The sequence below is a fragment of the Pistacia vera genome, unplaced genomic scaffold, assembly GCF_008641045.1.
Source record: "Pistacia vera cultivar Batoury unplaced genomic scaffold, PisVer_v2 Contig304, whole genome shotgun sequence".
Lineage (NCBI taxonomy): Eukaryota > Viridiplantae > Streptophyta > Magnoliopsida > Sapindales > Anacardiaceae > Pistacia > Pistacia vera.
In genome coordinates, this window is record NW_022196118.1 from 205,856 (window position 1) to 275,706 (window position 69,851).

A 69,851-nucleotide genomic window follows, 5' to 3' on the forward strand; every position below is an offset into this window, starting at 1 on the left:
GGCTCGAGTGCGACCTTAGCTTCCTTCAGATAGTGGATCATATTTTCTTCCATGGCTTGATACTCTCCTAAAATCTGGTTAACGACCAGCATGGAGTTGTTATAGATGTTGATCGCCATTACGCCCATTTCTTTGGCCAACCGCAATCCGACGAGCAGAGCTTCATACTTGGCCTCATTGTTGGTTGCCTTAAATCTGAACTGGAGGATACCATGAACGCGAGCCCCTTCGGGACTTAAAAGAAGAAGACCTACACTAGCCCTCTTTCTGTTCGATGATCCATCGACGTAAAGGCTCCGGGTCGATAGATTCTGAGCAGTTTCCTAGATGGCTTCGCTGGGCTATTGCTCCGACTCATTTGGAAGATAGGAAAATTCTGAGATAAAGTCAACAACAACTTGCACTTTGATAGTCAATCTTGGCTTGTACTTCAGATCGAACTGACTCAATTCCATGGCCTATTTAAGCATTTTACCCGACGCCTCAGGCTTTTGGAGGACCTGCCTGAGCGGGTAGTTAGTCATTACATGGATAGTATGGGCGTGGAAGTAAGGTTGCAGCTTTCTGGAAGGGATCAGTAGGGCATAGGTTAATCGTTCCATTTCTGAATACCACATCTCGGCATCCAAAGACGTTTGCTCGCGTAGTATACTGGCCATTGGACCTTTCCTCTTCCCGAACTAAGGTTGCACTGATCACGAACTGAGAGACGGACAGATACAGGAGCAGGATCTCTTGCGAAAGAGGCTTGGTTAAGAGAGGTGGCTTCCTGAGGTGTTCTTTTATACTTTGGAACGCCTAATCACACTCGGGAGTCCACTCCAATTTCTTATTGGCTTTCAGGACATTGAAGAACAATAAACAACGATCTGTTAGCCTCGATATGAAGTGACTCAACGCCGCTATTCGTCCATTAAGGCTCATGACATGCTTTTTGCTGGTCGGGATTTCTATATCAAAGAGAGCTTGGATCTTCTCGGGGTTGATCTCTATTCCTCGCAGGTTAACCATGTATCCTAGGAATTTTCTCGAGGATACTCCGAACGAGCACTTGAGAGGATTCAGCTTCATTCTGTATAGTCGGAGGATATCAAACATCTCAGCGAGATGCTCTATGTGATCTGAAGCGACATGTGATTTGACCAGCATATCATCCACATAGACCTCCATTGACTTGCCAATCTGATCGGCAAACATTCGGTTAACCAATCGCTGGTAGGTCGTGCCAGCGTTCTTGAGGCCGAAGGGCATAACTCTATAGCAGTACAGGCCCCGATCTGTAATAAAGGATGTATGCTCTTCGTCCGGTGCATACATCAGAATTTGATTGTATCCCGAGTACATGTCCATGAAACTCAGTAGCTCGTGCCCCGAGGTGTCATCCACGTGCTGGTCGATTCTTGGCAGGGGGAAGCTATCCTTAGGGCATGTTTTGTTGAGGTCGATGAAGTCGACACAGGTTCGCCACTTGTCATTGGGCTTCTTTACCAAAACTGGGTTGGCAACCCAGGTCGGGTAGAGTGCTTCTCGAGATGGACCTATTTCGGAGGAGGTTATCCACCTCTAGCTTTAAGGCGGCATATCGCTTCAGATCCATTACCCTTATTTTTCGGCGAACTGGCTTGGTTTTGCTGTTGATGTTCAACGCATGGCAAATGATATCCGGGCTGATCCCGACCATATCTACGTGTGACCAGGTGAATACATCGATATTTTTCTTGAGGAAGCTGATCAGCTCGGATGTGAGCTAGGGGTTGAGATTACTCCCAATCCTTAATACTCGGTTTGGTTCTTTCTGGTCGACCGATACTTCAGAAAAATCCTCAACTGGCCCACTGGAAGGGCTATCTTGAATTCGAGGGTCCATATTATCCTCGGCTGGACCTGGCTGCAGCTTGATTCAGCTGATCGCCATAGTCTGGCAGGGAATGCCATGCGAGATACCCTTCTCTTTGCACGCCATCTGCACTACTTTTATGTAACGGTCGCGAGATGCGCTCTGAGATCCACTAACTTCCCCTATCCCTGTCGGGGTGGGGAACTTCATCTTGAGATGGTATATCGAAGTGACTGCCCTGAAGTGTCTTAGTAGAGGTCGCCCCAGGATTCCATTGAAGGCAGATGGGCAATCCACGACTAAGAATTCAGTAACCTTAGTCACTTTGTCATAGTCACCCAACGTGACTAGAAGTTGGATCGTTCCTTTGGGGATCAAGTGGTCCCCTGTAAAACCATATAAAGGGATCGAGGAAGGCTTCAAGTCGGCCTCCTCCAGGTTCATTCTTTCGAAAGCGGTCTGGAACAAAATGTTCACAGCGCTTCCGTTGTCCACTAGCATCCTGCGGACGTTATAGTGCCCTATGAGGGGTGTGATCACAAGAGCATCGTTATGGGGATGATGCAGATGGGCTGCATCATTTTAGGAGACGGTAATTGGCTCCTCCTTGTGAACCTTTTTTGGTCGCTGCGACGTGTTCATCACACTGATTGGGTCGTGATAAGCCTCGCGAACATATCTTTCTTGGGCACCTCGTGTGTTCTGTAATAGCTGCTTCCTACTTAAATACTCATAAAATATACATATAAAATAGTATAAAGAGTTGGGCCCAAATTTTTTCTTTTATTAAACATATACATTCTTTACACAAAATTTGTATCATGTATAAAAGTTATCAAAAACATGGTACACAGTGTAACCACTTCCCCTTGCGTGCCGATGTCCATCCGACTGTATCCTCACCTAGATCCTACAAAACATAGGAAACAACGGGGTGAGCACTAAAACAATGCTCAGTAAGTAAATCCTCTACTCATCTAACCCCAAAACTCTCTCTAATTCTTTCCTTACAATGCTCATTTACTCTCTCTCTTATACTTCTCTCTATTTTCTCTTTCTCATAACTCTTTTCTACTAACTCTCTTTTGTAAGTCACGGCCTCATCTTACCGGAGGCACCGCCGGGACTCGCTCCCGCTCTCCGTGACTTCTAATCGTTCTAGCGGATCGGACTCGGTTATGCATGGATTCGGAACCCTTGGCCATGTGAGTGTATAAACTCTCTCTCGGGTAGTCTCGGGTATAGTCCTCATCCGCATGTACTCTCACAGGCTACACCACTTTTCTCTCTCATACTCAAGCCGCTCTCTCTCTCTTTGCGACATACATACGGGAATACTCTACCCATTACTCACGGGTTCCCCATCGCACAACCTACTCTATTCTCTTTTTCTCTCTTTTCTCTTAATGAAGCTCACACTCAAAGTTCTCTACTCTCTTTCTCTAATGCAAGTAATGCATATGGATGACTCATGCTCATTAATGCACTCATGAAATGCAATTATGCCATGTAGCACAAATTAAAGCTTCCTACTCTTACTCATGCTTCTCTTGAGCATTTCATCAAACTCATGTGCATACAAAACTCTATTTTAACAATAACTTTTCTCTTCTCTTTAATCATCCAAAAAATGGGAGAAAAACTCCCTCATACACTCTAAACTCCTGTCAAAGAAAGGGTTTGTTCAAAACTTCCTTCAACTTCAATCAAAACTCAACTCAACATCATAAAAATCTCAACACTTCTCATATTCCAATATATTCAATACTCATCAATAACTATAATCTCATCTCATCTCATCTCAACAAACATGATACATACACATTCATTCATTCATTCATACATAAATCTCTACTTAAAGGAGTTCTTAAATCTCAACTTGGGTTGGATTTACTTACCTTGTGAATAAGTGGCTTCTCTAACACTTCTCCTTCCCTTTTTGTAGCCTAGCTTTTCTCTACAACTTAGGATGCTTTAGATGAAATCTCTACTAAAAATTACCCAAAAGCTCCCTAAAACTCCTTAGAAATCTTGGAAGATTGAATAGAGAATGGGAAGAAAATAGAGAATGAGAATGGCTGTGGAAATGGGTGAAATGAAGGGTTTACTAAACTTAGTCACTTGTTAGCTCAATTTACATACAAACATTCCCATTTTACCCTTGTTCTTCCTTGAAAATTTCATCTTTGTCCTTTACAATCACACCCTCATCTCCAACACATTCTCTACTAAATTTTCTTATATTTTACTCCCCACTTTTCCTGCTAATTAGGGGTAGAATAGTCATTTTACCCCTATGGAGAATTATCTAGAAACTTAATTAACCTTTTCTGCCATCCCTTCGCCGCGGCGAAGCAATTTCCGTCGCCCCGATGAAAACTTACAGAGCCGACACCGTAATTACAAAGCCAACGTCGCTGCGGCGAAGACTGTAATTCCAAGATTCCTCAAGTCTCAACCAATTTCAAGGCAAACACTCAACCAACTCAACATACCATTTCAATTAAAGGCCAACTAACCAATCATGACAACATACAAACTCAATTGAAGCTGAATCAATGAACATTTAAGTAATACAGCAAATCTTAAGTACGTACCTCAAGTGGGGCATTACATGTTCCCCACGAGGTGCGGCCCTCCAAAGATCATGTTGACACTGCTATACCCTTTGCGATCACATCTCTTCTTTCCTTATTCCCCTTGACTTTTCTCTTTCGCGGGAGCGGAGTCGTCAATATACTCCTTGAAATGTCCCTTCTTAATGAGCTCTTCGATTGCCTGCTTGAGAGCTCGGCACTCATCGGTGTGATGCCCGTTATCCCGATGGAAGCAACAATATTTTTTATTATTTCTAGCTAACGTGGGAGTTTTCATGGGCTCGGGCTCTTCGAGCAGGCTGGCTTCTTCCGATTTGTCAAGAATAGTCGATACAGATGCATTCAGAGGCGTATATTGGTCTCTGTCGCGATCACGATGAGGGACAAGAGCATAAGACTTTTTGGGCTTGTAGCGAGGTTTCTTTCCTTTTCGCTGATCGTCAACGGCCCCTCTACGATCAGCTCGTCTGCTTTCCCCCCGACCAGACGTACTGCCTGAAGTGTCGGGGTCGCAACGGCGGAGTGCCGCCAATGAATTTTCTATCCAGAGGTACTTCTCTGCAAGGTTTTAGAATCCTGTGAGGGAAACATCGTCCTCAGCCTGTAATTCTTTCCACAGGTCGGTTTGTGGACAAACTCCTGCTATGATGAGAATCCAAATAGACTCTTCGGGAGTATGAGCCACCTTGTTGAGTTCTCTATGGAAACGGTCGATGTAGGACAAGAGGGATTCATCCCTTTCTTGCCTTATATTGCTGAGATAACTCAAAGGCATCGAGAACTTTCGGTTCGCTTGAAAATGCCTTAGGAACGTCGCGCTCATCTGAGGCCACGAACTGATCAATCCCGCTGGGAGTGGCCTGAACCACCGTTTGGCATGAGAGGTTAAAGTCACTGCCAAACAACAACATTTTGCTAGATCTGAGACCTAGTGAAGCTCCATCAGGTTGTTAAATTCATATAAACGATCCTGCGGATCAGAATTTCCATCAAGCGCCTGTATGTTGGGCATCCTAAATCCTGGTGGGAGTAGAGCGGCTAGCACTTCGGGAGAGAAGGGGGACACAGACGCGACCTGCCCTTACTCATTTTGCTAAGCTCTTAGTCGGTGTAAAGCTCGCTGCAGCTCCTCAATTTGTGGCAATGGAGCCACTTGGAGATTACTTTCGCCCATGCGAGTTCGACTCTCGCGATTACGGTTGAGGAAAATCCGGAGGTCGAGTTCCCCTTCGCCTCAGCCGGCAGTTCCGACCACTCTCGACATATGTTGGCTAGAGGCGTGTGATGGCAATGAACGGTGTGGGGTATTATCACGACCTTCGCGGTGGTAAGAACCGCCCCACGAAGTGTGGGAACCTCTCGCACGATGACGATCTGGATCATTTTGCTAGCAGTGATAAGAATCGCCCCGCCCAGCACTTTTACTAGGGTGTACCTGCGACGTGGCATGGGACAGCTCGGGCTGTGTCCTTTCACCGAGTCTTAACGAGATTGGTATTCTACTTGGGACGCAGTCGGTGTTCGCTGGGCCTTTGGAGCCCATAGGCCCATTTTTTGCTACTTGCTTACCCTTTCGTCTACACGTTGCAGTGCTCGTGACACGGGCTATTTCCCTTTGCCGCACTTTCGCGTGACCTACAGGTGTTTTTGGTGGTTGCACCGCCCCAGCTGATTTGGATGGCACGCTCTGGTCCAAACGATCCAACCTTCGGTTGACCGTTTGGAGAGTACTGTCAAACCTCTCCAGGTAACTTCTAATGGCAGGGTCAAGTTGTGAACTTGATGGGATATCCCCTGCAACGTCTTGCGGAACTGAGGGTATTTTGGAAGAGGTACCCCCCGGACTTGGGGGGTTCCCCCAACACCTTGGTTGGTTTGCTCAGGTTCAGGTTGGCGGGCCATTTGCTGTTGTAGGACCGGTAAGTGAGAGATTCTCCTGATGAAGGATGAACACTAAATCAAGCCCTCCTTCTAGCGTCAAACTGTTGATGCGTGATTTTGACATCAATGAAATGCACGTGTGAAACGCTGAGCTAGCTCAGAAGACACACGTGAATGTAAAGAAAAGAGGATAAATGCAATGAGAAAAGCGTTTTTAAAGTGGTTCGAATGCTAAGGAAGCAAGTCCTACATCCACTATTATATTATTAATGATAGAGGTCAGGTCGCATGAGCTGACTGGCCTTCAAGTGATAGTATAAGAAAGAGAATGCTTTTGCATTACAGAGATAATAGCTAATCAAGAGTAAAAATGAGCGAATCCCCTGAATGAGAGAGGAACTCTCAATTTATAGTGGGATGCATTGAGCTAATGATTACTAGATCTGTGAGTTGGTGAGATTAACCGTGTAAATACTTCTTTATGTCACATTGCCCACCTTCTAGAGTGATTTACGCGATTTGGTGCAGGAATTAGACACATAGGATCACCACAACTTTTGGCTGGTCTGACGCGTACCTATTATTCTGACAAAAGCACGCTGCAAGTGTTTCCATATTCTGACTTTTGTACGCTTGCTGATGTTACATCATCCCTTTATTTTTCAGGCATAATAAGATTCATGTAAAGATGAGTAATTATTTCATAGGACGATCGATTTCATGGTAACACATATACTGTTTGAACTTTTTTGTTTTGTGTTTCTTAAATGTACAACTGGTCAACAATCAATTCTATTGACACCTTAAGTTGCAGCTTTATCTCGATGAGTTTTGGAATATTGGCAGATGATGTAGTATGATAGGAGCAATATCTGAAAACTCTCTTGGTGGGTTTAAAGTCACAAAATCCAGTTGCATGTATATGTACCATGGACTTTCTCTTTTATATAACAGTTGAGTTTCCAACCTCTTTAATTACCGTGATATCAGCTAAGAAAGACAAATCAAAACCTTCACGGAAATGGATTAACTTTAACAAGATTTTGATTTGCTTCCACCTCTCTAAACCCATGATATCCTGTCAAAAATGTTAGCATAGACAAGACCTCATGACATGACAGTGGAGTGGAGTATTTGTTAAGTTTGAATTTCGCCTGTAAAGAACGTAGGTCTCTGAAATGATTGATGTGTTGACAGCCAGTAGTCGACAGAGCAAATCATAAACATGCATGCAGATGCAGGGAATGATATACCTTGGTGATTTTGATGGCAAACGAAGGTTTGTAATTGTATATATATATATCTTCTTCAGATGGCTATGTAGAATAAAAAAGTAGATAGAAACTGAGTTCATTGCAAACAGACAAGAGAAATGGAGTTGTTTAATCACGGTTGCGTTGCCAGCTCATACAACATTATTATAAGCAGAAACAGCATTGATTTGACAGGAAAAGAAAACTCTATCCTTATCCTCTAAAGAAAATTAACAAAGAAACAGAATGAATTTCATCATCGTTCCATGTGGCTGATGCATTGTTAACCCACCCGATCCAACTACATGGACCCACTTCAACTAAACTAACAAAATCTCATATCCAACCTCATCGGTTCTAGATTCTTTTTCTCATTGCCCAAACACCAATTCCTGACTCAGATATCCACATTTCTGACTCGACTCCTTTTTGTTCTGAGTTTCTATTCACATGATATATAGATCACATCTTGTTCTTTCTTTACCTATAATGTCAATTAGGAATATTACACGTAATGTGGACGTCCATCTGACTATAAAAGAAATTAGTATTGTTCTGTTGCACTTTAAATTACCTTAAAATTAAATACTGATGGTATTATGTTTTGTTTTACCATATTATAGATGCTATGCTATGCTATGGCATGGCCTGGCCCCATATGCAGCTGCTAGTTTATAGTGCTTGATGAACCCTCCCCAACCTGTTATCCTTCATCGTTGCTTCGCTTTCATGTGGGCTGTCCCCCGCCATTTAAGAAACCTTTGCTTTTTTAGGGACCCATTTTCTGGCAAATTAAGTCTACTCAGTGAATATAATTGTTTTTCCATTTTCCACTTTATAACCGTTTTGATGGCTTTACAGGAAATAAAAATAGAAACATCTATTCTATCGACAACGACCAAATCACCAAAAGCCATCTCCTTCTTCACACCTTTCGTTTTCACAACCTTATCTTCCCGGGATTGTTTTTCTAGGCAAAGGCAATAAAGTAATTCAGTAGATAAGGGATGGGACCTCTCTGTATTTGATAAGATAGGGACAAAACCAATCCTCAATATCTACACTAATTGTTTTATAGAGTTAATATCTCATTCTCGTGCAGCTGGCTTCTATCCAATTAATCCATCCACCTTCACTTTCTGGTGGTCACGACTCATTGTATTCTCAATCAGTTTAATGTATGTTGATGCTAAATCCTCCATTAGCCATATGTAATGTTAACTCTGTTAAAATAAAATTCCTAAGAAATAGGTTCTTTTAACATTTTCAATAACATGGTTGTCCAATTCATCAATTACATGATGACCATCCTACTTTTCTCAGGACACTTGTCCATATGACCAATTTTTCCCACAATTATTGTCCTTGGTTTGAACCATTCTGTTCTGAATTCTGATTAATCCACAGTGAATTAATTTTAGGTACTCCATCTTCAATCCCGAAAGGGAATATATATCCAGAAGGACGCAACGAGGTTAGGCTGCTTTCAAACATGAACTAACACCCTACCTGCAAAACAAAAAAATCCAAACATTAAAGAATATAAAATGTTCTGTAAAGAAGAAAATTTTAAAAAGAACACATACCACCAGGCTACACGGGAGAGATCCAACGAATACCGAACAGAAACGACGCCATTCACGATACGTAAATGCAGAAACACCCTACAAACGGATAAACGACAAACGTCAAACCAAACGCCAAACACAGCACGCAAATATATATATATATATATATATATATATATAGAGAGAGAGAGAGAGAGAGAGAGAGAGAGAGAGAGAGAGAGAGAGAAGAGTAGTGAACTGGACTGAAGCTGATCTCCAATTATAATTTGATTTTAGTTTTAGGTATATCAAAATTTAATATTAGATCTAATCCTTAAGCGCCTCAAAATAAATAGCTCGGATTTTTTATATTATATTTCTATATCACATTTCTATATATACACAAACAAAACAAATCAGAGTCCAAGTCCAGGAATTTGATCTTTGGTCATAAATCATCCTGAGCTTTGGACATGATAGATAAGCGGCTTGGCCGAGGCTGGAAAGCAGCGCGCCGTCTTTGCTGGTGAGAAGACGGCCGAATCAAAGCCGCCAAAGCTCTCTTCACCAAATCCCCTTCTACTCCTCCAATCCTAACCAGCGAGTTTGTCATAGCCGATCTCCTAGCATGTAGCCGATTATTTGGTGAATTGGTAGCCTGAGACTGTGAAGAATTAAAATTTTTATGGAGGCTGCATCGGAAGGAGCCAGGGTGCGTTGTAGGAGAACACATACACGTCCTCTTCGGTTTGGCTTGATTTTTCAATACCTGAACTTTAACTTGATTGTTGTTTATGTTATGAGAAGTGATGGCGCGGTGAGGTGATACGAACTGGACTGAGTGAGCTGAGGTGGACTGAATCGGTTTGTTGTTACCGTAGAGGTTCACACGTGTTGGAGAAGCAGATCTGGTAAAGAAAGGGGAAGATCTAGAAGAGAAACTGGAGGTTGAATAAGCGAAAGCAGGGGAGGAAGAGGATGATGATGTGTAATGAGAGTTGTAGAATCTGCCGGAAGGCGAGAGTGAACGAACAACCGGTCCAGTCGATGATCTTCTAGAAGAGGTTGCCGCCATTTTGTTGCAATAAACAGAAAGAGAGAGAAGAGAAATTTTCTTTAGAAGCCGTGTTTGGCTCTTCAGTTTGGCAAACCTAGCTTCAGTCGAGCTATGTATATATAGGATTTTTGAAAGGAGTAGAGAGGAGAGAGACGGTAACATTTTTTCTATTAAGGTATAATATTTCTACAATATTGTGCTTTTAACCCTAAACTTCTCTATATATGATTATTGACACACATAAGATTAGAATATTTTGACCATAAAAAAATTCAAAGTTGAATATAATTAGATTGACGAAGGAATTAACAGGTTTTGAGGATTTTTAGAATTTAAAAAAAAAAATTATAATGTTGTTTTTTTTATTAAAAGAAAAAAGGAAATGGAATTTAAAAGAATAAAAGAAAGTATGGGGATATGGATGCAAAGAGTGTAAAGAGACTGTGGTGTGCGTTGAAGACATTTAACCTAACCAGAGGTGTAGGTTGGGTGAATAAGGATGAGGTAGGGTTAGCACATAGCAAAGAGCAGAGCACATCAGTTTGGATAATATCCAACGGTTTTAAAGAAAAGCTATGGGCTCTACTTCCAGTCTTCTGACAGAAACAGCTTTCAGGAGCCACGTATTCAATATTTCAAAATGAGACACTGTGACTATAATACCCTCATTGCTTATATTATTTGTTTTGTTAAAAACAACAACATTAATCGAGTTTTTCTTGTTTTTAATAGGAATAAAGAAAAATATTTGTACCTGATGGTTCTAGAGTATGAGCTTTCGTCAAACATATAATCAAAGGTTCTCTCCTTGTTGTGAGGATTGGATAAGCAATCCCAAGTAAATATCAATAATGGAAGTTTGACCTTCGAGGAGATGGCATTAATCAATGGCACTATGACTCTTATCACTGGGAAGAGGATAAGGATCATAAAATTTAATTTGTTTCGGATACGATAATATCAAATTTATAAGTAAGTAATTATAACTATGTTGACTTGTGAAATTATTGGGAAAAACTTGTTATATTAGAGTAAAAAATATATAAAAATTGATGGGATAACACAATTTCTTAACATTTTTCACACAATTCAATTGATTGCAGTGATCCCATTAAGTGCTTACAAAGAAAGCACTTAACTAAAATAATGTTTATGCAGATCAAAGACTTTAGAAGATTCTCATATTTTCTTTAATGATCCTTCCCCTATGTTATTAAACTACAAAATACACACGTAGCTCAATGAACATATGTATGGCTTGACAAAGTCTCGTCAATAAAGTGACCGTCCTTCCAATTAGCAATTAATCAATGGAATAAAATCGTAAGATTATCACTTAATTAAAGATTAGAAAAACGTGTATGCCTCACTTCTGTGTGTGTATATATATATGGGGCTTAACTTTACTTTGCTTTTCTTTCCTTTTAGTCATTTGTTATTAGGGCAGAGAAAGCTGAATATTATTGGAAGATCTTTATGATTTGCTTTTTGTATAATTTATATTGAAATTGCTCCAATCCAACCACTAATACTATATTTAAATGGAACCATGGTGGGGTGATATAGGTTGGATAGTGTTAATGCATAATTTATATATGTTATGATTTTGGAGTTGGATTGATTAGTTGGGATATCAGTTGTTACGTTTTAGTTGCAGAAATAGTAACAAAATATAATTGGGAAATCATGCTATATATATGAGTGATATTTGAAGTTAATAGCTTTGATGAGGTACATGTTTCACACCCACCAAATATGATTAAAATTAAATTATAAGTATATAGAATAATAGTCCAGGTGCCAGTGACAACCAATCTTGTCGATTAAGTGATAAATTGTATTTGTGTGCATACTTAATTTAAACGCTAATGGTGGACATTAATCATTAAACTTATATAATTATCTGTATGTTGGCTGATTAATAATAATAATAATAATAATAATAATAATCATGCTTCATTCTTTCTCCTTAAGCTATAGCAACATGCTTTGATTCTCAAAGAATTGTCCCTGCCTCGCCGCACCATATGAAGTAGAATATAAATCTGTAGATGCTTTAACAAGTATTTTGATTGGAATCATTAATTAATAACTAATTGGAGCATTTAGTAAGTGGCAATCGTCGTCATACTTGGTTGGTAGATTAATTAGATCTAATTAATGTTTTTAAAGTGGAAGAAATCTTCATTCTTGGATTCATCAATTCCTCCATTATCACCAAAACCAAAATGTTGGTTTAGAAGTGTCACTACCAGCTAATGCCTACCTAAAAAGAAACAATCATCCATCTTAATTTTTACAAGTGCCATAACATTTGCAAAATTGTACGTCTAGAGGCCGGCCACTTTCTTCCAACATTTGCAAATTGCTGCTTCATGTGTACCTAAAAAGAGGAATTACAAGTCAAGCATTTATTCCGGATTGACCTGCCAACGATTAATCAAGGCGACGCATATAATGGAGTTGAGAAGTTTCCTGTATATTTGCCAAAAGAGACCATAACCCTAAAGTTGAGTCAACAATATGAAGCTCTATTTTTCTTCCCTTGAAAAGCATTAATATCAATGGGGGTCCAAAACTGTGAAGTACCGAATGATCTTCTTTTTAGAATGTATGCCAAACGCGTTATAAAAAAGAAGTTTCTTTATATAATCAATGCAAGTTTGAACATGATTAAGATGCTTTGAACTTTGAAAATAATCTTTTAATTATATCACACCTTTTGTCATGTCTATTCTTACCTTAATTATTAAGGTATTCAATTATAACCATTCCTTTGTTGGTTTTCATCTGAAATCAAAGCATTCATGTTCATGACTTCAATATTTTTATCAATTATCAGAGGCATAAGACTGCCACTTATGGGATCTAATCATGGAGACAGGCCAACAATTGGAGCCATATTAAGTGGCATCTTTTTCCTTCTTAAGGAAGGAGAAGTAAAAAACAAATGAAGAACCTTTCGTGGTAGTAACTTGGATTAATCCAACTACTGGACGAAAGGTCTACATTAATGTAAACATGACTTGTATTTCTGTAAACTCCATAACACTTCTTCCATGACTACTGTCTTGTTTGTTTTATGCAAATGGTGCACTTGTGTTTGTGGTTCTTTAAGCTTTTGAAATTTCTATACAATGTGTCAATCAAAGGCTCCACATGGTGGGGAAGGCCATAACTTTGGAATACTCCGGGGTCACATTTTGGTATATAATATTTGGAGGCTGCTCGCCAGCTCAAAAGGTCAAGCTTCTTTATCAATTACTTAGATATTTCTCCTCCCATCGGATACTTCTTGGATGAACCAACTATAATATATACATCATCTCTCCATCGCTTTCTATTTAGTACTCAAAATAAAATAAAAATTAGAAATTATATGGGAAATTGCTAGGATACCCATCTTGAGGGATGTTGTGTTTCACTTTATTTAAGAAAAAGAAAGGTCGAACAACTAGTAGAAGAAGATATGATTCTTTAATTATATGGGAATACTTTAGACTAGTGTTCAACCAAATTGACTGAGATCATCAAAATTGACAATTTCTTCTATTTAATTTAGAGGAGAGGTTGTTGAATTTGCTAGCATGTTTAGTTGATCCGATGAATGATTTAACCACTATTGGTTAATTTTAAGTATAATATGATATCATCATCAATCTTTTTCTAAGACTAAGCATTTATTAATTCATTCATTTGTATCTGCAGACAGCATAGTTACCAAACCATAATTGTTTAATCTTTTGGCAATTAAAGTGTATACTTCCCCTGAATTTAACTTGTGGTTCCAATTATATTCTTCCCCTGAATTTAATTTGATGGATGTATACTTCAGCTTTCTTATGAGTGTTGTCTCCATGCCATTATAAATCACACTCACAGTATGAGATTTCAATATAAAACAGCAACTTGTGGGGGGAATTATATTATAGAAATGTAAAAGCAAAATAAAGTATTTTCTTCCTTATTGATATGAAGTAAATAGTTGTGCGCGCGTATGATCAGTTTCATTATTATATGAAGAAATCGGTGTGTTTAGTTATTCATCTGACATACGTAACCCTTTTCCCTTACGTCTTGTTTAAAACTGAAACTCCTCCTTTTGATGACATGAATTTATGGAAAGAACAAACAGAAGAAGAAAAACATCTGGTTGAAACTCTAAAATATGAAGGCCAAGAAAGAAGATACAAGATCAAACTAACTATATATATATATATATACATATAAACATTGCTCATACTTGATCCTTAACAAACCGATGCACTCAGCTTTTCCATATGAATATAATATCCTCATATGAAAGCGTATAATCAAGTAAGATAGAAAGAAAAACGGTGTCAAACTGATGATGAAATCATTTGAAACTGACAAAAAAGAAAGAACTATAAGTGATGATCGATGGATGATGATCAAGAAACTGCAACCCCATCTCGACTGCCATTCATCAAGCAAAACCTGGAAGGCTTAGGCTGGAAATTCCTCTTTCTTTGAAGATCATGACTTGATGGCTTGATAATTTGGAGGAGAAATGCCTTGAGTGTATTAGCTTTGGCGCTAATCAAAGCGAATTCCCACCGATTTGATGGAATAGAAGCTGATGATGAAGACCTGGTCTGAATGTTCCTGTGGATGCTGCATCTGAATGAGCCTGGATGTGTGGTTGGAGAACATAAGCATCTTCTCACCTTTGAATGATTTGAAGATGCATTTTTTGAGGCCATGGAATTGTTCAACGTCAACAAGATTCACTCTTTGGTGTGGCAAACTGATGGGGAGTTTGAGGCTATGAGGTTTTTATAACCCATTGGCACGTAATATTATAACATTAAATAATCAAATTAGATTAATTAATTAAGAAATACCATTCTATCCTTAATGCACGCGCTTCGCTTAACAAGGGCAAAATTAACAAGTGTAACGTTATACAATATTGTGTACTTGTATATATGCTTGAGGGAAGAGCCTTAGAAATTGTTGCCCATTTCTATTGTTTCTTGACTGCTTGCTTGGCAATCAAGGGCGGGCTGACTATTTATTCCTGTATAAGGAATAAAGACTGCAAATAAAGAATCATCTTGTGGTCAAATGGACACTGCATTCTACTGAGGGAGGCTATGTCTTCAAATACTTTAACTATAACCATTACTGTAACATTGAAAATGTATTAAAAGCTGCATTCAAATAATGAGCCAGGCACTGGATAAGAAATGATGCAAAACGGTGAAATAAATGTCATAAATTATGACGATTCGTTTACCATAAGGTGAAAATAATGGGTTGAAATTCACTGCAGAATGCATTTATTGAGAAGTAAAACTGGGCAGTTTGGTAATCTTACTGTATTATATTTATATTTTATAGAGTAAACGACATACTCCCACCCAAGGTTTGATAAAATCCTAAGTTGGTATCACAGGTTCCATTTATTCCATATTCCCACCCTTAAAATAACACTGTTAACATTTTTTAGGATAGTGAGGATACAATTACCATAATGCCTTTTAACCCTAAATTAATAAATTATATTTTAACCCTTAAATTACAAAAATTATAAAATTAACCATCTTATTTTGAAATTACATTAATTACACCCTCAGTGACTGTGCACCGTCTTGGTTTTCACCGAATCTGGGCTATTTCCAATGTCGGTGAAACCCCTGGTCACCTCCATCACCTTCCCCATCATCCGTCGTCCAAAACCTCTCTGGTTCCTGACTCATTGGGCCCTCTAATTGCCGATGCCATCAAGCTTAGGTTTTCGTCGTTCTTCACCGGATTCCGATCGATTCCGATGACGAAAATCTAATTCGACATCACCACTGCAACCAGCGTCTCCTAATCTACAAAACTCCTATGTCCCAGCAGCCGTTTAGTGGCCATTCGCCGATGGACACCGACGAAAACCAGTCGCATGTAGTGGCTGTCGTGGCTGGAGATCGGCGGGCGATGAGGGGTTGTCAAGGGTATGGTTTTATAGAGGGGAGGATGAGGGTTCGAATGGTGGTGACAAGGGTGATTTTGGGTGGAAGAATCGTCGAAAAAGAGCGAAAAACGACGACGGTGATGTTGCTAACGTGCACCAGATTTTTGCTAGGGGTGACGATCTGCTAATGTGCGCCTCCTTTGTGAAATGACCAATTTACCCCTAAATCGTTATATCTAACAATTTTCCATTACTTTAAAGGTAAAAATCTGGAATAAATAGAACCTGTAGTACCAATTTGGGATTTCGTCAAACCTTGGGTGAGAATGTGTTGTTTACTCTATTTTATACAACTCTCTTTAATACGCAAACGTAAAGAGACCGACCCCACACGGTTTGATTTTAAGTAGCACAGAAGAGTTGAAGAACGAGGGTCGAGAGAGATCTTGGAAGAGGGGCAGTTGGGTGGGTGGGGGCATGACTTGTATGAATGATGATCAATGAATTGACGCCAACCTAGCTTATAATTCCTCTTTAGCCCCAGCAGAATTATTTTAATGCCATTAATAGCTTCTTTATCCACACAAAAATCTTGACACGAAATGAGCAAACTCCATGAAAGACGGATCCTTTTCTCAGAAGCTGATTTAGACATCTTACCAAATCATATTGGAAACCACAAGTTTTACAGTAACTGGGGATGTGGCTTTGAATTCTATCAAAGTAAAGATATCCTGCTTTTTACTTCTTCACTCAAAGAGTTACAAGTGTTTGTGTATGGGAAAAGTAGGACATCTAATGTAATGTTAATCCATTATTATATATATAAATATAATAAGGTTACGTGTGCTTTCTGTTTTCAAACATATCCCAATCATCTAGTTCCTGATTTCTTTTATCTTAAACATTGGTAATTCGACTAGTCAATCGCCTTTTGATTTCTTCATCTTTATTGAATCTGTTGTTTTTGGAAGGATATATGATCTTGCTTCTAACCCCACCTTATCTTTATGTCTATGATCTTATATGAAATGGCTTATTTACATTACAGCATCGTCCATTGGCTTCTTCCTTTCAGGATTCAAAGCTGAAAGCCAGAGTTAACCCACTTGGCTTCCGATAAAGATAAGAATGATTAGGTTTCACATCAAGCCTACAAAAATATTTACATTTTTCTAGAGTAATACTAGTATTCCCAAATGATTAATGTGGTCTAAATTATCTTATCATCAACTGCATTGCACCAAAATTGGCATATATCATAGGAAGAATAGTATTACTCTGTAAAAAAGGTGGATTAAATTATCTTATCATCAATTGCATTGCACCAAAATTGGTGGTATATATCATTGGAAGAATAGTATTACTCTGTAAAAAAAAGGTGGATTTGAAGCACTAGATCCTTCCAATCTCAATTAAAAAATTTCTGACCATATTAATTCAGGGTAAAGCCTGAAAGACAACTCTACTGAACAAACATGCAAAAAATTAGGAGGCAAAGTACAAGACATAATATCCCTACAGTAGCTTCCAAAAATTTAACATATATAATCTGATATAGTGCTATTAAGTTACCATAGAAGGTACTGCAAAATATTTGTGCCTAATAAAAGTTACAACCGTATATTCGGACCGAAAAAAAGAAGAGGTTTATATTTAATACTTCAGAATGTACAAGGAAAGATTTTACTATTAGTTTTGAAGATCTCTTTTCTCTATGCCTTCGTGGGTTCTAGCAACATATCTTTTAGTGTAAGCACGATGTCGACGCTCCCTCGCGTAGATCACCCAGAAGATCAGTGAAAACATCACAGCAGCGGATACCACTACTAAACCAATGTAGATCCATTCAGTATAGCGCCGCATACCAGGGCAGTATTTGTTACTTATGACTGTGAAAGTGTCACGTACAAAAGTGCAGTCTTGCAGATTAACCAAGAATGGACTATAACGATACAATGCGTAGCTCACATTCACAGCAGCTGACATCTGACTGTACATGGTAGGGATCAACCGACCAGTAGTAGCACAGGTGTTATTTGCTGACAGCTCACAAACATAGCTCTTCCATACCTGTTTCAAACAGAGATTTCCACATATTCCTTCAAATGCATTTGGAAAGTATATTGGTACATAAGAAACGCCAAGAGACATACTAAGAGTTCTTTTTTTTTAAATCTATACAAATTTAGAGGCCCTCAACTCATTGGGTTATACCATATGAACATTGTAATGTAGTCCAATTATATTCAAAATACTTCACTACACCTCAAAACCTAGGTCAACATTCTTATATTGAAATGTGATCAGCTATAAGTTTAGATTAGGCTTTCCCTTGATGTTTAGACTTAGTCATGTAGTACTTTAAGAAAGCCTTTTGGAATTTTTCCTTGTATTTCACATGATTCATAATATTACCTCTGTAGCATTGCTCAGCTCCACCTCACCATCCGCACATTGGCGATCCGTCAGATTAGAATTAAATGGATTGCAAAGAACAGGTACCATTGGACCAGACTGATTGTAATATAAAGGTCCAGCTTGTGGCGGAAGATTGCTATTGGCAACATTATTGATGATGCTATCAACCACACCCACAAGTTGTTGTGTGACATTCTTAGATTTTAGCAAAGTTTCTCGGGCGGTTGCATTATCCACACATGGAAGTATATCGTCTAAAGCTGTATGTGCAGTGGGGTGCTGGACCCACTCATCCATTGCAACACATGAATCTGCAACCACACTAGTAGAAATAGGAAAAGAATTTAGATTCAGGATTAAAGAAGCATAGTGTTTGTCTGAGTTACAACAAATATTACTGAAAAACAAAATCCAATATCAATCTTACATAACAAGTCAGACAGTTTTAGATGCCAGACAACATGTTCTGAGGCAGATGAAACAACACACTTGCGTGTTTGCATGAAAAAAAGAGAGTTAAAAATGTAAGATAACATTCAACTTGATTTTTAAAATTATTTATTCACAAACCATATTTGCTATTGTAATCAAAGAATTGATAACAGAAAGGCATATTTACACACTAGACAACAAGTGACATTTGAGTTTGTCATAAAGCTGCAATTCAGTTCATAAGCCAAACTGGTCATAATTGAAAATTCCTTTAACACTATATCCACAAAGATTTTTTTTTAATGGAATCCTATCAGCTCAATTTTTCTTTGTACAGACTAAATTTGATTCCATTCAAGGTATTAAATGTTAAACTGCTAGGGAGACACAAACATGTGTCCAAGTATATCTCACTGAAAATAGAACAGAACAGTTTAAGTGTTGAAATATGTAATAAAACCAGAAATTTTTTGTCAAAATAATATTTCTGAACACATATGCCATCAAGCTCTAATACCTATAGAGGCTCAGGTTTATTTGTATACTAATACAAAGACCGAAAAAGAAGTTCATCTGAAGCAAAATTATTAAACAGACAAAATGAGCTTACTTATGGAGGAGAAGAAATACACCACACAAAATGAATGTGCCCGCAACAAGAAGCCACCCAATGAACACCAGGCTGCAGTTATAATTATACAAGTGTTCATTGAAAAAGGTACAAATAATTAAAGCTCTACTGCTTCAGAAATCAAATGATTCACATTGCAGATAAACAGAAAATAAGATATGTCACTTACAAGTATACAAGACATTGCAATCCAAGAATAGAGAACACTGCAATAATAGTCAAAATACCATAAGCTAATAAGATTAACTATAAAAGGTTACAAGTTTACTGTTTCCACCTCAAAATAAGGAAGAAAGGACTTACAAAACCCAACAAATGCCAGCAAAAGCATTACAGCAGCAATAACTATAAGAGCCAACCTCCTGCAGGGCACAGAAACCAGATATAAATTTGATGATTGAAAAATCATAAGCATCAAGGAAATTTAGAGGGTATCTAGTTACATGCTATCCAATCCATCCTTTATATCTTTCGAGTTCTTCTCAGTCTGATACGAAAGAGTGGTAGCAGAAGAGTTGATCTTTGCATCAATAGCATCAATCCCACTCTGAAGATCTGCTGGCAGAGAAACTGAATTTACGCCAATCTGTTTAGCCGCAGAAAGATACTCTGACACATTCTTTAGGTTTTCACCAGTTATATTGGCTTGTTTCAAAACGTAATCAAGAGTGTCTAACGTATTGTTGTGGAACTTTCCTTGACCAGTGTATAGAACAACGCATCCAACACTAAAAATTGCAAACCACAACAACAACATTGAGCACATCTCAGTACAGCATCTATGGAAAATTATGATATAATAAAAAAGACAAGGGAGGGTAAAAGAGTTACATTGCAGATATGGTGAAGAATATGAGGAAAATAAGGGACAGGGCATAGCATAATCGAGAATAGCCATAAGGCTCTCTTTGGCAGCAGCAATAACAGAGGCATATGAAGCACAAACACAAACCAAAGACAGCAAACCAGATTCCAGCGATGATAAAGAATGGAGCCGCAGTAAAACCAACGGACTGCATAGTAAAAACTAATCAGAGTCACAGAAGAAATTAAGAAACCTTAAGAGACAACAGGCTAGAACTCATCCTAAGAAATCATAACTCTCAAAATACACGTTTCGTATCAACATTTCAGTATGATACAACATAATCAACAAATAAGCAAATCAGCTCCAGAAATTCACAACGGATGCATATGCAAATAACCATATAGCAGAAAGAAATCAAATTTCAAAAAGATTATATACTAAAACATCATAACACTTGCACCTCACCATTATAGATTAGGAAATAATACACCATTATAGATTAGGAAATAATACACCATTATAGACCAAAAAGAAAAAAATAGAACACATGCACAAATAATAAACACTATTATAGACATGGGAAACCCACAAGTCATGTAAATATAAGAAAACGTAGAGTAAAAACGATTCGTCAAGATAAAAAATAAAAAATAAAAAGTAAAACCCTATTTGAGGAAAAATGTAAGAAAAAAATTCCCCAGAAAAAAGAAAATGGAAAAAAACTCACAGCCCAGTAGTGTTGATCGCTGATATTCCATCCTCCAGTATATTTCTTAAAATTTTCAAGAGGGTCTCTCCTTTGTGTTCTCTGTGCAGCCAAAATCAAAGTGGAGTTACCTGTTGTCGTTTCATCTGCAAGAGACCTCCTTATTTTCCAAGGGACCACCTCACCATTCTCGCTCTCTACATAACCAAAGAAAAAATCCAAATTTTTTTTCATAAAGAAAACAGAAAAACACAAACTTTATTTATTAACAAAGAAGCAACAAATCTGAAAAAAAAAAAAAAAGAGAGGATACAATACCTGCAATGCGCAGCGTATAAGAGGTTGCAGAAGTTTGACATGTAAAGAGAACAAAAGAAAGAAAAACAAGAAGAAAGAAGGGTGATCGGAAACACATCAACATATTTTGAAGGTGTTAACCTTATTGCTGTTCCTGGCTTTGGTTATGCCTTGTTGTCTTCTCCACTTCCTCAGAGATAAATTTCTTCTGTTTGTGTGGCTCCGGGAAGAGAGAAGTGTTGCGTTGTCTATTGTCAGAAATTATATACTATTATTACATACTATATATAGAGCCGTGATCTTTGGTACGTATTTCTTTACAGTTACGAATTTCTATTCATTATCATGCCCACCAACCATCTTTTATAAATACCCTTCTTTTGCTTTTTAATTTATTAGACAAGATATCTGATTCATTTCAAAGCTACTTTTCCTTTAAACAAACTTATTATAAGATGCTTTATGTTTTTGTTTTCCACAAGTTTCAAAACGTCAAATGATTTGGAATATTATAATTTTGTATGTATCTCAAATGTCACCATAACTTGAATGCTAAGAGAAAGAGAGTGAAATTAAGTGGTAAAAACAATGAAAGATTACAAAGATTTTGTCTATCTTAAAAATAGGAAGCTATTAACAATTAAACATGGGAGAGTAAAATAAACGTTGGATTCTATTGTTTAATCGTAGACAGGGTGTTGTGGTCGAGAATTAGCAACTACGCAATTGCATAGCGTGTGGGAATGGGAGAATAACGGTCGTCTGTGGGGGGATTTTTGTAAAAGAATATAAAATAAAATCAAAAGAGAGTGAGTTTAAACAAAGGAAAACCACAGAGATATGAGATGAGCCGCGTGCCTGAAATATAACAAGTCTCAATCTGAGATGGGCCACATGTCAGTACCTGGGGCTCATTGTTTTCCGAGGAGCGCGTTAGGTTGCTTTCAATCTTATTGATTAACATTTCTTTGTCTCAACTCTTACCAGTTGTCAATCATTCTCTCGACCGTCAGGAGGGGGTGTCGGTTAATCGGTTTTATGAACCGAACCCATTTTTCAGTTTAGAAAATTTTTGAACAAAACCGAATCGGTTTAAAGAGAAAATTGGTTCTTGGTTAATCGATTTTTCTTTTTTTTTGTTTTTTAAACCTTATTTTTTTTCTAAATTAAATTATAAATATAAATAATACCTATTCAAATAAAAATTAAATATTTATACATATCCGTTGACCATTATTAATAATACATTAAAAATTGATACAAATAAAAATTTAAAATAAAATTATTTTTTATTTAATATATAATATATATTTGTAGAACCGATTCAAAAAACCGGTTTCGTTTAACTTTTTTTTTTTTAAACCAAAGATCTATTTTTTTAAATTTTTTAAACAATAATCGAACCGTTCTCTATCTCTCTTTCCCTTTCTCTCTCTCTCCCTTAAAACTGTAAATAAAACCAGAGTCTAAACACATTCATGGCTAGGTAGCTGAAATGTTTTGGCTGCGTAATAAATTATATAAAGCTGGAGTCTTATCTTTCTTTATAACGTGTACATGTAAGCACATAAAATAAAAGCTTTTGAGTTCAGACTAGGTTTGGATTGTAAATGGTGTTGTTGATTGTGACTTACTTTGATTTCCATTGTGTGGGGTGGGTTGTTCCGGGAGAGTATGATGACATATACAAGTTTGATTTAAATTTTTTTTTATTAACTTGGTCCATATATTAATAATAACATTGTTAAATTTATTGAACTTCTTAGTACACGATGATATGTTAATTAGATACTCATTTGTCAATGACAATAAAATAACACGTCTCAAGACTTAGGAATATTTAATATAATACGTGTATATTAGACAGTAAACAATTCAAAATTTTGACAAAAAAACACGTACACAACGATATTACATCAACAAAAAATAAGACTTGTCTCTTTCAATCAAATGTAAGCTTGTTATCGCTGTCCAAGAAATGGAGCTAATAGCGCAATCGGCAATGGAGCACATATTCAGTTATCAACAATCGTGTAAGAGTTAACTCGCTTAATCAAACGTTATATAAAAGCAGATTTTTCCAACATGAATATAAGAAAAAAAGAAATGGACGGCAATCACGCCATGTGTCTCTAAACAGAGATGGAACTAAGGGAGTGCTCATCAGCAACAATGCTTGAAATCAGGAAATATGATTTGCCGACGGAGATTAAAGTCAATATTTGACTAATTAGTCGAAAGAGACAAGTGAACCAATAAACAAGCACTTACCATAGATGATGAGATGAGATTATTGAAGGGTTAAGGTAATTAATATGATTACATTAATGAGGTGATGAATTATGTAGTGTACATAAAATAGGGTTTAGAGTGTACGTGTTGGTTAATTAGGAGAAACAACAAACGGCTGCACCTACCATTGATTAATTTCTCAATTAATATATGATTTAAAATTAAAAGTAGTGGATTGCTTCTTCTTCTTCTTGGTTGTCAACAGATCATCAGATGAACCATATTGAGTCAAGACTGAAGAAGTCCAGCATGTAAGTAAGGGTTTGGAATTGGAAGAGAATCAGTCATGTGCACTGATTCTCTTCTTTAATTTTATTCTCTCTTTCTTTTCCAAATCATTTTTGCATAGATATAAATACTTGATAATTGAATCAGTTGTTGAAACAAGTGTTAACTATTGATAATGCATGCTGATATAAGCATGTAATTAATTAAGTTTTGATTAAGAATTAATTATTGATCCAAGTGTAACATGACAACGTAGTGCTTGATCTTGAAAATCCACATTACGAGACCAAGTCAAGAAACAAATCATTTCCAGTGATGAAATTGATGCTAACAGCAAGACAATTTCATTGTCCCGACACTGACTCTTTCTCAAATTAAGCAGCTTGAAAGAGGAGATAACATTAGTAAATATACCTAATCTTCAACAAACACACCCCTCATCAGGACCATTAACTTGTTAATTATATATAAATCAATGGTGCAAATGGAGTAACATCAGTGTCCAATAACATTTATATAGATTTACCCTCTCATCTTATAAAGACATATACCAAGTCATAGTATTAGAATTGTAGTTGTAATTTAATACTATAACCCATTCGCTAAGTCATATCGGCTTACCTACTAATAAATGCTACCTTATAAGTAAAGTAATTTCTAACCACATTCTAATACAAGTCCAAAACCCATGTATATATGTATTAATATTTTTAGTATGTACGTGTATGATATATAGTCTTATGTATATATATGTGACAACTATATTGTATAAGAATTGATTTTCTCTTGTTGAATTTATTATAAGAATCTCTCTATATGCATTTACTGATCACTTAATTTTTCTTAGGCCTGATCCCATGAAAATTCAGTCTCTGCTGCCCGGCCCTGCCCAACCCACTCAGGGCCGTTCAATAACCATTTACTGTTTCATAATATATAGCAATCCAATTCCAATCCTTCCAATTGTCATCGTTAATGTTAAATTTTGTGAGTGCTTAGAATCATCAAAAGATGTAAGCTGGAATTACAAAGGCCTACAATATAATTTTAATGATGTATATGGCAACATACGGCTTCAATATTATTATGCATGATTTAGGGTAAACAATTTAAGTCAAAAGATTTTAACTCATTTTATTTTAAATTATAACTATATAATAATTTAATAAAGGATTAATTAAATGACTAGGCTTTTACCTAAGCTATATCATAGTCGTAAAGCTGATCACAAAAATACTTCTAATCACCTTTTGTTTCTCTCTTTTTTGGTACCTAGTTCTAGTTGCTTGTTTAACGTGGTAATTAGGATTTGACTGGTCAACAATCACAGACCTCTCCTTTCTCGAGGAGGACGGTGCCGTCAGAGTCAAAGAATCCATCCCCGTCTCCTTATTTACTCCCATTATCATAATTAAGTTGACAAAGATTTTTAGCCTTTAATTTTACATTCAAATTCAAATTCAAATTAATATAATTGGTTTCAAGTTTAATTGTAATTTGATTAATGTGTTTGAGGGAATCCAAGTACGAAAGTATTAAAAAAAAGAGCTTAGAAAAATGTACACTACTATTAATTGGAATTGGGAATCACGTGATGCCATTAAGACAAAACCCTCCGACCAACTGATTAATTAACTAAATTCGAAGTAAAAGCATTTGAACGTTTCTTCATCTTCATCTTCATCTTCATCTTCATCAATCAAAATTTGGATAGAAATTAAACGTACCCTAAAAATATAAATTAAAAATCAATAATAATAAGATTGTCGTGAAGAAGGGTTTTTGCTTAACAGAGAGGAGATCTATGAGGAATTCCTTTTCTTCTACTGATCATGCTGGTAGCCATGTCTTCGTTATCGGAATTAACCACCACCTTGTAATTATTAGCTGATCTTCCACATACGTATAATCCACTACTTCTTTTCTTTCTCACTATCTGACTTTGATTGCATGCCACGCTCATGTTATTCTCCGATCCTGATGACCAACTCATTCTCTCTTCGCTGTCCACTATCGTCGACTGAGTTTCTTCTTCTCCCATCTCTTGTGGAATCAAGAAGTCTGGACTCAGTGTTAATGTACTGCATGTTCTTAAGTATGGACTCAGGTCTTTGTAATGTTTCAGCACGAAGTCCACCTGATTAACATTCATAATTCAGTATAATTAAAACACAATTTATATGTAACTTATGTATAATTGAATATTCTAATCTCAATTGTTTAATTACCTTGCAGCCTAGAGAGCAATGAATATAGGGTTCCTGAAGGCTTCTATCACAGGAAGTGCAATAGTTTCCAGCTCCTTTAAATTGTCTGTTTTGAGGTCTCTTCTTGATGAACACCACTTTTGCACTATTAATAGTATATGCCTGTTAATAAAAAAACTAATCTTAATTAACAAATATATGGTGAAGATATATATAAATACAGGAAATTGATTAAGAAATTGAATTACCTGAACACTAGAACAGTCTATGAGCTTCTGGAGATCATCCAATCGGACAACCTCATGATAAACATATCGGCGAACCTGAAGAAGCCTATGAAAGCGATGAGATGTAATACAATGAGGGCATATACTGGTGCAGCAATCCAAACAACAAATATTCTTTTCATTTTTCTTTGCTGTTTCATGATACGAACACCCCACAAAAAATTTCTGTGCGTAAAGGGCTTCCAACCATGCAGGCCTTTGAATTCCCTACAATTCAACCATAACATTAATTAATACATCAGAATTTCATTATAAGATAATTGAGTAAGTGATGAAGAAGAAAAAGAACAAGTACACACCATGATCGTATAATAGGAGCTTGAAAGATACAAACCCTAGATAGCTAACTCTTTCTTTGCTCTATGAGCAAATATCAAGATAGTGGATGAACAGAAGATAGAGAGAGGAAGTAAAGAGTATGGAGAAGAGTGTATTTATGGAGGTTCACAAGAGATGAAAGAGTATATAATTATTCCACAAGAGAGAGACATATATAATAAAACATAGCAATATATTGTGAGAGAGAAAATTTAATAGAAAAATAAAGAAAGAGAGTGAGATACGAGGAGAACGTGGGCACGGTTTCCGTGTCTCCCATCCTTCACCTCCCTTTTAAACTATATATTATTTGTTTTTGTTTTTCTTTAATCTCTCCCTCACTCATCAGTCATCTCCTTGGCTTAAGAGCTCTCTCTAATTTATATTTATTTTTCCTAAATTAAATTAAACTATTTCTCCTTGAAACAGCTGCCCTCCCCAATTCATATTTTTATATAAATTTCTCCTCTGGCCCTTTCATTTCCTATATTCATTCACCTTATATCTTTGGGAAGCAATGGAGTGATCAATTAATTGTTTATGCAAATGAATCTTGACATTTGGGTTAAAGCAAACATAGAAGGGGATCATGAATGGAGATCGAGGGAGCATAAAAAGTGGCCAAATATTGTTGTTTTCTGACCAATAAAATACCACAAAATTCCCATCCAATCAATCACATGATCGAGTAGGGTTTAAAGTGTGGCTCAAATCATTTAGAGAAGAAAATAAGTTTAGGAAAAAAAAAAAAAATGAATGATTGTTGTGACCCAAATATTCATTGGAACATTCATTATTATTTGAAGAACTGTATGATGGTCAAAAGAGACATGGCAACATCAAAAATATTCCTTAAAAGGATTAAACATATATCTGGGGTCTAAGATTTTAATCATTTTGACTGAAGATTGAGATTTAGTAGGAGCAATATGGGTTAGAGATGTTAATATAGGGTGATTAAGGGATAATTGAAGCACATGTAGAAAAAGAAACCCGGTTTTTGGGGAATTAAACATGGCAACATTCAACCAACTACTCCACTAATGAGAGAAGCTGTGGTTTAATAATTATGTAGGTTTTTGGTTTTGGTTTAATAACAAACATTTGACAGACAAACACAACTCATTAAGCACTAGTAATTACCAAATTCAATGATCTTATCTATTATTAAGGAGCACTCGCCACCAATAACCAAGAGCTAATCCCTCAAATACCATTTAATCAGTTTACAATTCCATTAATCAAAATACTACTTACTTCTTTGTTTGTTGATTTTGTCTTGAGTAGACTATTCTAGACTCTAGTTCTTTCATTTATATNAGGGTGATTAAGGGATAATTGAAGCACATGTAGAAAAAGAAACCCGGTTTTTGGGGAATTAAACATGGCAACATTCAACCAACTACTCCACTAATGAGAGAAGCTGTGGTTTAATAATTATGTAGGTTTTTGGTTTTGGTTTAATAACAAACATTTGACAGACAAACACAACTCATTAAGCACTAGTAATTACCAAATTCAATGATCTTATTTATTATTAATTACAGTTTTTACTCATTTTGAGGAGCCCTCGCCACCAATAACCAAGAGCTAATCCCTCAAATACCCTTTAATCAGTTTACAATTCCATTAATCAAAATACAACTTACTTCTTTCTTTTTTGATTTTGTCTTGAGTAGACTATTCTAGACTCTAGTTCTTTCATTTATATTAGTTAAGATTAAAAACACATTTCAATTAAGAGAAACGATGGCGAAAACAACTTCAAAAGTTGAATAATATTACCAAGGAAAATATCAAAGGTCGTGGATGGGCAGGGCCAGGGCTAGCCCACGTGCTATGAGTAGCCGAAAGGTAATATAGTAAGGAAGGGGGTCACGTGCAGGGGATCCAAAGGGCTAAATGTCTAAAGTTTTTAGTTAAAGAGTGTCTGAGAACTGACATAATATTCCTCTTTTCCACATCTAGTTTATCTTATTTTTTTTATTGATTGGTCAATGGTCAAACTTACAGAGAGAACAGGCAGAGGATGGGTCTGGGTCTGGGTCAGCGTCGGAGCCGCACGAGGGGATCTCTCTGCCACTATAACCTACTTTCCTCCCTTCATTTTCTTCTTATTTATTGCTTCAACCCACTTCTACTCTCTGTTTCTTCCTTTATTTTTAACCCCAATCTCACGTGCATTCCCATTTCTTTAATATTTATACAAGATAACTTAACCTCACCTTCATGTGAGATCATTTCAACACCATGTTATCTTCTTACTTCTAATCTCTATTCTCATATAAACATATTTGAGTTTCAAGTTCCATTAATAATCACACTTTACGTCTTCCCAAGTTATCACTTTTTCAGGTATTATTTACTAAATTTATATATGTATATACAAATTTATCAATTCTGACCATCATGTAATGATACTGCCAAGTATGGAGAATATGTAATTCAAATCAATCACCCAGTTTCAAGGCTTCTGAGCAGAAAACATGATGAAAGATTGTTGAACTTTGCTTGAGTAGTTGGTTAGACCACATGATGTGCACACGTCTTCAATCTCTTCTTCAGTTAAATAACTATAGTTCTGCAAAATCCTCTGCATTGCACAATGGTATATAGCAGTCAGTTAAAAGATGGATTCTTCCGAAAATATGACAAGGCCATAATTCTAAAAGCAGAAACCCCCAATGACTGAGAGCTTCTCCAATGAAAAACCTAACAACTTGGGTGGCAGATCACTCCATTTAATTACAGTAGGAAAGAATTGGTCTTCATTTAAACATCTATCTCTATTATGCATACAATTCTCCGTTTGTTCATAGTGAGTAAACAGAATAGCCAATGATTCAGATGGATATGAATAAGTTTTACCTGTCTCAGAGCCCGTCCTATCCAGGGAGTGGAAGAAGTGTATCTAAGAAAAGTGGTTCCAACAAATACCCCACCACTTCGCAATATACGACTGATTTCAGCAATCTGACAAATACATTAGCAAACAATGTCAATTGTAAAACAGTTGTAGATGCATTCAAAAGGTGCAATTGACACAATACATATATAGTATGCTTCAATGGTACAGGAAATGAGCATCCTGATTATTAAAAAAAAATAAAAAAAATTGCAATAAAAAAACATAATTTCTGGAGCGAGGACTTGTAGATACCAGATAAGGATGCAAGCCAAAGCAGATGCTGCCTGGTAACCAAATATTGAACACTCTAAGCTAATACTCATAATTTTCCAATCATTGAGAAACAATGGAATGACTCAAAGCAACACGAATCCCATGCAGGACCTACTGTCTTATGGCTCCTAGGACCTGCAGGTTGTTCACATGTTCTGCTTTGCACCATATGATCCACAGCCCCGGATTCTAACAGTATTATTGCTAGAATCACAGTTGTCAAGATTCTAACAATTTTATTGCAGTCAAGCCATACTTTTCTACAACTACAGTGCCTTTTTATCATCCTTGGCAACCTTACACAGCCTTTACTGTAGACAAACTATCATCCTCCTTCAGCTCTCATGAAGGCAAACAGTCTTATGCTCACAATTATACAGGAGTCCATGTTTTCTTCAATGAACAACAACTTGCTCGACCGATATGAAACATTCATCACTCAATAATGAGGAACAGCTCCATCTGCTTATCATATTTCTTGAAGATAATATTTTGACTATGGTTCTCATCAATATGTTAAATACGCTCTGGACGGAGTTTCTCCCTAACACAGTTTTTTCAGCCCAACAATAAAAACAAAGAGAAGTGATGTATAAATAAATAGGTTAGGCTTAATATAGATAAAGGACTAGGTCATCATTTTCCAACAACAATCAATTTGGCATATCTAAACGCAAAGTTGCAAATAAATATCAGAGGGAGTCAGGGAGAGACAACACTTACAGCGTTGGAAGGAGAGGGCCAGCAGTGTAAGGCTGCCCCAGCATGAACAGCATCAACAGAACCAGATGAGAAGGGAAGCCTAGAAACATCTGCCCTAACAAGAGCAAGATTGCTACACATTATAAATTAAGTGCTAGTCAGTGGTTTTCTTAATCACAATTATAAAATGCATAACATAAAACATTGATCTATCACATGCTATGGTGACTTAAAATTTGGGAATCTAAGAGAAAGATATAAACTTACGAAGTCAAAATGGTGTCATCTTGCTTAATGAAATCATAACTTTGGCGAAGCATACTCTCTGAAAAATCAAGAGCAATGACACCAGAATATGTCCCTGATTTTGCAAATTTTCTGGTGAACAAACCACTCCCACAGCTAACATCTACAAGAAGGCCACCTTCGACAGGTTTGAAGTATTCCTGAGCCATTTTGAACTGCATTTGATACAAATCATCATGTAATTTGTACACAACACATTGGTAAACTCAATGAAAAAATCCAAACAAAAGGAAGAACAATGCTTTGATATTCATCAAAGAATCAATAACTTTAATAGTTTAGTTTTGCTTTGTTAGAATGAATCTGATTATGATTAAAAGTTCCAAAGTAAATATACCTCTTCATCAGGACCAGGGAAGCCACTTCGGTTGAAATTCTGACGCCAGCCCCTTTCGTACAAAAACGATACAAATGGACTCCTAGCAAAGGTGAAAGCATGAAAGCAATACATAAGCATTTCCTCCAACAATTTGTCAAGTGGTTTCACTGTTCGCTTGATTATAAATCAAAAAATAAAATAAATACCGGAATAGCTCAGTAGAAGCTGGTTTGACTTCAACGTAGTCCTTCAATCCAGAAATAAGAGTGAGATCAAGATAGTTATCTTTACTGGAATATGACCTGTCACACTTATCACACTTGAAACCAGACCTATAAATAGCTGGCCTGCAGGTTTCCAAATCAAAAACTTTTAATTCATCTCGAACTCACAAGTTTACATATATTTCTGTAAGGATTAACAAAATCAAGTAATCAAATCAAAATCCTTACAAGTTAAGACCAGGCGGTCCTTTTCTTATGAGCGGTTGATAACAAATTGGGCAACAGAACAAGTCAGCCTCCAAAGTTTTAGTCACATCCTGAAAATGAAAATGAAAATGAAGAAGCTGAAAAGATAGAAGCTTCAAGAATTGCAGTGAATAATGCAACAATTTGAGTAAATTACCTGTTGAAGAGTGACGGAGGAGGTGGCAGTGGCGCGAACGGGGGAAGAAAAGCGGAGAGGAGCGGCAAATATGGAATTACGAGAAAGGTAGCGGTGTTTTGGGAAGAGTAGTTGATGGAGAGAAGAGGAAGAAGCCATTGCCATGAAATTTGTGTGAGAGAGTGAGTTCGTTATTTGTTGAAGAAATGGTGACGCAAACCACTTCCTCTCCTCTTATTAACTCTTATTATTATATTTTGTTAAACTCATCCCAACTCAACCGCAGGTCTTGGGCTGCCCAAACGCAATGGAGTGGTGGATTCATCTTCTTGTCAATTTAGCTATTAACCTCTCCAAGCTTAAAGAATTTCTTCTTCACTAAATAATCCACACAAACGGTAAAATTTATGCACCACTAGAATTTATGCACAGTATAATTATCAATGGTGGGGGAGAAAGTGACGGTAATTTCCCTAAAAATATTCTGAATAGTTATGAATATAACACAAGTGGGCATTTGGTCTAGTGGTATGATTCTCGCTTTGGGTGCGAGAGGTCCCGAGTTCGATTCTCGGAATGCCCCTTTTCCCTTTATTTTTGAGGACCTTGAAAGTTGAAACAAGGCCACAGGGAGGAAAAGAAGATAAACTGAAGACACCGACAAAAACTATTTTAACAGTCACACACACTCAACACTCTTGAAGATAAACCTTCCATGGCTACTACCACTAAATCCTTACTTCCACTCTCTCTTCCATCTACACATACTTCAACTCCTTTCATTTCTTGCAAACCCATCTTGGATTCTGTGCCTACTCTCCCCATCTTAAGTTTTACCAGACCACGACCACAGGTTGCTGTCTCTGTAGCTTTCAATCCTCAAGGCAATTTTGACATCTCTATGTTTGATGAGGATGATGATAGTAAGAGCTTGTTCGTTTCCTCTTTGCTTTTTCTTTTTACCAATTCAAATATTATTGCTTTAACATTCACACTGTTGGTTCAATATTATAGCATATGCCAGAGCAATAGATTTCAATCACTTTTATTTGTTGAAATGTGAATGGCAGATTCATCTAAAGTTGATCCTCCAATGCCCCCAACCGAAGGCCGATTTGAAGTGGTTATTGATAACAATGCTATTAGCAGCCTAGATTTATCCCCATTTCATAATGCTACAGGGATTACTTCACCTTCATTAGGTAATCATTTTGTTTGATTTATTGATTACATTATATCAAATTAATAAACTGATATACAATAGTCCTCTATTGATTTAGCCGAGCCAAAAGAGTTTCTTGAACGGACAATTGGATTTACCATTAACTACACCAGAGAAGATCCGAATGACCCTCGAGAACTATCAGAATTCCCAGATATAAGACTTTGGTTTGTGAGACTTGATGCTGAATATCCCTGGTTGCCTGTATTGTTGGATTGGCGCGCTGGAGAGCTTGCTCGTTATGCTGCCATGTTGATTCCTCACCAGGTAATAATACATACATACACAAAACAAGCGTGGATATTTTGTAGGGAAAGATAGAAACTCCAATGCAATGCAATGAATTGAACTTTGATATTGTGTTTGGCAGATGAGTATGAGGATGGGAATTGTGTTTAATCCAGAGGCCTTGGAACTATTTATCATGAAGAAAGTGTTTGTTGTGTACTCTTGGTTGAAGCAACATAATGTTCCAAAACCTAGATTGAAGGCAAGGGACATGGCTCGTATGCTGGGATTTGGAATCCAAGATCAACTGTTTGATTTTGTGGATAAACATCCTCTTAAATCATTATAAACAAGTTCTCGTTCAAATTTTGTAGCATATTTATGAAAGACCCCTTTCATAAGATGAGTGTAGATGAATGTAAAACATTTGCGAAGCATATTATCTGAAACATCAAGAGCAATAACACCCTCTGAATTGGAAATTTTTTTTTTTCTGGAAAACAAAACAAAACACTGCGTCTGCCACAGCAAACATCTGCTAGAAAGGCTAACGCCTTGGTAAACTCCTAAGAAAAACACTATGCTTACTCACGACTTGTACTAACCCCCTTACTACCTTTGTTAAAATTTTACATGGTACCCGTACTATGCGTATAGTACCAGTACTATGCGTTATATTTATAAAGGATAGTAAGATAGTTAGTAAGATGGTGAGTAAGTATAGTATGGTTCAACTCCTAATTAAAACAAATCCACACAACTCAAGGAAGGATAATGCTTGAAGTTGGGTCCAGATATTTTTGTTTAATTAAGTTTATATTTAAAATTATTATAATGCTTAAGAGAATATTACTATTCATCAGGCGCAGGGCCACTGGACAATTGGGTCCTTAATTATTAAAGCCAGGTCTTTCCGGAGAAGTACATTAAGGATGATTAACGCAGTAGAATGAATCATCAAGTAAATTGATGAAAACTTTAGGATTATTAGCTACCATGTTTAATAGTAAGTTGAGTGCCGTGGAATCAACAGCTGCAGCAGTGCAGGAGGAGAACATTAAGGATTATGACAACTGTGATCATGATGAGTCGTGAACTAAATTTCGCAGGAGAATGGTATTTCCTTTTGTGTATGTTTATGTGCGATCTCATTTATTTATAAATTTCAGTGTTTATAGGATGACACATCATTTATAATAGAAAATTTGGTATATTATTCGTATATCATGAATATGATGTAGAAGTTATCAATTTTGCAGCCAGTTGTTTAGGATCTGACATTAGAGAGATAAATGCCTACTTTTGTAATCCATTCACTTGCAGGGGCAAATCACCAATGCCCCTCAATCGAAATTGAGTTGATATCTCACATAATGCATATCAACTCAAGTTATGATCAGCAATCCAAAATTCAGTATTTGGATGTGGCCTTTAGTACCCTTCAATTTTGTATGCATATGATATGCTCCCTTTGATTAAGTATTCGGAACATTGTTACTGCAGAACGATTCCATCAATAAGCTATGCACTTCAATATCCAATTCAATTCAAGCGTGCAGTTTCTCATCTATTATCGTCAAAACTACAAATTGTGGAATCAAGGATCCAACTGCTTGATATGGTTGATCAATATTTTAAAACTCCTAGCTAGCACACCAATCAATCTATTTCTCATCTTTCTCCTTTTAATTCTTTTCTGTAAACCAATTAGTTTCCACTTATTGGGGCGAAATTCTCCTGGCTTCTCACATGCCGACTTTTTATAACTAAAATCTAAAACAAAAGTTCAAGAGACCATCAATTCATTAAGATTTTGTGTACAGAACCTTCACCAATCATTCAAATGATGCTTGTCGATGATGGTTGGATTTTTCTCCACCGTCAAAATATACACTATTATTGTGCCACTCTTCTCATAAATCAAACTTAAAAGATTTTTTCTTTTAAGTAGAGTGATTATTTCTTACTCCCGTATACAACAATAATCTCTACTCGGATGACATCTTCAGTTTTTCTCTAACCCAAAGACTAGTCTTAATTATATGGAATGACTCGTATTAATAATCAAATATAGTACCTCGAAACATTACAATTGCTTAGTATAATATGATCACGTGTAAAAACTTACAACACCCCTTGGTTGATGATGGATAATCAATTTCTCCGGTTTGTATTACGAGGTTATTTCTTATGTGACAGAAGTAAAGTCTGACATAAATTTTGTTAGGATTATATACTATTCTCTCTGTTTCTTCATAAAAATCATTTTGAGGGTATTAATTTTTTTTAAAATAAATGACTGTTCTCTTCTTTCAATATTTTCTGACTCACGTCTTCATTCTCCACCCTGTCTCTCATCTTCTCTCTCTACCTTTTTCTTTACCCTACCCCACACTCCTCTCTCTCTCTCTCTATCTATCTTTTCCCCTCATCTTCTCTCTTTATTTTAATATTTCACACGTGTTGTAATGGGGAAAACAAAATTTTTCCACCGGCAATATCAGGAAAAGTCAATTCTCTGCACAGCTTTTGATTTATTAAAAACTGTGTAAAAACTTAAAACAACAGTTATATTGAAACGGAGGGAGTATTAGATTTGAATTGTAAATTATTATCGCAGTATGCATACATGTTTAACTTATTATTAACTAGTTTAGTTTCTTGTTTGTGGGGTTAAGCTACGCTGATGAATGCATATGTGAAGTCATTTTCATGTGCCTGCCTCATGAGAAAGTTGGGTTTGAGATGAGACAATGGAGATCCATGGTCGGCAAATTTAACGCCAAATTTGCAGGAGGCATCCAAACCCTAAAAGTCTAACCATGTCGAGAATGGGTTCATGGCACCTCATCACCCCCATGTGATATTTGTGTAACACATAAAACATGCATGTGAGATTTCAACACTTGAGTATGGCAAGACATACAATGGATATGGAGATAAGCATATTTATGTCCCAACATATAATAAATGATAATCTGTATCCCATCAGTTTCAAATTTTGACAACTTGTGGAACAAAATGCCTTGGAAATTTCTGCAAACCTCCAATTTTGTTTCCATGTTGACAAAGAAGATGATTTCCTAGTCTGAACTCAATCACTAAAAGTTATGTAGCTAAGTTAGCTTTCAATGTTGTAAGGCTTGTGGAGTAGTTCCCTACGAAAAGGTTAAAAAAGTGGAACAATTGGTACTTAAAATCATTCGATTATTCACTTTCTTGCATCAAACTTAATTAACGACAGGTAGAAAGTTGATATTTAAGACAGTAAATATAAGATATAGCACGCCTTAACTAATACTTTCTTATCAAATCTAAAATTTCCAACTTCTGTGCATTTACAAGATCAAAGTTAAGAAAAAGATGAATCAATATGGATCTATCCGTGCATTTATTCTTCACCCTTTCACATCAATATATAGTAGAAGTCCACTTTCAGTTTGTCATATGTGCCACAATTCAAAAGCGAATGGAGAAAATATAAAGAAAAGAGTACATTAAATCTGAGCAAAGATTTGTCTTGTAAGGGAAAATTCTATGAACCCATCTTTCAATAATTATCTCAAAGGAATGATTAATATTATGCATTAATTTTATACATAAATTTTACTACGCCACTTGTGCATGAATAATTGAATATAGTTCCTTAACTAAAGCTGCAAATTGACAAATGTAATTAATTCTTCTTCGGGTACGTTTCACAATCACTTGTCAACATGCGTCAAATGAAGGCCCCAACATTTATTTAATTCTGTCTCTCCCCTGCAGGTTCAAGTTCACCAACACATTTAATGAATGTGAATTTTTGCATTAATTATATTTGGCGGAGGAAAGTTTTTATCTTCCCAAATTGAATCCTAACTTTTACTTATATATATATCGACATTACATGATCGAGTTTATGAACAAGTAATTAATAGAAATATGTACCAGTTTATGAGGGTTCTAATTAAGCAGTTCATCTTTTGTAAGTAATGTTTCTGGTAATTCAATTCAGAGCAAATTAATAAATTTGAATGGTGATAGGAATATCAAGCAAACATGTTTCTTCAGAATGGTTGCTTGGTTTGTCTCTTTGTTGTGTATTTATTTGAATAGCTATAGCTAGGGCCACTCATCTTCCAAGTGTTTTGTTCGACGAACAGAAGGGCCCGACCAAAAATTAAGCACTTTTCCCAAAAGTGCTTACAGAGATATAAATATAACCAATTAGTACATCGAAATAAAAGCTAGCTAGCTAGAGGGGAGTTTCAGATTTTCTCATACTTTCCATGGCTATTTATATATACTTGTCTTTATTGGCTTAACATATAGTGGCTATGTAAGAGAGATTAATTAAGAATATAATGAAGTTATATTGTCAGGTTTGTAAAGCTCAGGCTCTCTGGATCTGAAAGAAGTTAGAAGTGAGATTGGATTGTTTGGTTGTGACGAGACACATTATCAGAAAACATGAATCCATAAGAAAATTAGTGCACGATGACTGCTTCTATATTTTCTTCCAGTAACACTCCCCTCTATTAAAACATGTGAATGTCGTTTTGTCGGCCCTTCTTTTTTTTTTTTTTTTACCCTCTGTTATATTAATTTCAGCTTCACTAATCGCAAGATGATTTCAATCTCCCTTTATTTTATTTCTTAATTGATTCTTTTTTGACATATAGTTTGACTTTATTTATAATGAACTTTTTGGACGACTGTCGTCTTTGGTAAACCATGAAGCTGCTGATTGGATTTTAATTAGAAGAGTTGTTCTCAGTGTTCTTCTTCCTTGTACAAATCCAAAAATGAAGGGGAAAGAAGATTGAGTTAACATAAATAATTATAAAAATATGGGTGCAATCCAGTCTATAACGCATCACCCATGCATATTCATTTATATCATAAACCACTGCCAAATCTTGTATGCAGAATCACAGGGATTTACTCTCTCTCTTTCCACATTATGCTTAAGTGTGCTGTATTAACCACCATAGTTGCACAACAGTGTTTCCATATCCTGTATAATAATATCATATACCTTTATCAAGATGATGAAATATTTAAACAAGCTTGGATTATCTAGTTTAAAAGTTAATGCAATGGGAAGCGTCGGTCGGATTAAATTAAATGAGAAAGCAACCCACATGGCAGCTACCAACATGATGTTATATTGCCTGAAAAAGAATCACAACACACGTGAAGCTCCTGTGTCCACGTGTCCGTCTTACCTGCCATGTCATCTGCCTCAGATGTGGACATCCACGTGGATTCCTACCCCATTTCACCCTAATTGTGATACAATCGGTGATTGTCACCCTCGCATTTACTCCTCCTGTTCCCTGTGGGCTGCGACCGGTCTTGATTGAATCACTAGTACGTTTTTGAATTTTAAGATCAAATTTTGGTTTACTACAAAGAAAGAGAAGATGGAAAAGATTGAGCAAGGAGTCCCATCTCTTGATGCAGCAGTGGCTGATTAGGGTTATAGAAATAGGTCCCATTAAGGTTATCATCTTAAACACGGTTTCAGATAATGACGATTGATCATGATGAAGATGGTGCAAAAAATAAATTCATCATTATATCAATAGCACCGAGACTATTCAGAATATGAGTTGTCTAATCCATCATCTGATTACTCATTGACGTCTAGCATGAATTTGTTTATCCAACTTTTGTGTTTAGTATTGATCAGAACTTCAAACTTCACTTTGAAAATCCTCATTCTCTTGGCTAATATATTTGGAGCTATCTGTTGAAAACAAAGCCAATTTGAAATAAAGGTTTTGTTAGAATATACAAAGATGATATTCTAAACAATAAAGATTATATCATAGTTCAATCTTATAAATTTTTTTTCATAAACTCTATAATTAGTTAGATTAGAAAATTCATCATAAACCAATTATAGTAGATTGTGAATATCATTAAATCTATTGCATATAAATGTTATAGAACTAATGAGTTGAATATAGACTATTCTTAAAAAGTTAATGTCGACCAATCTCATCAAATGATTAGTCATTTCTCTTTGACAAACCATTATTTGCACTTTACAAGACAAAACAAAACACAAACCAAACTATGTGGGGACTCCCTACACTTAATTTCTATAATATTTAAATATAACCCCATTCTTCACTCTATATATTAAACCATTCACATTCACAATCTCTCTCAAATATTCATACATTTTGGACACGAGCAAAAGCTTAAACCACATTCTCTCTACTCTTCCTCATCAAAAGGAATCTAGCCAGGAGTTTCAAAATCTCTTCTTCTTTTTTTGCCAAAAATGAGGCCTTCTTTACTCGTACTTGCAATCTCTCTTCTGCTTTTATCTTTTTGCCTTTCTGGGGCTCAAGGTAGGCCAATATGTTCCCTTCTTAAACATTATTATTCATAGAGAGATCATATGTATCTTTTTATCTTCATCTATATTTTGTATAATTAGGTTATAGTTAAATGTAATGTTGTTTCTTCTTTTTGTGTAGGGATTCGCTTTGAGAAAGGACTACTCTTCTCATTTGGACACCATAAATCTCAAAATATGCATGTGAGTATACTCTATTTTTCACTTTTCATATTTTGGCTTATATCTATACTACTGTTGCCAAAACTTTAATTGGAAACTAACAGACTGCTGCTGCTGTATATATATACAGGAAGAAAGAAGTATTTCTTTGATGAAAGAAGGATCAGATATTGGAGAGGTTATTCTCTGCAAAGAAGGGCAGTGCAGTAGTTCTAGTTCATCAGGTACCTTGATGAAGATGAAAAGAGTTTCTAGAGTATCGAGGAAATCAAAAGATTCAAAACACTGGTTACCAAGCATTCATGAAGATTACTATGGACCTAGGCATCACAGACCTAGGCACCATTAGTATGAATTTATAATCTTCTTTCTTTCTGATCAATATCTCTCATCAGGGTTAACTTTGACTACTAGCTAGCTAGCTGGATTTTAGGAGGTTTAATTAAACCCATGACATGTACTCTACAAAAATGACTATTAGTGAAGTTGTTCATAATTGTTGTAGTAGAATCTCAGAAGTTCTATTGTTTTCATCAAAGTTATCAGAAAAAAGAGACTGCAAAATCAATTATTGTTGTTCATATATATATCTGAAGTTCTGGTTTTCCATTATTGTTGCAGGAATGACTAGAAAACTTATTACCACAACTACTACTTCTTCTTCTTCTACTACCACTGCAAATAAGGTTGGTATCCATTAATCACAAATAAGCAACTTAATTAAATATACAATGTTATAGAAAACCCTCCCCCTTTGAGTTCTTTGTTGATGTAGTTTTTATGTGATCTCCATGTACAGAATGAGGGGAATAAAGCTACCCCTACAACAAAGGGGAAATCATCATCAAATGGTGATGGAGACACTGAAGGGGAGCAAGGAAATTTTCCCACAAACTCACCACCAAGTTCCGAGCAGTATGTGGACATTACAGACATTACAGAAATGGACTATTCTCCAGCAAAAAGAAAACCTCCAATTCACAACTAAAGTATAATAAAATGGGAACACAAGTCAGGAAATGCTGCAGTTTTTTAGGCTTAGATATGATTCTGTGCATAGTTAATTGATAATATTCTTAATTATACTATCATCATCTTTGATGATTGAGTGATCGATATATGAGCACCTTAGGCTTTGTAACCTATTATTAATTTATTAATTATATGATGAGAGTTTCTTGGATTGAATATTGATCGGATGAGGTGTAATGAATGAAGTAGGTATGGATGGTGCATTATTCGATTGAGAAATATGGGTGTTTATTTAGTATGTGGGCCATGGAGGATTTTGGGTTTTGGGTCCACCATGTTTCATTTATTGATTGCCTTGTTTGAGTAGTCACTTACATGTGGGCAATGTTTGAGATTAATATGCATGGCCCCAGTTCCCCAGATTTCGCTTTACCAATCAAATTACGTATGATTTGATTTGGCAGCGGCACATTCATACCTGAGTATGCATGGCAATGGCAATGGCAATGGCAATGGCATTGCATGGATAACATTCTGTGTAATTTGTCAAATTGGTCATTAAATATCATACCTATCCACTGTCTTCTTGATGTCAGAAAACCAGGTACTCCAACATGCCCCTCAATCTATAGTCGGATAAATCATTCAGAAGAATAATTAAACACATCATATTCATATATTATTGTCAACTTTGAGAGGGCAACAAAAGCAATTGAAGAGAGTCAGAGTATGTCTGAGAGCAGTAACAGATCCAGAAATTCTTGTTAGGGTGGGTCAAAATAAAATGTAATAGCATATAATATTCATATTTTATGCTTTTAATTGAAATTGACATAAAAAGAAAAAAATTACGTAAAATATTATTATTTTTTAATTTGAGGGTAGGCCATATACTCTAGATCTGCCATTGTCTAGGAGATATCTTTGAAAAGATAAGAGAAACAATTGAAGAGTCAGAATATATCTAGAAATATCTAAAAGGAATTTATTGTATTGTATTGATAGTATTGTAATAATATCTAAAATCTCTTAAATAAAGAAACTATTATTATTTTACAATTAGGAAACATATTATTTGTATTCTATTGTGCACTTCAACAATTAGTATGCAAAACCATTGAAGAGAAAATCGAGTATATATATATATTAATATATATATATAATATATTATAATATATATATATATATGAAAGAGTTAATTCATCATTAATAGCCAAGGATTATCATTTATTTATTAACCTTGATCAATTAATTATTTGCATGTTCTTTCATTGTATATATAATTTACACCTCATTGATTTTATATCGTTTTCCTAATCAAATTTATATCTATATAAATCTTTATTAGATATTCATTAAATGAATTTCTTGATTTTGGAGACACCTTATTGGAAAAAAATCAATACATATGGAATTATTTTACTTACATATTAATTACACCTAATTCAAGTTTATTCTATTATTAAGACTAGAAATTATCTTGGCCATGACACTTCATATATATATATAAGATCAATATTCATTGATATTATTAGTAAAACTGGTGAGGAAGCTAGAAATAATATATCCAAATAACCTCCTCTTGCTTCTCTCTTCTTATTCCTTCTCATCTCACCACCACTCAAGGTTAATATATGTGTTTATATTTTACTTTTTCTAATATGTTCAATTTTCTATTGATTTTCTTTTTTTTATTAATTGTGTTAAGGAATTCGAGTTCCCTGGATCAATGGATTACATCGTCAGGGAGGTAATTATATATACGAAAATTACTGCATTTAATTTGCATATTTTGAAATGCTAAATATTAATTGTTTTTTGTAAGATGGAGGGTTCTTCTTCCTTCGACGCAAACAAGTAATAGTATCGGTTAGAGCATTACTCTATCCAGATTGCTTTTTTCAGGTATATTGTTAATTATCCAAGCTTAGAATAAATTTTGTTCTTGATAATTACTTCTTAATACACAGATGAATTATCAGGTGGAAAAGAGTGAATCAAAGAGAAAGCATGACACAGAAGATGATGAAATACAAGGGTTCGGGGTTGATTATTCTCCTGCACATGCAAGTCCTCCACACCATAATTAAAATAAGTGCACAAAAATAACATATGACACCACATGAACAATATATGATATTCATTTTTGTTCAATAATATTGTAATCATTAACCTTATTATAAATATATATTATATGAATAAATTGAGAGCCTTTGTTTCTTTTTTTATAATATTACTATTATTATAATTATATTTCCATAGACGGATATCGTATTATCCTACCATTGCTTTATTAGATCAAATATTTTCAATTTCAATTAATGGAATCACCAATTTATACTCACACAATTAGTTGGTAATAAACCTATTCGAGTTTGTGAAGAATCTATATATTTTATAATGCTGAAGCAGACTGCTTCTTTTGACGTCACGTAGAATTGATATATGATCGTCATGTAGGATGTCGTTAATTGGTCCACGTGTTTGCTATTTATTGGGCTTGCTCTATAACAAGATTATTCACATGCATTCATTAATGTATTTAATACAATATTTCACATTCCTTTTTTAATTTGATAAATTACTAATGATTCACTTTGTATGTTATTGATTTCTATGAATATTAAGAGATTGCTATAATAGAAATTATTCACATGTATTCAATACAAATCTTTCATATTCCTCTTTTAATTTGAGATCTTTCACATTCCTCTTTTAATTTGATAAAGATACAACATATATTTTCACATTTATGAAATTCAATAATACACTTTATTAATCCATTAATATTCAACGTTCATTCATGCATATTAATTATTATTATTAATATATTAATATTTTTGTACCCCTTCACATTCAATTAATTATTATTATATTAATATATCTTTGCCCATTCACATTCAATTAATAGAAATATCAAACATAATAACGAAATATTTTATATAAAACGTATTATCATTTAACATTAATATAATCTGAAAATTTTAAACTCATCCAATAGTAATAAAACACTTAAATCATATAACCATAACCAATAACATACAACACTTACTAAAAAATCAAAATCATATTAAGTAATAATCCAATTCATTGAACATAACACGAATATTGTTGTAATCATTATTATCATATAATATATACTTAATGACATCTAAAGCTATATAAGAGTAGATTCAACAATCCATACACCTTCAATATTTCTTTCATTTCACATAGATACCATTACAAATAGAAGACAAAGACCAACTATTGTTAATCTAAAATCCAAACATATATAAGCGTGCGGTAAATACATTAACTGATTACTCTTATATGCCTTCTACACATCTACTTTTACATGTCCATTTTTTGATTTTTAGTAGGTCAGCAGCAACGTCAGATGGTTCGCCTTAACTGAAAGGTATTATACAAAACCTTAAAGTCATGTTGGATAAACTCAACACTGTCAGAGTGATGAACAGAGATATAATGAATGTTTTGTTAGAAATAACAAGCTCAACCATACATGTATATTCGATTTACTGAAATGTTCCTTGATTATTGCCAAGAAAAGGAACTTGGTATTCCTTAAGGAAAAAATAGAACTATATATAAACAGTTCTATATAATAAAATCGATAAAGATTCACAGTATATTGTTCCCACTGAATGATGATACCAGAAGCTAATATAAATATTGTTTATTCTACAGTTAACGCATAATTCTACGTTACTATTTTACACCTTTTAATCAATTTCTTAAAGATTCTATTTCATTGTATAACTTAATGGGTTGGATTTAAATTTTAAAAGTTTTTTAATTAGTAATGAAAAATTTCTCAACATTGAACTAAACTTATTCTATATGTGTTGAATGATTCTTTCTTTGTATAATTCAATGACTTAGATTTAAATATTGATTTTTTTTTTTATATGTTCTTTAAATACATGAGAACTAAACGTCTACAGTTTTTTTTTGTTCTCAGAATGATCCAAAATTGTCTTTTTACAGATTGGCTATAGGTGATATGTGGGATTGGTTCCAGTCCGATTTGGAGGTGTTGAGAGATGGAGTTTAAGCAGGAATTTGTCAACAAGGCTGATTAGTAAGCAGTTTGTAGGAAGTCAAAGTCATTGTGATGTTTCAGCGGAGAAGTTTTGGAGTTCAATGTTCATCTTCGAGAAGGTTGTTTCTTGAGTTGAATCTGAGGTTGTTTCTGTGGAGGAAAAGAGTCAGGGCATGTTATGAGGTTCAAGATGTCTGATTTCAAGATTCTTGATCGTGTTAGCCTTGGCCTTGCTAGGCAGTATGTTTGTGTGAAGAATTCAAATGTTTATTGGAAATTTGATGGCGGTGTTTGATTGTTTTTGTGATTTAATTGAATTAGGATTTCCTGTAGGTTTGAGGTTGTTTTTGAATCCATTGTGAATGATTCTAACGGGTTTCATTTCTTTTTTGTTTCCTTCTCATTATTTTCTTATGATATGTTAGACTAAGGCGTGAACTTGATGTTTGTATTGTGAGATTACAGCCCTTTGTATAACACAAGATGTTAGGCTAGAAACTAGATGAAACGTAAGATCAATTGAGGAGTGAGTAACTTCTATTGCTCACTGGTAGTGCTTTTGAAACCAGCATGGTTATTGGTGATGGCATTCTAACTCCGTCAATGTTTTGCTATTAATTTTTCTTTCATACATTGCATATATTTTCCATGTGAAGTTATAGATTGATTATGGTATACAGCATAGTGGTATGGTTTTGTCCATATATCTCCTTCAAATTGCATATGACATATTTTAGCTACTGCATAATGTATTAGCTTCCAAGAATTGCACAACTTTCTCTTACTTTGTCACATTTAATGCATATACAGTATGTGTTTGTGTGTGTGCATGTGCATGTGTGTGTGATGCAATAAATGAGTGACATCCTGTTAAATTTTTTTTTTTTTTTTTTTAATCATAGATGAACTTGATTAGTTCTCAAACCCAGCAGCTAACATGATGGAAAGCAGAGACCATGTTCGAAAGGTAATTTTTTCTTTTATAGAGTAAAATTTTGATGATTTATGTGACAACTTAGTGTAATCTTAAAAGCACTTACTCTTTAAGTTTTCTTAATGTCCAAATGCAGTTGAAATTTTTTTTTTTTTGGTGCTTTTATGCAATTAGACTAAATTTAGTAACCTATTATTTTCTTTGAGTATAAACTCAATCTTCTTGCAGAAAGAGTTTTTCAAATAGAAATTTTTAAGTTTTTAGTGAACTTTTGCATAGAACTTAAGTTTGGATTAAAACATCTGTAGATGTTTGACAAATTCTTAGATATTCATATTTATATTTGGCTAATTTAACTAACCTCTTGACTTGAGGACGAACTAAGCTCCAACATCAAGCTCTTTGAAGAATCAATGATGCATGTTTCATTATTAGTTTTTGATATATTCATGGAGCTTGGAATTATAGTTCCCATCTTTCTCTATGTGCTTGACTAAGAGTTGTTCCACCTACAACAACAACCTATACACCACCTGTTGAGAAACCGGAAGTGGTCATTCCAAGTGTAGCCAGCCATTGCCCCACTCACAAGTGCTTACTTTAAACCATTGTTTGTTTATGAAATTTCATATTATTACGGATTTATTTTTTAACGTAAATTGATTTAGTTTTGATTCCTTTGTTATGCAGCCAACCTTTGGCAGTGATGGTCACAGTGAGCATTGATGGGTGTGACATTCGAAATAATTTAATGAATACTTCTTTTTTGGCGTAGACATAGTATGAACCATTTAAAAAAAAAATATTGTCAATTTATTTTGTTTTTCTGTGTCTTATAAACAATGTTATATTACAAAGTGTTTATCAATGAAACATATTTTATTATCAAAAAGTTGCAAACTTACATTCTTAGATATGTTATACATGTTTTCGTTGTGGACTCTGTAGCCAGTAATAGTTTGTGTTTTGTGGCGAATAGAGTTTGTGTTGGATGATGAAGGATGAAAAGTTTTATTTTATTTTATTTTTGCTCATTTCATGGTGCTGGCAACTGTTACGATTTGAGACTTAACTAAACACTAATCAACCAATCAATCACACAAGGAATCAAGAAACAAACAAACACACACAAAAGATTTTACCGTGGTTCACTTGCTCTAGATTTGAGCAAGCTACGTCCACGTTGAGCTCCGAAACACCGAGGCTCGCTGCACTAAGAAGATTAACGTTGTTTACAGAGTACACTTTCAGAATCTCAAACACAACCCAACTCGTTTTGCTAATCTAACACAACTCTTTTACCATAACCTTCAAACCCAAGAGAAAGACTTCCTAAGCCTCTCTACCCATGAAGGAAACACCACCTTCACTAATCAATCGAAATGATTGCACAAAGATTACAAGAATTGGAATAAACTAAAACAACCCTAGCAAAGTAAAATACAAAGTCCAAGAAGAAGAGATCTCTTTGTGTTGTTATGTACTATAGCGTTAAAATAAAGAGCTGCTTCTTTTATACCTTGACTTTTAAGAGAAATAATAGCCCTTAGATGTGCCTCTAATCTGCGGTCAAGATTGCAAGATGACTTGAATCTGCAGCAATTCACTTACACTGATATGTTGCGTTTTAGCTTCACATTTTAACAGCAACCTTTTAAAATGGTGAACGATTAACTATTAGACCTCAAAGCAATCATTATATTCCATGTAGGAACTACTAATTTTAAGAAGGGCAAAATTGTCATTTCAATTGTATTATTATTTACCAAATTGTTGTAAGAAAAGTGTTGCAACTCTTCTTTTGCTTTGAAAAGGGAATATATTTCTATCACTAAAATGTTCCAGTATTATGCCGTTCTTCAATTAATTAATTTATTTATATCAAAACCACTTTCATAAGTTGCGGGACTTTCAACTTCTATGTATTGAATTCAATTAATTCAATTCCTGCTGAATTACAAACTGACCATTTTAATCTTCCATCACTTGCATTTTATCAAATTAAAAGAGGAATGTGAAAGATNAGGAACCTTATTGGAAAAAAATCAATACGATATGGAATAATATTTGACTTAACATATTAATTACACCTAAATTCAAGTTTATTCTATTATTAAGACTATGAAATGTATCTTGGCCATGACACTTCATATATATATATATATATAAGATCAAGTATTCATTGATATTATTAGTAAAACTGGTGAGGAAGCTAGAAATAATATATCCAAAATGAGACCTTACTCACTTGCTTGCATTCTCTTCTTATTCCTTCTCATCTCCACCACCACTCAAGGTTAATATATGTGTTTATATTTTAACTTTTTCTAATTTTATGTTCAATTTTCTATTGATTTTCTTTTTATTTTATTAACTATGTTGAAGGAATTCGAGCTCCCTGGATCAATGGATTTACATCAGTCAGGGAGGTAATTATATATACGAAAATTACTGCATTTAATTTGCATATTTTGAAATGCTAAATATATAATTGTTTTTTGTAAGTATAGGAGGGTTCTTCTTCGACGCAAACAAGTAATAGTATCGGTGTTAGAGATATTACTCTATCCAGATTGCTTTTTTCAGGTATATTGTTAATTATCCAAGCTTAGAATAAATTTTGTTCTTGATAATATATGAAGATTGCATGGTTAACATAATTTACTTCTTGTATACACAGATGAATTATCAGGTGGTAAAAGAGTGAATCAAAGAGAAAAGCATGACACAGAAGATGATGAAATACAAGGGTTCGGGGTTGATTATTCTCCTGCACATGCAAGTCCTCCACACCATAATTAAAATAAGTGCACAAAAATAAGAACAGGACCTATGAATCTACATGCACCATGAACAAATATATGATATTCTATTTTCTTGTTCAATAAATATTGTAATATCATTTAAGCTTATATGAAATTATGAATAAATTGAGAGCCTTTGTTTCTTTTTTTTATATATATTACTATTATTATAATTAATATTTCCATAGACGGTATTATCCTAACATTGCTTTATTAGATCAAATATTTTCAATTTCAATTAATGGAATCACCAATTTATACTCATAAATAATACTATGCATATTTACGAGTGTACTAACCATCGTACTAACCTTTGTAAATATAAAACATAGTACGGGTACCATAAACATAGTACGAGTATTATATGTAATTTTAACAAAGGTTAGTAAGATCCGTGAGTACGCATATCATTACTCTTATACTCACACAGTTATTAGGTAATAAACGTATTCGAGTTTGTGGGAGAATTCAATAGTATTATTGATTGTACGTACGTACAATTTTTCAAATAATTAATAATTGTTTAATATCTTTTAAAGTTAATTGAATATTTAATTTCATTATTTATTTTTTAATATAGAATTATATAAAATAATATATTGAATTAATTAATATAATTCACCTATCTTTTAACAACATTTTAATCCAACGGTTAATAAAGAAAGTAAACCACTAGTGTTAAGAACCACAAAATGGCATCGTAAACTTTCCCTCCTCCTCCAATTGCCTGCCACGCTCAAACTGCAGAGAGAAGCCTGAGCACAACCTCACCCCTCTTCTTTAAACTCACTACACAACACCGTTACCGTCGTCACTGCCACCGGTGTTTCGTTTTGGTTGTGTTCTTTCTTCTCCCTCCTCGTAAATCTCGAAAGTTTTAGTCTTTGATCGCAGGTAAGGTTTGGTCACTCAATTACTTCGTTTTAATCTCAATTCTGATTTTTATCAGTTTTAGTGATTGTCATCTGGGTTTAACTTAAAGGTAGGGAATTTTGGTGGGGTTTTTTTCCTTTTCATTTTGGGTCTGTGTGGTAAAACCCTAGGGCTGTTCACTTCAATTTAGTCTAATGGATTTGCGTAGATTTCTTTATATGATTATTTACTTGTTTCTTCCAGTGGGCTAATGTGTGTTGAGGTTCTCAAAGATTGGAAATTGGAAATTGGGGTTGTGATTGTTGTGGTTTATGATTAGCTTGAAATTTCTAAGTTACTTGGAGAGTTAGTGATTTGAATTGGGTCTTGGATTCAAATTTATTGTCTGGTTTGCTGAAAAGCAAGTTCGATTTTTGGAGAGTTGCTGTATGCATATAGAACTTTGATCGTACAAGGACGGAATTTTGGACTTTACAGACCTAAGAGATCGACTTTTTTGCCCTCAACGTTTTGCTTCTACTCAAGCTATGTTATTCATTAAAGAAGAGAATGATTACAAGTGAATGTCTGTTCATGGCTAACTTATTTAAATGACTTTGAAAGTAGTCCCCTTTTACCTTTTCGAACTAGCAATTTCTATTCTCTTGTTAGTTGGAAAGCAAAATGAAAATGATTTCGGAGTACCATGTAGTGCAGCATTCATGATTCATCCTTTGACTTCTTGTTGCCACTTGTGTTTTTTGTATTTTCAAATCTAAATATGCATAAAGCGTATAGAGGATTTGAAGTACAGGAACATATTTCTTTTCATTGTATTTTCTTTGATGTGTACTGAATAGTTTGGACAATGTTTCTTCACTGGGTACCTGCACAGTTTGCAGCAAATGGAAAGTAGTGGTGCTGAAAAAATTCCTGGGATTAACGAGGTTGAAGCTTCTGAAACCACCATCGAAATCAAAATAAAAACTCTAGACTCACAAACCTATACTTTGAGAGTTGATAAACAGGTGATTAATATTGCTCTGTTGTCATTATAAGTTCTGGCCTTGTGTTACTTTATCTGTTTGTTTAAAACAAGTTTAATTTTTTTCCATGAATTCGTGACTTAAAGTTCTTGTTTGAGCTTTTATCAGGCAACACTCGATTTTCTTAGTACAGTCTTTTCTTTGGTTGGACTATAAGCATATATATATTGTTGTACTTCTAGCAATTTTCCAAACCTTGTCATCTTGTTTTTTGAAAATCAATATCTTTCGAGCTATGAAATTGATCATATGTATGATCTGCTCGCTGCATTTGTACAATTGTTTTTTGAGTAATATTATCATTTTATACATATTACCCTTGCAGAGATTTTGGTTCTGACTTCTCTATCAGCATTACCGTATTGTTAATGTCTTTTTCTCCCACAGGTACCAGTTCCTGCTTTGAAAGAACAGATTGCCTCTGTAACTGGTGTTTTATCTGAGCAACAACGTCTAATATGTCGTGGAAAAGTTCTGAAGGATGATCAGCTCCTCTCTGCATATCGTATCCTTTTCTTATTTATCTTTCGAGTTTCAAGACCTTAGTTATTGTTGTTCTACATTTTGCATCCAAAAGAGAATGCACCAATAACTTAAAGGTTCTCTTTCCATTTCATCCCTAATCTTTTGTTGGCAAAGATATAATATTTTGGTTACATGTGATCTTCTCATTAGGCAATCTGTATAAGAAATATAAGCCCATTACTGTGGTATCGTTTTTTGCTGTTTGTGGTGATTTGTTTACCTGCTTTCTCATGGTTCATACTACAATTATGTTCCAGGTCTGAGAACCCTTGCTCAACCACATAATTAGCAACATTATTGGGGCAGCCGCCTCCTACTATTCCTTGGGTTGGGCCCTAGACCTTTCTCTTTGAAGGTAGAGAATTAAAGATTGGCTACAAATGCTGGGGTTGATAGCCTGTTGATCATGACTTCACTTAAATTTCCTACTAAGAGGCAATTTTTACTGTCAGTGAAAGAATTTTCATTTTTTATATCTTTTAGTAATAGTAGTTGTTTGGTCGGTTGGTGAAATTGAGCCATGTTGAATTGAGGATTTATACTAGTTTCAAGATGATATCTACAGCCAATAAACTTTTGTATTCCTACCTCCGGCCAAATGTATATTATATTACAGTTATGAGTATTCTCAGTATCATTTTATACTTGGCATTTACATTTAAGTTTCTTACTTAACTTGATTTAGATGTTGAGGATGGTCACACCTTGCACATGGTGGTCAGGCAACCATTCCCATCCTCATCCGATGGTGGTCATCACCATCCAGGTTTGTCCACTTGCTGAATTTTTCTATTGATCATGTAGGAGCTACTTATTCTGATTCTAATGAGATTAGATACAATAACGGTCAAGCTTCTGTCATAGATCTGTTGTTGAGGGCTAGATTAGTTTCTTCTTTCCTTGGAAGACTTTTTAGCCATTTAAGGTGGGATATTTCAGCTGGACGTTGTCAATGGGGAATATCGGATAGTTTCTTAAAAGTAGATGTTCTGATTGAGAGGAAAAAGACCATTGTGGAATTGTGTTTTGTGTGTTGAAATATATTGGTGAAATGGTGCTCGTTTGTTGCTGTATGGTTCGGATAATATAGTTGTGATCTCTCATAAATTTTATGATATGTTGGGTGATGCCAACATCTTTGGTTCAAATGCTTGGTTGCTAAAGTTGTGGCTTATGAAAGCAAAGGAGTAAAAAACTGTGGAGAGCAGTTACATTGTGTAAGGGGAAGGATTGTACTTCCCGCGACATTGAGCTTCCTATGTATACCTTACATCTTATGTTTCTGCAATCTATGTCAGTTAATATTTCTTTGAATTGTTTTATGATGTTCCATCTCATTGAACCTTTGGGTGGGTCATCTCAAGTTTTTGAACTAGATTTAATTTTTTTGTGTTTTGGTTTCTTTTGGCATTGGGTTTCTCTTCTCTGCTTCTCTATGTGCTTCATTAGCACCCTTGACTGCTTTTACCTTTCAAATTGATTATCATTTGCAAAAAAAGACTTTTCTATTGTATATCATCCTCTTTAATTCATGGTGCATCTGTAACTTGAGTGCTGTTTCAATTTTTGTCATGCTGATAATATTTAAGTGAAGGTAAGACTTTTCTGATTAATAGTTTCTCTAATAACTAGTAAGGATTTACGGCTAAACACCATTGTTTGTTGCAATTGAACTTGCATCAGGTACAAGTCGCAATCATGGAAATCAGGTAGCCCCTAGTGTTGTAATTGAAACTTTCAATGTTCCTGATCAAGGGGATGGGGTTCCCCCTGAAATCAGTCAGGTGAGATGACAATTGGATTGGAGTGGAGCATATTTTTGGATTTCATGTTGGTTGTTTTATATCTCACTGTGCCAGTGTCTCAATGCTCCTCTTTTCTTCTGGGCAGATTGTCTCAGCTGTTCTTGGTTCTTTTGGATTTTCAAATATTGGAGGTGGTAGTAATGGGATTGATGTCAGGGTTAGTCATAATTTCAACTGCCAGAAATTGTTAGACTTTTGATTGCCTGTCAGAAATATTGTGTGTCTGCTATTGCCGGTCTTAATTTATAATTAATATGCTGTGTATCTGTCACTCCCCTCTCTACCCCCTCTTGACGAAAGAACCATCATAGTAATTATTTTTTGATAGTTTCTTGATAGGTGGATATGTTGACGGTTTCTTGGTGATCTTGTAAAAATTTGAGTCATAGTAATTATTGTTGTTTAGTGTCTGTTTTTGGTTCATATATGTCTACATTTTTATTCTCATACTCTTTTGGATGGGGGTGTATTTAATTGAAGGAACCTGCTTTGCAAAGACTTGAAAGAACATTAGTTGGTAGTGGTATGCTAGATTCAACTCAGCAGCAATATGAACAAGCTGGCATGAGGATATCAAATAGACTGCAGAGTGCCTTTGGAATCCCGACAGCAGTTTCTTTGGGGTCTTTGCAGCCTCCTGTAAGCCTGAAATTTTTTGGTTTGCTTGATCAAAATTTTCATCTTTCGGTGTCTGCTTTAACTTTTGTCATTCTATGTCAAATGGATATTGTGGCATACATATTTGGGATAATGATATATATTCTGCAACATTTTTTTTTCTTTGTAGGTAATTCCTGATTCATTGACAACCTTGTCCCAATATCTGAGTAATATAAGGCGCGAATTAGACGGAATTGGTCTGTTTTCTATATTACAGCAACCAAATTTATTATGCTAAGTAGTTATTCCTGTAATTCTTTGTTGATATTTTGCAACACATTGTATTGGCAGGCAGGGGAGGGAGTAACAATTCTCAAGGAACCGCCACAGATAGGACTGGAGAAAGAGATTCTACTTCTGCATCACATTCAGGGACTGTACACGAAGGTCTTCCAACCCCTGCATCTTTGGCAGAAGTCATGCTGTCCACTAGACAAATGCTCGTTGAACAAGCTGGAGAGTGCCTGCTTGTGTGTTCTTATCTACCTTTTTGATTGTTTGTTCTATTATTTCATGTTAAAGTTATTTATTCATTGATGTTGCGAATAAAGTCCTTTTTTTTTTCATATTAAAGTTATATATTTAATGGTCATGTGAGTATACTTTTTTCTTTGAAGTGAGAAACTGTTATTTTTATGTTTATTTTTTTTTTGTGTTTCAAGAAATTTGTATAAGAACTATAAGCTTTTAGAGTTACCTCTAAATATTTGATTATATGCTAGATTTGAAGTAATTGTTATTTTCTTTTTATATACTGGAAGCAACTTGGTGGACAACTGGAGAATCAGGCAAATGTGACTGATTCATCTGTACGGATGAGCACACAATCTACTGCATCGAGAACTGGAGTTCTACTTCATAATCTAGGTGCTTTTTTGCTTGAACTTGGTCGTACAACCATGACTGTGCGATTAGGTCAAATTCCGGTATGACCATCCTAGTTTCCAATTCATGACATCTTAGTTTTACATTACTTGCCCACTTATTTGCCATGACACCTTTCTTTGCAGTCTGAAGCTGTGGTTAACGCTGGTCCTGCTGTTTTCATATCTCCTTCTGGTCCTAACCCTCTCATGGTTCAAGTAATATTCTCATCATTCTATTAAACTCTTCTTGTTTGCTTAAATTTTTTTTTCAGTTTTTGCTGATAGTTGAATTTATATCTCCAGCCTCTTCCTTTCCAACCGGGAACAAGCTTTGGTTCCATCCCCATGGGGTCTGTACAGTCTGGCACTGGTTTGGTTAACGGGCGTGGTACTGGGTTTCTTCCAAGGCGTATTGATATACAAATAAGAAGAGGTACTCTTGAGTTTTATGCCTGGACTCTTTACTGCTTTTTTGTGTACATAAATCTTCACCTTGTGCATACCAGCATGGGGTGTCGAACATAACTCCCAAAAATCTGGACAAAGGAATATTAGTGTATGTGTGTATTTATGGAAATCAACATATTTCCTTGATTAAAATCATCGACTTCATCTATCACTGAATAGCAATCTGTCTCAGTTTCTTGCCTATAAAGCACAGTACCACCCTCACAATTATACACTCTTCACCTGATAGATGGAAGTGAATTTCATTGTAACTGTTCATGTGAACATCAAGCACAAATGGATGTGTCATGTCCACAAGTGTCTGATACCCATATTTTCCAACATAAGTTCTGCAAATGATATATTTTAAACTATTATTTGCACTATTGTAAGGATCATCAATGGCAACTTCTAACGCTAATCGAGAAGAACATGGTAATACTCAGCAGCCTTCAGGGCAAGGTAACTCAGTTACAGCTCCTGCTACTGAAAATCTTGGCAATCAAAGAACTTCAAGGATCTCGGAGGGTTCATCTTTCACTGGAGAATCTGGAGTACGGGTAGTGCCGATTAGGACCATGGTAGCAGCAGTGCCTGGTCCTTTCAGTCGGCTACCCTCAGATTTATCTGGTAATCCTGTAGGGTTATACTATCCGGTTCTTGGAAGATTTCAACATTTAGCTTCTGGACATGTAACTGGTGAACGAGGATTTCAAGCATCTGGTGGGCAAACTGAGCAGCCATCCGCTCCTGAGTCTGTGGTGCAGCCACAAAACAGTGAGGATCCTGCAAGAAATGGTACTAAAACAATCACCAAGTCTAGCATAGTAATGATGATAACTATTTCATGAGAAATTAAGGTTACATTATAAACTTTTCTTTCTGGTAGTGTTTAGGAAGCATAAAGAGGTTTATTGTTGATTATTAATAGTTTTTGATGTTGTTCTTATGTTTATGTGTGCCTGTACTATTGCTGATGCTATTGTTGCCTTATAATAATTATAGTTGCTGTTCATCTAAATAATATAATCAGAGGGTATTTTTCACTGGTATCCTATGGTCTAGACATTCGTGACTTGAAATTATCAACTATCATCCAATGTTGCTGCATGTGAAGTGCTTATTGCTTACAGAAGAGAGTATGAATTGACAGGATTGTGTCATAACACTTGAATATATTGCTCAAACAACTTTGCAAGAGAGCCTGTTGTTATTATCAAATCATTCTTATGTATGATTGGATCAATCAAAATGATCATTGATTGAAGACTTTTGAACGCTCAGAAAATAGAACTTTAGCAACTGCAATTGGTCTATAAACTTTTCGAGGGAGGGGGTGTTTGAAGACAGAATTCTATCACTCATCATGCCTTGCATTTAGTGTTGGTGAATTCAGGACTATATTACCCTCTGTACTAGTTGATCAATATCGTTGATTTTAAGAATTTTTTTAATGGGTTTTTTCTTCGTAGGATCATTACCAAATTTGAACTCAAGACAACAGGAACCTTCTAGTGGACGTGGTGTGAATATCAGCATTCTTTCTGCTGGTGGGACCCAAAACAACCAAGAACCTGAGCGGCAAATCCCAAGCAGTGTTCTGCAATTTCTGAGGAATCTTTTTCCTGGTGGCGAAATCCATGTAGAAGATGGAAGTTTACAGGGGACAGCTTCGGGTTCTATTCCGGAGCCGGCAACCATGTCTGCCTCAGATCATGCTGTTACAGCCAGTAGACATTCAGAAGCAGAAGCAAGTGTTAGTGATGAAGGGATATTTTTATCTAACTTGCTTCACCAGATCATGCCTGTCATATCTCAACAATCAAGTGCAGCACAAATGGTAGCGTCTTCAGAGGGAGCAGATACTTCTGAGCGTAGAATGGAGCAAGATTCTTCCACACATGTAAGCATAGTTCACCAATTACACTATTAATGGCTTTTTTATGCCTCATGTCAAAGCAAATTCAACTTTTGTTGTTATCTTAGGGCTCATTTGAACCATTTTCAGAAGTTATGATCCTATTTTTCAAAATCAACATGAAAGAAAAAATGTGTTCAGTATTGTATCTCTATAAGATGATTCAAGAAACACTGCTCATTCTTAAAAAATTAGTGTTGACAACGGCTCTGACAATTTTTACCTTTTTGAGAAACAGGATCTGAGAAACCCTATTTGGTTTTCAGAAAGTTGTTTTTGAATACATTATTAGATGCACACAGTAATTGTAAAGCATGGGCTTAGCATAGAGTTGCAATTTTGGCAGTCAGGCTAATTAATATGCCAACCCCTCACCCACCATTACAAACCACGTGTTAAGAAAAATAGAGGAAGATGCTGAACTGTGATGTTTTTACAGGCTGAGAGTTCTAATGTTGGGACATCACGTCGGCCAAGTGATTCTGAACAGTGCGCACCAAACTCCAAAAGGCAAAAGGTATGTGAATGCTGCTATGTGGAACAGTTCTCCAATCTTTTTCCTTGTCATCCTTTTTTGTTTTCTTGATATCGAACATCAAATTTTGGGAAAATTAAGACATCATACATCTATGAAAATGCTATGTGAACTTGATCATGATTTAGATCCCATAGTAAGATACTATATCCCTTGACCGACCATGTTCTGCTTCCATTTGTTCCATTTCTTAGATAACTTGTTTGATTGTAGTGAAGTTTTATATATTATATATTACATGTTACACAATATACCTAGGAATGTTATATGCAGCATATCATACCATTCCAGAACTCTTTGGCACCAATGAGGGGTTTCTCTAGAAGTACATTGTACTGCACATCATTTAGAATGTTTATTTGCATTGGATTGAATGTTACACTGTGACATGCATATACAGGCATATAGGCTTTTTTTTTTTTTTTTTTGGCTATGTAACTGGTTTACTTTCCAGAATTGTAGAGTAACACAATGACTTTCTTACTGCAGAGGGAGTGAGTAATGATACTAAAGAGGATTTTAGCAGTTTGTGGAAGTAGTTATTGAGATTTTGAGCAGCTATGAATAATGCATTTCTTCTACCGGCGAACGGCGGCATTCCTCGTTTGATCAAAATTGGTATATTATGGTTTTATTTTCCTTTTTTCACACAAGTGGAATATTGTGAGATTTCATTTAAGTGATAGGTAATCTGTCGGTGCAAAATAGTAGTCATTTGATGTTATAGGCTTCCATGGCTTTGAACTTGATTTATCCTTCTGGAGCCCCTTAATATCCTGTTGATTGCCTCCGAAGGCCGTATGGAAATTAATGCAAAATCTACATATGTTTGAAATTCAATCAAGAGAAATTATTAGTGAAGTGCAATTCTACCTGGATTTTAGCTCACTCGTAGGAGTACACCGTAAAGACCAAAAGTTTCAAGAGTGAAAGCGGTTAGGCTTCATGGCACCTACATGACCAAAGACTATTTTTTCCACATTTTTTAAAGATTATAGGGTTTGGCAAGAGTTCCCATTTAGAACTTGGTTTCACAAAAGCCGGTTTGGAGGATTTATGGATTAATAAAACAAAATGATAAAGAGAAAAGAAGAGTGAAACGGGTGATTTTTGTAAATCTTTTTGTAATTTTAGAAGCTACCTTTTTAACTGGAAATGGACATTGAATGATGAGTAAATATTACATTGTTTATTCAAACTCATGTGACATATGATAAATATACTGAAATTAAAATAATAATTATTAAATAAATCTCTCATTGAGTTATATGCCTATTTTGAATACATAAACACTACCTCTCATGAGCACATAAGAAATTTACCTCAATCTTGAAAGCAAATTCAATTTCATTAAGCCATAATGGTAACTTATACTTATTTTTTTATTTTTGCTAAGTAAGCAAATTGTATTAAAAGAAGAAGAATTTACAAAGGCCTACAAAAAAGGCGGTCAACCTAAATCGGGACATTCCCGCGTAGGGTGGTAACATATATTAATAATCTTGAAAGTAAATTCAATTTCAATTTCAATTTCAATGAAAGGATATTTCTGAAAAGTATACAACTTTATGGTGTTAACGAAAGTATTGAACCAAAGGAGGGGTAAGATATTTTGAAAACAAAGGGGTATGTGTTCTGGGGAAAATCTGAGGGGGTATTAATAATTTGGTCTCAAGATTATGGGAAGCCCAAAAAGAGGCCCAAATTTAGCCCATTTAGAAGCGTTGATAAGTAACCCAGTGGGGTCTGTTAGGGTTTTGAGTGAGTGAAGCCGAAGCTGTCGAAAGTTTAGCGTAGCCTCCATACGCTTCACAGTTTCAAGCTTCAGCATCTCTCAATCATGGCCGAGCAGGTTCAATTCAGATCTCTATTTTCTCTTTTTCTTTATGTTTGTGTTCGAGTATAAAATAACATGTCATGTGTGTTTTTTGTTGCAGACGGAGAAGGCATTTTTGAAGCAACCCAAAGTGTTTTTATGGTAAATGAAGCTCAATACAAACATGTAACATGCTTTTCTCTTCTGGGTATTTTAGCTTACTCAGCCTTTTTTTTTGCTTTTTTTGTTTGTAACAGCTCGAAGAAATCAGGCAAGGGAAAGAGACCTGGAAAAGGCGGGAACCGCTTCTGGAAGAGTGTTGGTTTGGGCTTCAAGACCCCAAGGGAAGCCACCGAAGGTATTTGCTTCCTTTCAAACTCCACGGAGATTACTACTACTGAGAGCAATGGATAAATGAATGAAAAATTTGTTTGAATGTTCGTCTCAGATTTGGATTTTTATGCATTACGTTTGCCTAGCTTTTTTACGTAAATATTGCAATGTTATATAAGTATATAGGCGACTTGGGTATTTGGTTACGTGTCTTGTTTGTAGCAAGTCTATTTGACCGTGCATGAAATAACGGCACTTCTTGGGTGATGCAATTTCTTTTTCTGTGCTTAATGTGCTCATTCAACAATTTATGTAGGAAGCATTTAGAGAACCAGTCACATGTCTTTTTTATGTCATCAACTTTTATTTCCTATAGTTGGGTAAGTTGGTGTAATGATATGTCTCTTGAGCAGAAAAATAGATTAGGTGGTTGTGGAGTTAATCTATGTCATATGATTATGGAATTGTAAGCGCGACTAATATACTAGAAATGAAATGTATTGATCTGACTTTGTGGTGACAACTAGAGATTTTTGATGATGGGAACTACTATTATAAGAAGGAAAGACTTTGGCCTTGTGGGGAACTATGCAAAAGTTAGGAAACTGTCTACAGAAGTTAAAAAAGGAAATTGGAGAGATAAGCAATGTATTAGGAGTCCAAGGACAAACACAAACTCAAACAAAACCCCAAAGTAAATTTAATTATAAAGTTAATTACTCATCAAGCTCCTAACCATGGTGAGTGGGAAGAAAGACACTTATCTAACTTTTGAAGTCACAAAAACCCCAAGGGAAGCCCTAGGGTTAGCGAAGCTCCTAACCATGGTGAGTGGGAAGAAAGACACTTATTTAATTATTTGTGTAGGTGCACTAGAGCCAATATTATTTGTAATATATATTGACTCTTTGTTATATCATGTTAAATATAATAAAAGGCATATTTACAAAGAGCCCTCCTCTTTATAGTTGTCAAGGTTTTCTGACAATGCTGTTAAATCCTTGAATTTTTGCTACCATCTATAGGAGTCTCCCTACTATAATGTACGACAAGATTTTGCTCTATCATGGGAGGTATCTGATGGTTAAAGGATTATGAATGGATCAGATTGAAAAAGTATTTAGTGCCAATTGGTCAAAAGTTACTTATTTCCTCAGCCATGAAATGTCTTGAATGAGTCTTTTGGAGACTTGAGTTTTTCACTATTAAATTATTAAACATGTGGATGTTAAATTGTTTCCAAATTGTATCCTATTGGCCCATAGTGGTCAGAAAAAATTAGAAAGTTGGAGGGGTTAGTTAATAACCTTTACAAATCAAATGCTTTACAAGTGGATAATTTTTAAAGTGGCATATGCGTGGATTATTTTAGGATACTGTTATTAATGTGTGAAACCTTTTTCTAAGTGGTTAGGAATTTAACTTGGCAGCTCTAGCCTAAGCTCTCTGACTATATGCATGTTTAATCTCTGCTTGGCATGGCTGATATATCTACTTGTGTTCTTGTGGTTTACAGCCTACATAAAAATAATACTTGTTAATTGCAAAAAATTGATTTAGTATCCAAAGTGTTGAGCACTATATATTTGTTTTATACAGGAACTTACATTGACAAGAAATGCCCATTCACTGGTACTGTTTCTATCAGAGGACGTATCTTAGCAGGTACCTGCCATAGTGCCAAGATGGTGAGGACTATTGTTGCTCGACGGAATTACCTTCATTTTGTGAAGAAATATCAAAGGTGTGAGCTAGCTTCTGTTTGTGATGGGTGTCTATGCCATTTTTTTAATTTTTGTCCTTAGATTTTGTTGCTTTAAAGAGTAACATGCCCTTTTTGTTTTTTAGGTATGAAAAGAGGCATTCAAACATTCCTGCACATATATCACCATGTTTCCGTGTGAAGGAAGGAGATCATGTCATTATTGGCCAATGCAGGTTATAATTCTCAGCAAAAAAGCCCTTTTTTATTATCATCTTTAATGCATGAATGTAGTTTGGCTGGTAGTCTTGCAGTTTTTGCATTGACATTTCACAAGATTTCTTCTCTTTTTTTTTTTCTTTTTTCCAAATTTAGGCCAGTGTCCAAGACAGTGAGGTTCAATGTGTTGAAAGTGATTCCAGCTGGATCTTCTGGTGGTGGCAAGAAGGCTTTCACTGGAATGTGAAGTTTTTCTTGATTTGTATTAGGTTGGTGTTGAAACCATTGTGAGTTAAAATGTGATCTGATTATGGAAGAGAAGACCCCTAAAAGTTTTGAAGCACTCCAGATTTGCTGATTGATAGAACGATAGATGCCTTTTTCTTTGTCATTTTATATTATTTTGGAATCTTGAATTTTGAAGATTAGTACACAATTTGTTACTTGAATTTGGAATTTTGTGGGTTAATTTATAGGTTTCTTTCTTTTGAATTTTATATTACTTCCCTGATTGAATGGAAGTCTAAAGTATGTTGTGATGTGATATTAGTCCATAGGATATAGGTTTTTGAGGGAATTGGACTGTTTTACCACATTATAATTTGGAACTCATAAAAATGAAAATGATCTCAATCAAGTAGTGCCATTTCCAAGTACAGTGCATTTGTTTCCATATTTTTCCTAGGGGTGGGATAAAACATCCGGAAACCGAACAAAAAACTAGGTTTTTTTACAAATAGGTTCGGTTTTTGGTTTGGGGAATTCAAAAAACCGGTTCGGTTTTCGATTTGAAAACAAATTCAAACTGGTTAACTGAAAACTTGTTTTTAAACCGGTTTAACCCTAAATATAAAAGCAAAATTTTTTTTTAACTCCTCAGTCATCATCAGTCCTCACGCAGTCACGCTACTCCATCCACATTCGTTTTTCTTTGCCTCCATTCTCCAAATTTGAAAATTTCAAATCTCTATACTTCCACTTCGTCAATCCTCACTCGTTTGTTCGTCACTTCTAAAGTTCTAGACTGTAGTTCGTCGGCAGTTCCAGTCTTCCACACCGTGACTCCATTCACAGTTTGTCAGTTTCCCACCATGAGCTATTGAGCAGAGTTGACTTCATCCACTATCTAGTCACCGTGAGCTACTCCATCCACACCGTGAGCTACGTTCGCCAGCACCCAGCACTCTAGCAGACTTCACTGTGAGGCGTGAGCAGACCCACTATGAGCACTGAGCAGACTCTTATCCTTAACTCATCATACTCATACTTTGTCTCAAATAGATTTATTCCATGATTTTGTTTACTAGCGCTTTCTTGGGTCTTCTTTTATGTGAAAACTTGGAGAGAGAAGAATGATTAGTTTCTACTGATAAATTTGAAACCAGATCGAAGGTTTTGAGTTTCTAGTCTCAGTTTTGGTGTATTAATTGTGGTGTTTTGAGGTTTTAGTAAATGATTTTGATATTGGTATTTTGTTAAAGCATTTTTGGAGATGTGCTATTACTTGCATATAGTTGAAAAGATATTGACTATTTAAGGATTAAAGGGTAATTTGAAAACTGGTTAATCGGTAATTGAACTAAAAATTCGTTTCGGTTTATATTCGGTTTTTAACCGAAACCAGCCTGGTTTTCGTTTGGATTTTCTCCGAACCAAAAAACCAGTTCGGTTAACCGGTTTATCCCACCCCTAATTTTTCCCTTATCATTTCCAAAATACGTATTTGTTTCCTTATTTTAAAAATACTATTATATTTTATTCAATTATCTTTAAACCCCATAAGTTTGTTAATTTAACTAAACACCCAAAAAAATGTTTAAAAATTGACAAAAACACTCCTATCACCTACATTTGCTAAATTCCTGTTACCACCATCGGAAGGTGGTTGGAATTTGGTATAATAGCGCACTACCGGTTGGATCTAGTTGGTAATGCGTCGATGTAGTATTTTTCGATCAGATCCACCACAGATTTGGTTGGAAAATGTTAGATCTACGATCAGATCTTTGGTCATAGTTGTGGTCTAGCCGGAAAAGGCTAGATCTACAATTAGATCTTTGGTCGTAACTAGTCATCAACGACGACCAAACGCGGCCAGATCTGGCCATCAATAGATAAATTTAGCCGTAGATCTGGCCTCTTCCGACCAGATTCATGGTGGATTTAGCTAAAAAAAGGTCATCTCAGCACACGATCGGTCAGATCTAACTGGTCGTGGGTTGATACGGCGACTCCAACCACCCTCCGGCGGTGGTGGCTGACTACCAGTATTTCATAAGTAGGTGAGAGTGTTTTTGTAAATTTCAATGTTTTTAGTAAATTAACAAACCTAAGGGGTGTTTTTGTTAATTTTTAAATTATATCTCGTTACTACCACACAACTCTTACTTTTTCAAAAATACTATCCAAATTACTAAAACAAAGTCACTTTATTCTTTGCTTTTGCAAACTAAATCCTTATACTTTGATGTTGATCTTTTCTATAAGGGAATTTAGTGCTAACGATGACTATTTCCCAAGAAACCAATTTGTGTTCTAAATAATGTCACTATGATTATGTTAGGACAAATATAGTTTGAGAATGATAATGAATTGCCATCTAAGAACTCTCCTTATCCTACTATCAAAAGAGAAAATGTTAATTGTTGGTAGCAGTTGGGTTGGGATAAGGCAAATCTTGACTAATAGAGCCTAGAAGGAATAATCACATTACCCAAAAAAGCAAGAAGAAAAATCTAGGAGCACAAATGGGCAAATGGGTAATAAACAAATTACATGACATTGCAAAAGACATAATTGTGGCAAATTGTTGGGCACTAATTGAAGATTTTTGCACTAAATATCATGTATTGGATAGTAACAAGCCACATCAGACTCCAATATTTGGTCTTTCCATAGTGCACGTTTCAACATTCCTTTACATTAACCCTCCTTTTGGCTCCATCATCTACAGTGCTAGTAACATCAAGACAAGGGTTTGAATGTTTCACCAATCCTTTTCCTTTTCTCAAAATGGTATCTTGGTTTGTTTTTTATTCTTTCGTTTTTATTACATTATGACAAGTGAAATCAAATCAGCTTTCAGTATGGACTTTGATTAAAGGTTTGGATAATATAATCTTAACCACTTGCTGTTTCTTTAAGATAAACTTTGAACTATTTGACAAATTGTGGAAATAGTGATATTTTGCTTTACCATAACAAAGATGAATTGAATGGTTGGAGAAGAAAAGAAGCACCTTTATAATTGAACTTTGAGGCCATTGTTGGAAGTTTGAAGAACAAGAACAAGCAAAAGCAAAAGAGAAGATTGGTGAATGGTGAGATGACTCATCACTTTTAATAAATAAAAGTGCTTTTCTTTCATCAACTTCCCAAGAAAGCATTTTCTTCTGTTCACACTACTTAGTCAAATGCCTAGAATTTCACTTTCAAATCTTTTGATTCAATTATTACCATTCAAATTTTACACCACCCCACTTGAACTATGACTGATTGAAGATATTCCATTCTTGGAATGTTTTTATACGATTAATTTAATAATTCAGTAGACTTCAATTTTGTTTCTTCTTCTTCTTGCTTCCCTTGATAATGTATTGGGGTTATGAAACTTTAAATTCCCATGACATACATTGTAGGTTGAAATTTCATGTCATACACTATTATAATATAACATAATTCTTTTTCAAACACAACAAACAATAATAATAAAAAATAAATAAATCAAATCTCTCTAGAAACTTCAAATAATAAATAAATTCCACAAAGAAAAAGAGAGATATATATTTATGCACTAATTTATTAAAAAAAAAATCATAAAATGATAATAATTCTTTTCTTTTAATATTAGTCAATCGTTTAATTAGTAATCGTTTACAAGAGATAAGGACTTATATATATCACCCAATTTACTGTTGAAAATAAAAATAAAAATAAATAAAAAAGAAAAAAAGAATGAAAGAAAAGATATCATTGAAAAATGGAGAAATAAAAAGGTTTCCAAAAAAGTGTAAGAGGAAGACCAAAAGCATTGAAAAAGAATATAGAAAAGAAAGTGAGATGATATTTTCATTTAGAGCCACGTTTTTGATAGAAAAATCTGGACTTTGATGGCTATTATTATTAAAAAATCTGTCTTTCAATCTCAACTACTCGTTGGTTTATCTCAAGAATCTTCTCTTCAATTCACAACAACACCATCATTTGCTTTTGATTATTTCTCTCTCTCTCTCTTCTCCTACTTGTGTTACTTTGGATACCTGCAACTTGCTCTTCCTCCTTCCATACTAAAACCAATTTACAACTCAAACTTTTTATATTAATTTTATTTACAACATCATCAACATCAACATTCACAGCATAACAACCTCATCATCATCATGTGTCTTCCGGATGCAAACCAAGTTGTGCAACAATTGGATAACAACAGTAACAGTGACGATAACAATAACACCACCAGCAACAAGACCACTTCTTGGCCTTTGCATTGCGAGTTTTAGATACCCAGATGGAGAATTCGGAGAACAACTCTTCTGTCAATTCATTTCCTGTGAGTCTTCTTTATTTTATCTCAATTTCATCTTTTTTCTTTACTTTGAGCTTTGTGATGAGCTAATTAGTCATGTTTGGATGGTTTGAACCCACGAGCTTTGTTTTTGTTTAGAAGTAGTTTCTTTTCTGTTTGGATGAGTTGTTTTAGCAGTTCTTGTTGTTGCTCTGTAGTTTTCTGGCTCAGAATCATTCTGAGCTTCATCTGCAACTTTTCTTAATTTCACCATGCCCTTTAAGATTATATCTAAAAGGTTTTTAACAATTAAAACTTGATTAAAAGAGTGACTGATAGAACTGAATTATAACATGATATGGTTTGTTTTTCTCACAAAGGATCAGTGCCTTCATAAAACTGCTTTGGATCTCGGGCTGTTTCCAGAATCCTTTTCTTGCCTCAGCTTCCATATTCTGATTACTCATGTGTAGCTTGGAAACAAGGATTGAATTTTTATTTGACTTGGAGTATAGTTGTTTAACATTATAATCTTAAAGAAAATTGAATTGTTCTCTGGATGTAGCGGTTGAAATATATTTCCGAATCAAATGCCTTTCAGACGCAATTGCTCCATGATAAGCGTTAGTACGTTCTTTTTTACATAATATCAAAGGAGAAAGACTTTAATAATTCATAATCATGAGAGTTAACTACAAGTCAGTCTAATTCAACATCGTAAAAATTGTGGGTTCCAACTAAAAGTAAACCTGAAGGTGAGGACGACTAAAATCTAGCAGTTGACATATGTAGAATCTTAAATTGTCATTTAGTTTTGTCCTCTGTTCTGCTTTTAAATTCCAACATCTTAGAAATTGTGGGTTCCAACTGAAATATTCTCATACGTGTGTCCAGGTATTCCTTACCTCATTTACTAACATTTAGTAACTTTCCTCAAGTTTGATCATTTTCCGAAGTTGTGCTAATTTCTTCTAAACTTATTATTAATCTGATTCTCGTTTTATATCTTTGTTACTCATTCAGCTGGAAAGCGTTCGTGAGGATACAGTTACCATGGAAAGAAAACAGAACCATTTTACAAACTTTTTCCCTACCTTGCGGTCTGGAGAGTGGTCTGACATTGGTAAGCGTCCATATATGGAGGACACTCATGTATGCATAAGTAACTTGGCTATGAAGTTTGGTTCTAAATTACTCAGTGGAGAACAAGCTGTTTCATTCTATGGGGTAAGTTGTTGTCCAATTATGCTGTTTGTTTGCTGTACTGTCTGATCGTAATTCCTTTGTTTCAGCACTTCACAACAATTTCTCTTTGTTGTTAGTTTCTATTATATCTAAAAGAGGATGAGCGAAACAGAATGGTTTTAAATTAGATTTGTTTTGCACTAATTTGGTTAATAACTCCAACACTAACCTGTTTTCTATATGGAAATGATGACCAACTTTGAAGCTACAAGTATTATAAGGTAAAAGAGAAGGAAAATAATACTCTAGATCTCTAATTCCATGGTTTGCAGAATCTTCATTCTCTTTTTTCTTTGTTAAAAGATTTTTGTTCTGATTCTAGGTGACTAGCTGTCAAGTTAGTTTATGCAGTTAGAAACAATTTTATTAAAAATTCATTGAATTTAGTAATGAAAGGTAAACAAAGCCAATGAACACGTATGGATATTAGTACTGTCAAAGTTGGATTCTCATTCTGACATAAAAATCAAATTGCTTTGGGAAGCAGGTATTTGATGGGCATGGAGGAAAGTGTGCAGCAAATTTCGTCCGTGACCATTTGCCTAGGGTCATTGTTGAGGATGCTGATTTCCCTCTAGAACTTGAGAAAGTGGTCACAAGGTCATTTATAGAGACTGATGCTGCATTTTTGAAGTCGTGCCCACTTGAACCTTCTGGCACAACTGCACTTACTGCTATGATATTTGGAAGGTAAGCGTCTTCTCCCAAGCTTCTTTCTGAAGTTTCAATGTCTAAAATCTTCTTTTGGGGTGTCAGAATGAACTGTGTTGTGTTCGAAAAGGAAAAAAAATACCTGAAAAGGGCACTGTGCAACTTGGTGTAAGTACATTAGTTCAATGGATTTTGAAAGCTGAATCTATCTAGAGACTCAGTAAATTTTCTTTTATCTTCTCTGACAATCCTGATACTAATACAGACATATTCAATTCATGCTTTTCAAGTCACATTCATACTTTATAATTAGTCTGAATAAAAGATGATCGTCCTCTGGCAGGTCTTTACTTGTGGCAAACGCAGGGGATTGCCGGGCAGTACTGTCCCGACGTGGAGCAGCTGTAGAACTGTCTAAGGATCACAAACCTTGCTGCAAAATAGAAAGGATCCGTGTTGAGTCCTTGGGTGGATATGTTGATGATGATTACTTGAATGGTCAGCTAGGTGTGACACGTGCCTTAGGTGATTGGCACCTTGAAGGAATGAAGGAAATGGGTGGAAGGGGTGGACCCTTAAGCGCTGAACCAGAACTAAAATTAGTAACACTGACCAATGAGGATGAATTTCTTATCATTGGTAGTGATGGAATATGGGATGTGTTTTCAAGTCAAAATGCAGTAGATTTTTCCAGGAGGAGGCTCCAAGAGCATAATGACTTGAAGTTATGCTGCAGGGAAATAGTGGGGGAAGCAAAAAAGCGAGGATCGAGAGACAATCTGACAGTTGTTATGGTGAGTTTTCACTTGGAGCCACCTCCTAATGTGGTTGTACAAAAGGCAAAAGTTCATAGAAGCATTTCAGCTCAGGCGCTTCAAAATATCAGATGCCTGTTAGAAGGATAGAAGTTTAGAATATTTGCTTGCAATTTGGCTATTTGGTAATGGTAACCAAAGGAGAGAGGACTAGTTAATAATAATATTCTAGCTGCTCCCTTTCCTTGAATTTGTTTGTGAGTATAAATTCATAGGGGAAATAGTAACAATCTTTTTCTGTCGTCTTATAAACAGAAGGAAATAGAAAGAGCTTTAGACAAATACCAAAACTGTGAATTATAAGAATAATAAGAATGTTGTATTATCATTACTTTCATGTATATAAATTAATTTGTACATATTTTGAGTTGTTTGATTGTTGATTGTTCTAACACCAAAGATCCCCGAACAAGTTATGTTTTTAAAGTAGAGCATTTGAGTTGCTCTGCCATCGCCATCGCCATATCCATCTCATTGCAACTTATGGCAAAAGAATGATATACTATGTTATTACTTTTAGTTTCCCCTGAGGTTTGGCAAAATAATAATCTACCCACTCAGGTATAAAAAATAACAGGTATCAAATATAATTCCTGTAAATGTACAAGCAAATAGAATAGTGTATAAAGAATGTAATACAAATACACGTATAAGGGCCTCGCAGATTTCTAAATATAACATCCGTTTTCTAATGTGGTACAAAAATATACAAAAGAAAACTTCAAGCATCGTCCATCACTGTGTAGTTATGCTGTTCCAAAGCCTATTTCCCTCACCTAGCTTCCCTTTAATCTCTGCCCTTGCAACACGAATCAAGAACAACCCCGCCAGGAAAATAGCAACAATAAGCATTAAGAAGACACTATTCCATCCCCGGGTGGAAATATACCCAGCCAAAAGAGGGCCAAGAGCTGCCCCAACAGAACCAGTACCATCTATAATGGCAGTCACAGTAGCTAACGCTCGGGAATTCCCCTGAATTAAATCTTGCGTGCCAAGATCAGCTGCAACAGCTGTTGTAATCAGTGCATAAGGCCCATTCACTAGCAACCCAGAAATAAACATTAATGCGATGTTGGTGATCATAGACAGACTTCCATAAGCCCGGTACAATACGAGGGCTGGAATTGATAGTATCAAGAATGCAACTGAAGTAACTGCACGAGCTTCAATCATATCAGAAATGAATCCTGCCAGAATTCCACCAAAAACTCCTCCAACATCAAATATAGTAGAAAGTATCCCGGCAGTTTTGTGTGACAAATGTACACCAGCAACAGCTGTCATTCCAACAAAAGTTATTAATGAAGTGTTTTTTGGTATCCAAAGAATTTTAAGCAACAAATGGATC

At 35.3% G+C, this 69,851-nt stretch overlaps 10 protein-coding genes and 1 non-coding gene across 13 annotated transcripts in view; 6 read left to right on the forward strand and 5 right to left on the reverse strand.

Moving 5' to 3' along the window:
- Positions 1-9,449: 9,449 nt before the first annotated feature.
- LOC116135870 lies at positions 9,450-10,279 on the reverse strand. Its single transcript, XM_031421577.1, has one exon. The coding sequence runs from the start codon at positions 10,188-10,190 to the stop codon at positions 9,564-9,566; it is 627 nt and encodes a 208-aa protein (XP_031277437.1). The 5' UTR covers positions 10,191-10,279; the 3' UTR covers positions 9,450-9,563.
- Positions 10,280-17,622: 7,343 nt separating this feature from the next.
- Positions 17,623-21,672, reverse strand: LOC116135871. The gene is made up of 9 exons (XM_031421578.1): positions 21,415-21,672; positions 21,118-21,293; positions 20,414-20,595; positions 20,026-20,310; positions 19,886-19,944; positions 19,752-19,788; positions 19,562-19,633; positions 18,517-18,841; positions 17,623-18,171 (listed from the first exon to the last, which is right to left on the reverse strand). The coding sequence occupies exons 1-9, from the start codon at positions 21,515-21,517 to the stop codon at positions 17,791-17,793; spliced, it is 1,620 nt and encodes a 539-aa protein (XP_031277438.1). The 5' UTR covers positions 21,518-21,672; the 3' UTR covers positions 17,623-17,790.
- Positions 21,673-25,608: 3,936 nt separating this feature from the next.
- LOC116135894 lies at positions 25,609-26,935 on the reverse strand. The gene is made up of 4 exons (XM_031421602.1): positions 26,707-26,935; positions 26,369-26,614; positions 26,142-26,282; positions 25,609-26,050 (listed from the first exon to the last, which is right to left on the reverse strand). The coding sequence occupies exons 1-4, from the start codon at positions 26,707-26,709 to the stop codon at positions 25,700-25,702; spliced, it is 741 nt and encodes a 246-aa protein (XP_031277462.1). The 5' UTR covers positions 26,710-26,935; the 3' UTR covers positions 25,609-25,699.
- A 2,041-nt stretch (positions 26,936-28,976) lies between these two features.
- On the reverse strand, positions 28,977-32,075 carry LOC116135875 (uncharacterized methyltransferase At2g41040, chloroplastic). The gene is made up of 8 exons (XM_031421581.1): positions 31,861-32,075; positions 31,686-31,774; positions 31,440-31,580; positions 31,252-31,333; positions 30,876-31,069; positions 30,630-30,741; positions 29,594-29,698; positions 28,977-29,318 (listed from the first exon to the last, which is right to left on the reverse strand). The coding sequence occupies exons 1-8, from the start codon at positions 32,002-32,004 to the stop codon at positions 29,190-29,192; spliced, it is 996 nt and encodes a 331-aa protein (XP_031277441.1). The 5' UTR covers positions 32,005-32,075; the 3' UTR covers positions 28,977-29,189.
- A 275-nt stretch (positions 32,076-32,350) lies between these two features.
- TRNAP-UGG lies at positions 32,351-32,422 on the forward strand. Its single transcript has one exon. It is a non-coding gene; the product is annotated as a tRNA-Pro (tRNA).
- A 27-nt stretch (positions 32,423-32,449) lies between these two features.
- On the forward strand, positions 32,450-33,753 carry LOC116135893 (protein CHLORORESPIRATORY REDUCTION 6, chloroplastic). Its single transcript, XM_031421601.1, has 4 exons — positions 32,450-32,762; positions 32,910-33,041; positions 33,120-33,328; positions 33,432-33,753. Exons 1-4 carry the CDS (start codon positions 32,555-32,557, stop codon positions 33,636-33,638), a joined length of 756 nt encoding a protein of 251 aa, XP_031277461.1. The 5' UTR covers positions 32,450-32,554; the 3' UTR covers positions 33,639-33,753.
- Positions 33,754-39,465: 5,712 nt separating this feature from the next.
- On the forward strand, positions 39,466-41,027 carry LOC116135853. The gene is made up of 5 exons (XM_031421561.1): positions 39,466-39,636; positions 39,766-39,827; positions 39,937-40,030; positions 40,428-40,492; positions 40,606-41,027. Exons 1-5 carry the CDS (start codon positions 39,567-39,569, stop codon positions 40,792-40,794), a joined length of 480 nt encoding a protein of 159 aa, XP_031277421.1. The 5' UTR covers positions 39,466-39,566; the 3' UTR covers positions 40,795-41,027.
- An 8,207-nt stretch (positions 41,028-49,234) lies between these two features.
- LOC116135868 (ubiquitin-like domain-containing protein CIP73) lies at positions 49,235-58,055 on the forward strand. Its single transcript, XM_031421575.1, has 16 exons — positions 49,235-49,455; positions 50,309-50,441; positions 50,847-50,964; positions 51,670-51,750; positions 52,668-52,768; positions 52,875-52,946; positions 53,270-53,428; positions 53,577-53,646; positions 53,741-53,919; positions 54,211-54,375; positions 54,460-54,531; positions 54,619-54,748; positions 55,156-55,560; positions 56,235-56,665; positions 57,120-57,197; positions 57,705-58,055. The coding sequence occupies exons 2-16, from the start codon at positions 50,319-50,321 to the stop codon at positions 57,711-57,713; spliced, it is 2,193 nt and encodes a 730-aa protein (XP_031277435.1). The 5' UTR covers positions 49,235-49,455; positions 50,309-50,318; the 3' UTR covers positions 57,714-58,055.
- Positions 58,056-58,944: 889 nt separating this feature from the next.
- LOC116135869 (40S ribosomal protein S11-like) lies at positions 58,945-61,782 on the forward strand. Its single transcript, XM_031421576.1, has 6 exons — positions 58,945-59,067; positions 59,153-59,193; positions 59,289-59,389; positions 60,964-61,108; positions 61,213-61,302; positions 61,442-61,782. Exons 1-6 carry the CDS (start codon positions 59,056-59,058, stop codon positions 61,530-61,532), a joined length of 480 nt encoding a protein of 159 aa, XP_031277436.1. The 5' UTR covers positions 58,945-59,055; the 3' UTR covers positions 61,533-61,782.
- A 3,572-nt stretch (positions 61,783-65,354) lies between these two features.
- Positions 65,355-68,852, forward strand: LOC116135852 (probable protein phosphatase 2C 27). Its single transcript, XM_031421560.1, is given in 5 exon segments — positions 65,355-65,776; positions 65,779-65,834; positions 66,813-67,016; positions 67,522-67,724; positions 68,029-68,852. Coding segments are annotated over 5 exon segments (1,137 nt in total). The 5' UTR covers positions 65,355-65,664; the 3' UTR covers positions 68,591-68,852.
- A 212-nt stretch (positions 68,853-69,064) lies between these two features.
- LOC116135889 (putative glycerol-3-phosphate transporter 5) overlaps positions 69,065-69,851 on the reverse strand; it is a 2,279-nt gene continuing 1,492 nt past the window's right edge. For all 3 annotated transcript variants that reach the window (XM_031421597.1, XM_031421596.1, XM_031421598.1), the window contains one exon: positions 69,065-69,780. In XM_031421597.1, the coding sequence (XP_031277457.1) occupies positions 69,236-69,780 (545 nt within the window). In that variant the 3' untranslated portion in view covers positions 69,065-69,235. The remainder of the gene's footprint in view (positions 69,781-69,851) is intronic.

Bases quoted from the DNA above. Each gene is read 5' to 3' on its own strand.
- LOC116135868 (XM_031421575.1), top strand. From the start codon at position 50,319: ATGGAAAGTAGTGGTGCTGAAAAAATTCCTGGGATTAACGAGGTTGAA. The intron at 55,561-56,234 runs GTACTAAAACAA...TTTTCTTCGTAG, and splicing joins TGAGGATCCTGCAAGAAATG to GATCATTACCAAATTTGAAC. The intron at 56,666-57,119 runs GTAAGCATAGTT...ATGTTTTTACAG, and splicing joins AGCAAGATTCTTCCACACAT to GCTGAGAGTTCTAATGTTGG.
- LOC116135893 (XM_031421601.1), top strand. From the start codon at position 32,555: ATGGCTACTACCACTAAATCCTTACTTCCACTCTCTCTTCCATCTACA. The intron at 32,763-32,909 runs GTAAGAGCTTGT...TGTGAATGGCAG, and splicing joins GTTTGATGAGGATGATGATA to ATTCATCTAAAGTTGATCCT. The intron at 33,329-33,431 runs GTAATAATACAT...TGTGTTTGGCAG, and splicing joins CCATGTTGATTCCTCACCAG to ATGAGTATGAGGATGGGAAT.
- LOC116135871 (XM_031421578.1), bottom strand. From the start codon at position 21,517: ATGTTGATGTGTTTCCGATCACCCTTCTTTCTTCTTGTTTTTCTTTCT. The intron at 20,596-21,117 runs GTGAGTTTTTTT...TTTACTATGCAG, and splicing joins GCGATCAACACTACTGGGCT to TCCGTTGGTTTTACTGCGGC. The intron at 18,172-18,516 runs GTAATATTATGA...TGTTTGAAACAG, and splicing joins AGCTGAGCAATGCTACAGAG to GTATGGAAGAGCTATGTTTG.
- LOC116135894 (XM_031421602.1), bottom strand. The intron at 26,283-26,368 runs GTAATTCAATTT...TTTTATTAACAG, and splicing joins TAGACTGTTCTAGTGTTCAG to GCATATACTATTAATAGTGC. The intron at 26,051-26,141 runs GTAATTAAACAA...AATGTTAATCAG, and splicing joins ATTGCTCTCTAGGCTGCAAG to GTGGACTTCGTGCTGAAACA.
- LOC116135870 (XM_031421577.1), bottom strand. From the start codon at position 10,190: ATGGCGGCAACCTCTTCTAGAAGATCATCGACTGGACCGGTTGTTCGT.
- LOC116135869 (XM_031421576.1), top strand. The intron at 59,194-59,288 runs GTAAATGAAGCT...TGTTTGTAACAG, and splicing joins CAACCCAAAGTGTTTTTATG to CTCGAAGAAATCAGGCAAGG. The intron at 59,390-60,963 runs GTATTTGCTTCC...TGTTTTATACAG, and splicing joins CCCAAGGGAAGCCACCGAAG to GAACTTACATTGACAAGAAA.
- LOC116135875 (XM_031421581.1), bottom strand. From the start codon at position 32,004: ATGGCAATGGCTTCTTCCTCTTCTCTCCATCAACTACTCTTCCCAAAA. The intron at 31,775-31,860 runs GTAATTTACTCA...TTTCATTTTCAG, and splicing joins CCTCCGTCACTCTTCAACAG to GATGTGACTAAAACTTTGGA. The intron at 29,699-30,629 runs GTAAGTGTTGTC...TGTATTTGTCAG, and splicing joins GGCCCTCTCCTTCCAACGCT to ATTGCTGAAATCAGTCGTAT.
- LOC116135853 (XM_031421561.1), top strand. From the start codon at position 39,567: ATGAGGCCTTCTTTACTCGTACTTGCAATCTCTCTTCTGCTTTTATCT. The intron at 40,031-40,427 runs GTACCTTGATGA...TTATTGTTGCAG, and splicing joins CAGTAGTTCTAGTTCATCAG to GAATGACTAGAAAACTTATT. The intron at 40,493-40,605 runs GTTGGTATCCAT...CTCCATGTACAG, and splicing joins CTACTACCACTGCAAATAAG to AATGAGGGGAATAAAGCTAC.